At 45.9% G+C, this 72,089-nt stretch overlaps 2 gene segments (V, D, J or C); both read left to right on the top strand.

The window, feature by feature from the left end:
• The first annotated feature begins 35,606 nt into the window (after nt 1-35,606).
• Nucleotides 35,607-40,448, top strand: LOC127576604 (Ig heavy chain V region-like). The segment is given in 3 exon segments: nt 35,607-35,689; nt 35,789-36,541; nt 40,308-40,448. Coding segments are annotated over 2 exon segments (474 nt in total).
• A 3,576-nt stretch (nt 40,449-44,024) lies between these two features.
• Nucleotides 44,025-67,018, top strand: LOC127576407 (Ig heavy chain C region, membrane-bound form-like). The segment is given in 7 exon segments: nt 44,025-44,289; nt 44,382-44,699; nt 45,997-46,317; nt 47,400-47,501; nt 63,256-63,558; nt 63,647-63,805; nt 66,864-67,018. Coding segments are annotated over 7 exon segments (1,623 nt in total).
• The last annotated feature ends 5,071 nt before the right edge of the window (nt 67,019-72,089 follow it).

Below are 72,089 nucleotides of genomic sequence, written 5' to 3'. Positions count from 1 at the left end.
CAGCGTGGTGATTAGTTGCAGCACTCGTGCTCCTGGAGTACAAACGCTAATGATTACGTCCCACACTGTACTCAGTCCTCGTTATCCACTGATCTGTGCCCTGAGAGGGCCTTAGTGGTATCCATAATTTTGGTTATCCGTGTGGATTCTAATCCCCTGTTCACATGGTGTACCTGAAAAAAACATCCCTTTGGGATGCCTGTTGCTGTGCCTGGAACCTGGCACGTGCCTGTTCTTGCAGCAATGAATCACCCAACAGTTGCTATGGAGAGGCTGCCGGGGGTGGGGGCTGACGTTGAATAGGCCGGGCTGAGTGGTGCATCCCCCGTCGCTGTGATGCAGAGTGTGGGCCACAGCTGGTGAGTCCAGCCCTTGCCAGGGACTGGCAGCACCTGCTCCATGTGTTGACAGACCCAACTGGATCTCACTGGTGTCCCTCGCCAACCTTCACAACTCACCCCAACCCCAGGATTTCCCAATGGTAACGAGCGCAAAGGCCCGCAGACCTCAGCAGTGGGTCACACTGGAGCACCACGTCCCAATGCTGTGTGGCTGCAACACTCAACCCAGCCCATTCAACACCAGCCCCATGGGCAGCATCTCAACACTGAGCCATTGTAACCCAAGGGTCCTTGACTTGAAATATTAACCCTGCTTCCCTTTCCACAGATGCTCAGTGCTTCAGGCATTTTTTTTTACAGAAAATGCTAGAAATATTATTTTCATTTACCTTTGAATTTCCTGTCACATCTCTCTCAGCAATGCCAACATTGAAGAAATTCTCTTCTGCTCTCTGGCAGTATTTCTGTCCATCTCTTTTGCCCGTTCTGGTGACGGACCTTTGAGCCAAAATGTTATTTCTGCCTCCCTTTCCACAGTTGCTGGGCCAGGGTCCAGGATGTGTTGGATCGGGTAGAGAACCTCCTGAAGCTTGAAGTCCGGTAAACTTTGGTATTAACAACATGGGTAGAAAAAGGAATGATATCCTGCAAGGTGTGTTTGGGCAGAAGGTTAAAAGGGTGTGTCATGTGTAAATAGGAGGTAGGATGGATGAAACGTGGCTGAAGAGCTGGTGCAGGAGAGAGGGCTTTAGTTACTGGATCATTGGGATTGTTTCTGGTGTAATGTGAAAGGTCATGGCTGTCATGTGCCACCACTGATGTCTGGTCGAAAGTGACACCACTGTCAATCAGGGTGTAACCCCACCCAGCCATTAGCAGCACACTCTGACCATTGGTCCCTGTGCACACCTCTCATACCTGGCCACGACCCATTGGACTTCTTGAATTACCTGAGCTAGCTCCACCCAGCTCTCCAGCACAATAAAGGATGCCTCATACGTGTGGCCCACTTTTTGATTGCTGCCAGGGTCGAAACCACGTCGAGGGACCACTGGTAAGAGTGTGTGCATCCACAGGGGTTTAGGGGCATTTTTAAGTGGATTCCCAGCAGTGTAGAGCCGTTGCTTGTCCCAGAGGCAGGGAGGGGTTTAGGCACCATATTGTGTTTTACCCTGACCATTTCCAACTAGCTTACTCTGTGTGTGCATCTGTGTGTTACTTTGTGTGTGTGTGTATGCGCACTTCACCCCCATTGCGACTCCCCTCACGTTTCGCGATTACCCGTGTGCGAGTGTGCATCCGTTCCTGTCATTCTGTTCCCGCATTTGTCTTTGTAAATAAATTCTTTTTAAAATCCAAAGACTGTGTCCGGATACCCTACTTTTGAGACCCGAAAGAACCTTTTCCCACAACAATTGGCGTTGCGAGCAGGATCTCAAAGGTCTTGGCCGGACACAGATGCGGATAGGATGTTCTGGAACAAGGGGAAGAAGGAAAGTGTAGGCACTGGATTCCCGGGTGGTCCGACCAGAGTGAGGGATTTGGGAGCTTGGCCAGTCTGCTGGCAGACCACGGGAAGCCAGTGGACTGGGCTGAGCAGTTAGATCCACGTGGTAAGAAACTGGGGCACCACGTGGTGGCCTTCCTCCAGAAGTCGGGGTTCCCCAGTACAAAAGGGAGCCAAAGGAGTGTCTTGGCTCCTGGCGTCCCTTCTGAGGTGACAGGTTGAGATTACTGGCCAGCTGCAGAACACGTCTTCAGAGGGAGAAAGAGAGACACTCCGGCAGTGATGCTGCACGCTCCAGGAGGCAGTGCAGACTGCCCAGACCCGGGCCAACGACCTTGAGGTCGCCTGCTGGCTGATCCAGGTACAGCAGGCGCAAGCTGCCCGCAGGTCTGGCTGGCAACCAGACCCGTTTAAAATCCTAGCTTTGGTCCGGCGCGGCAACAAGCTGGACGCATGGCTGGGGGATGGGGACGTTTGGATGGATGAGGATGAGGAAGGGGTACCCGAAGAACCTGAGCCCCATCACACCTGCCCCCAGCCCTATGCACCCGAGCCCCTCCAGGCTCGACCCATTGTCACACGGTCCCAGGTCCGCCACAGGAGGGAAGGGAGTCAGGATGGGACCCCTGCAGGGGAAAGTGCCCGCGGTCCCTCCGAGACCACGGAGTCCTGGGACTTCTCCGTTAAAGAGCTCACCCAGCTGGCAGATCGGTACCGCCAGAAGTTGGGAGAACAGCTGGCCACGTGGCTGCTCCAGCTATGGGATGAGGGGGCCCCCAACGTGAGCCCCTCTCACCAGGAAGTGAGCGCCCTGGGGAGCTTGTCGGATCAGCAGAGTATTAATAATGGTCTTTGGGCACCACCAGGAGGGATCAGGGAGACTGCTACCCTGTGAGACTGGGTAGTGGCCGCCATGAGGGTCCAGTACCCCACCCTCCTGGAGTGGGACCAATACGGGCGACCACAATGGAGCACAGTTAGTGAGGGCGCCAGGGTCATCCGGGAATGGGCACTCGTGACTGGCATTTACTTGGGGACAGGCGACCTCGACCTGCTAGAAAACACCACCGCGACCAGTGTGCTAGCAGGGTACCCGGTCGCCACCACACGCTCTGACCTGAGGCCAGTGGTCCTGCCCCTCATGGGACCAGCCAGCGGGAAGACTGTTCGGGAAGCCATCAGTCTCCTGGAGGGGTTAGAATGCATGCAGCAGGGGACGGCCACACAAGTCCGTAGAGCGGAGACGAGGGCTGGGGACACCACTTCTTGTCTCACGCGCAAGCAGCTGTACCTGGAACTGTTGCGCACAGGGGTGGACTGCATTAGCATAGATGGGGTCCCGACCTCCACTCTACATGCGTGACGGAAGGAGCTCTGTGGGGGAAAGCCCGGCCGGGGGACAACCTGTGACCACCCCAGGGCCAAGTCTGACACAGGGGGCGCCCCCAACCGCCAGACCATGTTGGCTGCCCCTGCAGACACCGATACTGCCTCCACACCTCCCCCACCTGAAACAGCCTTCCCTGCCCTCTGGGCTCAGCTCCAAGACCTGCTGCGACAGGAAACGTCCCACTTCCACCAGCAGGAACCCTCACCCATGGGGTGGCAGCCCCCCATCCCACTCCCATAGGATGAAGGCCAGGGTCCCCAGCGTGTCTGCTCCGTCACCCTTCCACACCTGGGGGACCTGAGGCCACACATACCCGTAGCGGTACACTTGGGAAAGGGGAACATGCAGAGATGGATGGCACTTGTCGACACTGGTGCCCAGCACACCATCATCCTGGGAAACTCCGCTGTGTGAAAGGGGGCACAAATGCAGATAGAGGGGTTTGGGGGTTCCCTTCTGCCCGCAAAGGAAGTAAGAGTCCGCATGACCATCGGGAACAAACCTCCCAGAACTGTGACTGTTTTAATCACAGACTCTACGGAATGTATACTGGGGATTAATGTCTTAAAGGGACAGTCCCTGCACACCAGCCAGGGCAAATTCACCTTTGGAGTTGCCCGCGCCACGATAGTTGTCGGGGCAGCCAAGTGGGAACCGGTTGTTGTTTCCCCTCCCTCCAAGGTTGTTTGCAGTCGGCAGTATAGGGTGCCGGGGGGACACCAAGACATCACAGAGGCTGTCCCAGCCCTGCTGCGGGAGGGAGTCATTAGACCCGCAGCCTCCCCTTTTAATAGCCCCATCTGGCCCATCTGCCAAAAGATCAGGATGTGGCACATGACAGTGGACTACCGGCACTTCAACAAGGCTGCCCCACCACCACCCCCCACGTCCGCAGTAACCGACATCGTCACTTTGGTGGAGAATATTGCAAGATGCCCACTAAACAGTGGTATGCAGTGGTAGACCTGGATAATGCATTTTTCTCCATCCCCCTCCACCAGACCTCCCAGGACCAATTCACATTCACCTGGGATGGGAGACAATACACATTCCAACTCCTACCACAGGGGTACATCCACAGCCCCACGATATGCCATGGGTTAATCTCCTGGGACTTGCAAACCATTCACCTCCCCCCCCCCCCCCCCCCCCCCCCCCGTGGCGGCGTCAGTCAACCTTTATATCGATGACGTACTCCTACAGGGGCCTACGGAGGCTTTGCCTTGGAGGCCCTTGATATGTTAACATCCTCTCTCAGAGAGTGGGGCTGGGCCATTCACATGGAAAAGGAACAAGGCCCAGCCCAGAATGTATTGTTCCTGGGAATCCAATGGCATGCACACAGGAGAGACATCCCTGAAACTGTGAGGAACAAAATTTTAAATTTTGCTGTCCCCACTAACAAGACGGACACCCAGTGTTTCGTGGGCCTCCTTGGCTACTGGTGGCAACACATCTCTCACCTCGCCATACTCCTGAGACCTCTCTATAGGATCTCCTGCAAGAAAGCCACTTTCTCATGGGGGCCTGAACAGCAGGACACCTTTGAAGCAGCCAAACAGGTGGTAGAACAAGCCCTGCCCCTTGTAACCCGCCAGGAAGGGGTCCTCTTCGAATTGCAGGTCTCGGCTTGTGAGTCCGTGACTGAGTGGAGCCTCTGGCAGAAGGTCCAAGGGCGCAGAGTCCCACCCTGCTTCTGGACCAAGTCACTGCTGGAGGCCGCCACCCGCTACAGCCCCTTCGAGTGCCAGCTGCTGGCTTGCTACCTGGCGGTCCTCGCAACTGAGCACCAAACCGGCACTGACCCTGTGGTCCTTTGCCCCTACCTGCCCATAATGCGTTGGGTCAAGTCCCCCGACTCCACACACAAAGAGGGCTGAGCCCAGAAGTCCTCAATAGTGAATTGGAGGTGGTACATTGCGGACCGGGCCGAACCTGGTCCAAAAGGGATCAGCCGCCTCCATGAACGGGTCATGTCCTTCCCCCAGTCCCAGGACACACCCCCCGACATACCTGAGATCCAGCCCTCCCGAGTCCTGGGCCCAACCCCCTGACTCCCTCGACCCCAAACAAAAACTGCACGCCTGGTTCACGGACGGCTCCAGCCGCTGGAAAAACGGGAAACGGCATTGGAAAGTGGCGGCACTTCATCCTGCCACAGGGAAAACATTAACAAAAGAGGGAGTGGGAGGGTCCAGTCAATTGGCTGAGCTAGCGGTGGTGGCACTCACTTTACAGAACTCCACCGGGCCAGTCCACATCGGCACCGACTCTTGGGCAGTGGCCAACGGTATGGCAGTGTGGATGGCACAGTGGCATGAAACGGGGTGGGAAATTCACGGACACCCCCTCTGGGGGCAGGAACACTGGCGCTATATCTGGGACCAAGCCACCCAGAGACAGATATATCAGTCCACCACGTGGATGCCCATACACACAAAAACACCCAAGAGGCCATCCATAATGCCGCTGTGGATCAGGCTGCCCAGATACACTGCGCTACCGTCCCCCCGGATGAACCTGACCTCAGCGCCCTAGCCGCATGGGCACACCGTAAGAGCAGTCACCTAGGGGCTGACGGTACGCGGCGTTGGGCAGATCAGTTTGGGGTCGCCCTCACAGTGGATCAGTGTAAGACCACTGTCGTAAACTGCCCCATCTTCCAGCAGGTAAAACCACGAGGCTGGCCGGCGGGGCCACTGGGTCACGTTCGCCGCAGCACAGGAGCAGGTCGCGTGTGGCCAGTAGATTACATCGGACCGCTCCCATGCCACAATAAAAAGCAATTCGCCCTGACGATGGTGTACACATACTCGGGTGTCCTGGTGGCGGTGCCCCGTGAGAGGGCCGACCAGAACAGCACCACCAAAGGAATGCAGCACCTCTCCTCCATCTATGGAGGCCCATGGGAGGTACAATCCAATCAGGGCTTACACTTCCGGGGGGGGGGGGGGATCTCATGGCTGTTTCATATCCCCTACTATCCCCAGGCATCGGGCCTGATAGAAAGAATGAACGGCCAGCTGAAAGAAATGATACGCACGCTGACGCCTTCCCAAACACTGCAGGGGTGGTTGGGTGTGCTGCAGCAGGCTGTTGATCAGCTCAACACACGGCCCACTGGCCAAGGTGGGGGGGGGGGGTCCCCATTATCCCGCCATCTGGCTCACTCCCCACTACCCAATTTGTGAGACCCCGAACCCCCCGAGACCTCCGGGAGGGTCTGGGTCCAACAGCCACAAGGTCCCCCTCAGAAGGGAGAAGTCGTTGTTCGCAGTCCCGGGGACACCCGTTGGGTTGCGATCCCGGGTTGAACTAACCTATCCTGCCTTCGTACCCAACACCTGACCCACCAAGAATGAGTTTATTCCTCAACCCCCCACCCCCACCCCCTACAGGATGCTGGCACTACTCCAGTCACTCCTTCTGCTCACTGCGATGATCAGCATCGGAACGCCTGCTAACACCTTCCTCCGCATCGCGTACGAATTCGCCAACATCTCCAATCAATCAGACTGCTGGATTTGCGTCTGAACCCCAGCACCAGCCGGTGAAGCTCTACCACTTACAGCGATCCCCCTCGATGATCTCCAAATGAACTGCTTACATAGACTTTTTCTGCCTGTCGGGTTCGGTATATCCGTTTGGGGAGGGCCCGATGGTAGTTCCCCACCACTCCCCTCACGATTACAGAACGTTCCTTCCAGTGATTCCCGATGAGGTGGGTGTTTCAGGAGCTGGTATTTCCCTTCCTACAATTTGACCTCCACCCGAGTCCTGACCCTCAGAGTCATCCCACAGCCACTGAGTAAGCCGAGAGAATGCTGGTGCAGACTCCAGAACGACCACGGTTCCACCTTTTCAGTCAGCCATAGTGACTGCGAGAGCAACTGGTACCCAGGGGCCTGTGACCACCGCTGGTGGCATCACTAAGCTGGGAGCTCCCTGGACCTTGAAAGGGACCCACTGGGTTTGCGGGCACCGTGCCTACCTGTGGCTACCCATGAGCTGGTACGGTTGCTGTTTTCCAGCCTTTGTGGTTCCCTATATCCACGCCCTTGGGGAGCACCCAGCATACAGTGGCTACCGGGACAAAAGAGCCATCACGGAGGCGGAGAGGTTCTGGATGATAGCCTTTCCCACGTATGGAACAGCCCGACTGTCCCGAGAAGTCATCCAGATGACCAGCGTGCTCCAGACAATAGCAGACGAAACGAAAATGTCACTGCAACGTACCAAGGATGCCCTGATGCGGACAGCAGCGGAGATGGCTGCCATGAGGCTGGTAGCCCTTTAGAATTGGATGGCCCTGGACTACCTACTTGCTGCAGATGGTGGAACCTGTGCAGTAGTCGGAAAGGAGTGCTGTACCTTTATCCCCGATGAGTCCAGCAACATCACCAACCTGGCTGCTCACATTCAGGACTTGGTGACTAAAATCCAAAAAGCAAGGGACCAGCTCCTCCAGCACAACACCTCATGGGGAAACTGGTGGCTGTTTGGGTCTCTGGAGGGATGGTGGGCAACTATCGTCCACTGGGCCACTGCCCTTGTTTTAGTTGTAATAGCTATCTGTATATTGTGCTGTGCTTGTCAGATTATTAGAACCACTTCTGCCTTCCATTAGTACTGCATATTGACGCATATTTGTTAGCTTGTTATAGCTATTCCCATGATTGGCAAATGCGGAACTTTCAAAGGGGTGGAATGTAATGCGAAAGGTTATGGCTGCCATGTGACACCGAGTACTGGTCGAAAGTGACAGCACTGTCAATCAAGGTCTAGCTCCACCCACCCATTAGCACACACCCTCGACCATTGGTCCCCGTGCACACCTCTCATACCTGGCCATGACTCATTGGACCTGTTGAATTACCTGAGTTAGCTCCACGCAGCTCTCCAGCACTATAAAGGATGCCACACGTGTGTGGCTCTCTCTCTTTGTGATTGCTGCTGGGGTCAAAACCATGCCGAGGGACCACTGGTAAGAGTGTGCGCTTCCACAGGAGTTTAGGAGCGTCTTAAGTAGATTCCCGGTAGCGTAGAGCCGATGCTTGTCCAGTGTCGGGGGTTCAGGCACCGTATTACATTTTCCCTGATCGTTAGTCACTAGTTCACTGTTTGTGTATGTGCATGCATTTCAGCCCTGTTGCGACTCCCCGCTCGTTTCGTGACCACCCGAGTGCATGTGTGTGAGTGTGCATCCATTCCCGTTCATTGGTCTTTGTAAATAAATTCCTTTTTAAAATCCAAAGACTGTGTCCAGAGTCCTCTACCTTTGAGGCCCAAAAGAACCTTTTCCCACAACACCCACATGATTCTATTGAAGTTGCCTTTACTTCTCTTTACGTGCCAATTGCACATTTCCAAAGGTTTCTGTCCTTTCTAATTCTTGCATTAAAATCACCAAAGAGAAAATTTGTTTCCCATTTGAATTCAGGCCAGGATTTGTTCAAAGTTGCAGAAGAAATCCTCTCTGGCCCCATCTACAACACCCAGAGCGTAGACACCGGTGCCAGGAGTGTGCTGGTTCCATTTTACAGTCACCCACAGGGTGATGAGACATTCATTTCTTCCAAAACTGCCGTTGGTAAAGTGACAACCAGCTCAATTTTCACAGCTAATCCAACCCCATGAAGATGAGGTTCTCCCTCCAGATGACCCTTCCAGAATGTGTACATGCCACCTGGTTCCTTCAGCTGACCTTCACCTCAACCCCTCACTCGGAGCTGCAACATCAACGTCCAACCTTCTGTGTTGGTGGCTAAAACATTGGGATACCCAGATCTTCCACTGTTGGGAATGACCATGGGGGTTCTCACGTTCCAGCTGCTGAACTTCACTTCATCACTTCTTTATCAAATGCAGTGGGGAATGTCTCAGCTGTTCGGCAAAGCAATTGGAAAAGCTGTGGGTGTCACCACCAGTGACACTGCCTGTCCTGTCAGCACCGTCCCTGGGACACCAACAACCCCGGGTGTGCGAGTATCGCACCAGTGACACGGTCTGTGGTGTCAGCACCGACCGCCCGGGCTCTCTCCAACCGCCTGGAACGTGACTTTGCGTTCGAAACCCAATGGCCGGAGCGCGGGCGGGAGGAGCGGCTGTGATTGGAGGATCGGCCGGCACGTGGGGGGAGCTGTTGGAGCCGCGCGTTCGAAACCCAACGGTCGGAGCTCGAGGAAACGGCCGAGCGCGCGGCAAAGGCTGGAAGCTCGGGAGGGGAGCGGGAGAAAGCGAGGCTCCGATTGGTTGACGGGTGATCACGTGAGCAGAGGAGGCGGGCGCGCGAATCCCACCCCCCCCCCCCCCCCCACCCCCAACGGCATAAATGGCGAGCGGCGGGAGCAAGGTGGCGCTGGTTCTGAGCTGTCGTGTCCGGGAGTCCGAGGGACGGGGGCCCTCCGCCGGGGGAACCTCAGAGGCCAACGGGACAACACACTGTAGGGTGAGGGGAGAGGAGAGGCCAGGCCAGGCGCAGGCGCAGACTGCGGGCCGAACTGGAGCGGGCAAAGAGGAAACTCTCAACATCAGGGTGAGCCGGAGACACGGGGACTGCGGATGCCGGAATCTGGAGCAACAGATAATCTGCTGGAGAAACTCAGCGGGTCGGGCAGCGTGTGTGGGGAGAGAGAAACTGGGTTAATGTTACAGGTTGGTGAATGTTCTTCATCGGGGCTGGACAGTTCTGTCACAAACTGGAATGGCCGGTTATCAGAGGTTGTTGACGACGTCTCTGAGCCCCGGGGCTGTAATGTGCCTAATTGGGAGATGTGATGTCCTCCCTCAGGCTTCACTGGAACACCTTGGGATGTCAGAGTGAGGATGGTCAGGGTGGGACAGTGAATTCAGGTGAGAGGAAAGTGGAATCTGTAGAAATGGAGGAGTTCTTGAAAGCAGTCACTGGGTCTGTGGTTTACCCAGTGTGGGGGAGTCCCTGTCCTGAGCAGAGGACCAAGTACAGTAATTGGAAGATGCAGAAATGAATCACTGTTTCACCTGAAAGGAGCCCTTGGATCTCTCAGTTGGGATGGGAACAATTTTTTTTTAAAAAGGCAGTTGTTTGATCTCCTACAGTGAGAAGGGCAGCAGATGTTGTGCAGTCACAGTTAATCAATGCAGAAGATTGAAATGGGGAGTTGTGGAGGAACTGAGCCTTTGGAAGGTGACATGGGAGGGAAGATTTGTCTGGTAATGATGTTACATTGAAGGTGGTGGAAGTTACAGAGAATTACATTGTGTGTGGGTGCTTGTGGGTTTGATGATGAGTGGGAAGGAACATTGGAGCGGGAGTGCTGTAAATGGAAGAGATGTGGTTGAGAGCTTGGTCAACTGTGGTGGAGGAGAAGCCATGATTAAGGGGGAAAAAAGACACATTGAAGCACTGATGTGAAGGTAATATCAGAGGAGATATGCTGGATCCAAGAAAACAGAATGTGACAGAGTCCTTTCAGCAAGTGGATCAGAAGGATGTGAATCTGATTCAATGGTTGAATGGAGACTAGGTTGGTTATTCTGTGTGTGTCACTGGGACAGGGGTTGGGCTCTGAATGAATGGTGGTTAACTTTAAGGGTTCTCGATAGATAGACGGAGCCATGCAGTGATTGAATGAATGGTGGGACATTGTTATTGGTAGGGGTGTGTCTCTTGATAATGATTGGGGTGGTGTGCATAGTAGGTGGTGAGTCTGTTTGGATGGTGTGTGAAGTGGGTGCGAGGTGCTGGGTGGTCTGTAGTTCAGGGAGGATTCTGGAGGGTGGTGTTGGGAGAGGTTCTGATTGTTTGACGCACGGACTAGAGGTGAAATTCTTGGTGGGTGGGGTTTGGAGAGGTGATTGTATGACAGGTGGACTAGTGTGGACTGTGAATGGCTGGTGATGGGGCTCTGATTAGATGGTGGGTGGCCAGACATCAAGTGGAGTTCATCTGATTTGTGATGTTACTGTGAGCATCTGTGAATTGGCATCATGACGCCTTGGCCAAGGTGGCTCACAACCAGCCTACTAAAGCCAATCACTAACAACACACATTTGTTCCCTGTGTGTTTTCCATTCATTTCAAACTCTTGGTGGAAAGGTAACTCCAGGTGAGGGTCTCAACTGTCAATCCCCAATCCCAATTTATCCCCCACCTTGTTTCCAACCATAATTCCTCTTGTTTTCCTTTCCAGTTCTGTTAACTCAGTCTACAAAATGTGATATTGCGCGACTGTTTCTGTAATTCACCAATCAGTTCTTTAGATGTTCAGGAAAATGGGGAATAGAAACTTCTTTCTCTTCCTCTAACTAAATGAGTCTGTCCTGCAATTCATCGGTGGCACCACAGGATAATCTGTCACTTGCCTTTGATCATCAGGCTGTGGAAATAACCAGCTAGGTTAAAACACTGCTTTCTCAGGATTGTAAATGGGCTTTGAACCTCCATTGCATGACAGCTTCGGAGTTCATGGACTTCCTCTTCAGGACTCTCTCCATCAGGGCAGGAGAGGGGGTTCTGTCCAGCTTGCCAGGACACCTTCTCTGATGTTCTCATTGACCCATCCTCAGTGTGGGGATGTTAGCCTCTCAGCAGTAGGTATCTTTATATGTTGTGTGTCTGTGTATCTTTGGCTGAACTCTGGAGAAAATGACAGTTGAATGCCCCATGTTTTCTCAGTTAATTTTAAATTACTGTGAATAAAATTATTTGAAGCACTGTAGTTCTGACTTCGCACCAGTAGCAGAGAGACTGGGTCAGTGATCCAGAGACACTGACTCAGAGCCCACCATAACTGAGGAGAATTTGCTTTAGTTCATGGAATTCAAACACCATTAGTTGGGAAGATTAATGATGTGCAACCACTGGATTGTTGTAATCTATCAGGTTCCCTGTCCTTTAGGGAAAGAAAATTGCTATTCCTTCCTGTTCTGGTCCTACACAAGACTTCAAACAAAGCTGTGTTTTTTTACTGTGAAGTACTTCAGCTGTCCTGAGGTTGAGAAAGATGCTTTAAAAATAAAAGTTCTCTTTACTGTAACTGTTCTCCTCAACTCAGACCTCTTGTCCATTTCTGGGTCTTCTACACCCTCCAATGGCAGCCATACCTTCAAGCTTTCCAAGCTGTCGGCATTGGAGTCCTCTCCCAGAATCCTTCTGTGTCTCTGTTTCTCCCACGTCTGAAAAGCTGTTCCATAAAACACCTTTAACCAAGATTGTGATCAGCTGAACAAACACCTGGATATGGTGAGAGACAGATGTTGCCTCCACTCACCTGCATTTACAATCCTACTGCTGAGCTGCTTCAGTCAGTCAGGAATGATGGCACCAATTGGCATGTCAGTGTGAAGGCTTTGGACGTAGTTTGTGGAGGAAGACAAATCGTACCGATAGAGAGAAACAGAATTGATGCAGAATGTGGACATAAAAAGAGATGCCTCACCAGAAGATTTGCCAGATCCTGATCCTGCCCACCCTCTTCAGCTGACTGTCAGTCATCAGTGAAGTCATGGCAGCTGCCATCTGCGGTGCTATAAAATGGGACCTGCTCATAAATAAACTGCTTACTGATGCTCAGCTTGAGTTTTCTCAGGACCACTCAGTTCCAGTTCTCATTGGGGCTTTGTTCCAAGCATGGACAAAAAAGGCCAAAATGATGAGATGAGACCCAGCACAGTCTGTACGTCGGTGAGACCAAGTGCAGACTCAGTGACCGCTTTGCCAAACACCTAAGTTCTATCCTCCAATGGCCATCTGGAGCTCCCTGATGCAAGCCATTTTAATTCCCCTTGCCATTTCCACTTGTCTGTCCTCAGTCTCCTCCACTGCCAAGAGGCCCAATGCAAGCTAGAGGAACAGCAGCTCATTCTGCCAGGGTAGTCTATAACCTGACAGCATGAGCATTGAATTCTCCAAATTCAGGTAACCTGGTCTACCCAGTTCCTCCTAAACACATCCAACCAACACCTCCACACCCTTAGCCCCTAATCACCCCTCCTTCCACTACTCCAACTGCCCACTTTCCACACACTCTTCTCAGTGGGTGCCCCAACCCCACTGTTCCCATCTGCCCACCCACCTCCATTATTTGGCTCCACCTTCCTTTTGTACTGGATTCCATCATCTGCAGCCTTCCGTTGCCTCCACCTATCACCTCCCAGCCTCTGTTGCTGTCTTCACTCTTCCCTCCTCCATCTGCTGATCACCAATCCTTACCTGGATCCACCTGTTGCTTACCAATTCTTGCTGCACTCCTTACCTTTGCCTCTTTATCCTGGCTATCTCCCCTCTACTCTTGTAATCCTATTCCCAAGAATCTTCTCCCATAATTTCCCTACCACTGATGTGAGGCTCACCTGCTTGTAATTTGCTGAATAATCCCAATTGCCCTCCTTAAACCAAGGAACAACATTGGCTATGCTCCAGTCCTCTGGGACCCCACCTGTCGTTAAAGAGGATAAAAAGATCATCAGTTCTTGCCCACCCATCCCACTCACCTCTTTATACTGGTAATCTCCCTTCTAATCTTTCAGTCCAGATGAAGGACTCGACCCAAAATGTCGACTGCCCATTTCCCTCCACAATGTCAGACTTATGTGGACCGTTTCCAACACCTCTCTGTCCTTTCTTGATGTCTCTGTCTCCATCTCAGAAGATAGTTCTGACAAATCCACTGACTCCCACAGCTGCCAAAACTACACCACCCCCCCATCCTGTCTGTTGTAAGGATGTAATTCCTTTCTCTCAGTTTCTTCATCTCTGCAGCATCTGTTCTTGAGATGCAGCCTTCCACTGCAGGACATCTGAGATGCCCTCCTTTTTGAGAAAAAAGGGCTTCCTCCTCATTCCCACACAGTGGTTGGTGGAGTCCTTACCCACATCTCCTCCATTTCCCACACTTCTGGTCTCACTCCAGCTCCCCCCAGACAGCAGGGAGAGAGTTCCCTTGGTCCTTTACATTTCACCCCACTTGCCTCCACATCCAGGAATTCATTCTTTGATATTTTGAACAGTTACAACAGGATCTCACCACCAGTTACATCTTCCCCTCCCCACCCAAAGGACCAGAGATTCCCATGTTGAGGGAATATTACACCTTTTTAAAAGGCTTTGAGAACGTTCTTGAATTGCTTCCTCTGTCCACTTTCAAACCACTTGCAGTGAAGGATCTGAAAGTGACTGCAAGTCTGGTATCAGGAAAGTAAATAATGTGGTCGGCCATTGCAGCTCTCTGAGCATAATTAGAATCTCAGTGCTATCATGAAATTTGGTTGTTGGCCTGGGGAGAGGATGCTGTGGTTGCTTCACTTACCTTGTCTGATTTTGAAGGATTTTGTAGGGACAGTATTGGTGGTACCTCTCTATTAAGATGCCTGCTGTATCAGTGTCTCAGGAATGTACAGGAGGGGGCAGATCACTGCTGACTGGTAGACCATGAGCTTTGAGCTGGGTTGGAAGGACCAGATCTTCAAACATTGATTTGGAGTTTCATCGTCAATTCTCTGAGGAGGCTCCTGAGGTTTGGGAAGAGGTCCATGTTTTCTAGAGTCTCATCATAGACTTCCATTGCTAAATGCTGTAATTGTGCAGCAGGGCAAGTTGGGAGAGGACCTATATTTTGGGAATGGTTGTTGCAAGATCATTCATACATTTCAGTAATGCTGAGTTGGAGCTTGGCCTCTGAACCTGCATATACAGAAGCATTGTCTGTGTACAGTAGCTCACTGGATGAGGTTAGTGTGGACATTGGTTCTGTTGTGAAGGTGATGTGGGTTACTGAATTTCCCTGTTGTTGTGTGGATCAGCTCCACTGCATCAGGAAACTCCAGTATTCAGAAGAATTATATGGACAGTGAGTTGCTATGGGTTACTACAAGGATCCTCGTGACTTTTAAGGTTTTATCCTGCACCAGATGTTGGCATTGCCACCAAGGCCAGCAACTTCCTTGTCCATTTCTAATTGTCTTTGAGCCAATTAGACAGAAAGAATTTGGTATCTTGCAATAATAACCTGGAACCAGTAGGGGTCAGAGGAACCTCCAACTATTGAGACTTCAGTCAAACCAGCCGCTGTAATAGTAACCGACAGCCACCGGGTGTCAGTGTAACAGTGCCATGCGCTTGAAAGTCTGTCCTTGATTTGACTTTCCAAAATGCAACACCTCTCACTTATCTGAATTAAACTCCATTTACTATTCCTTGCTGCACTTAATCAGCTAATCAAGATCCCCCTGTAATTTTTGGTAACCACCTTCACTGTGCACTATACCACTTATTTTAGTGGTGTAGTGCAGTGTCATCAGCAAACTTAATAACCATGCCTTGTACTGTCTTATTGCCATCTATATCAACAATTGCAAACAACAAAGGGCCCAGCACTGACCCCTGAGAAACATCACTTGTCATGGGCCTCCAGTCTGAGAAACAACCTTCCACTGTCACTCTCTGCTTTCTGCAGTCAAGCCAATTCTGTATCCAATTAGCCACCTGTCCTGAGATTCCATGCGATCTAACATTCCTGAGCTGATTACATTGTGAAACCTTATCAAAGGCCTTACCGAAGCCCATACAGAACATGTCTACTGCCCTGCCCTCATCAATCTTCTTGGTTGCATCATCAAAAAATTCAACTACATCCGTAAGATATAATTTCCATGCACAAAGCCATGTGGACTACCCCTAATCAATCCCTGTCTTTTCAGATGCATGTATGTCTTGCATAGAACATCGAACATTACAGCACAGTACAGGCCCTTCAGCCCATGATGTTGTATCGACATTTTATCCTGCTCTAAGATCTATCTAACCTTTCCCTCCCAGGCAGCCCTCCATTTTTCTATCATTCATGTGGCTATCTAAGAGTCTTTTAAATGTCCCTAATGTATCTGCCCCCACAACCTCTGTTGGCAGTGCGTTCCATTCACCCACCACTCTCTGTGTAAGAGGAAAAAAAATTGCCTCTGGCATCCCCCTTACATCTTCCTCCAATTACCTTAAAATAACGCCCCCTCATGTTAGCCATTTTCGTGCTGGGGAAAAAGTCGCTGACTGTCCACTTGATCTATTCCTCCTATCATCTTGTACACCTCTATCAAGTCACCTCTCATCCTCTTTCGCTCCAAAGAGAAAAGCCCCAGCTCACTCAACCTATCCTCATTAGACATGCTCTCCAAACCAGGCAGCATCCTGGTAAATCTCCTCTGCAGCATTTCCAAAGCTTCCACGTCCTTCCTACAATGAGGCAACCAGAACTGGACACAATACTCCAAGTGTGGTCTAACCAGAGTTCTATAGAGTTGCAATATTACCTCGTGGCTCTTGAACTCAATACCCTGACTAATGAAGGCCAACACACCATGTGCCTTCTTAACAACCCTGTTGACCCACGTGGCAACCTTGATGGATCTATGGATGTGGACCCCAAGATCTCTCTGTTCCTCCACACTGCTAAGGGTCCTGCCATTAACCTTGTATTCTGCCTTCAAATTCGATCTTCCAATGTGTATCACTTCACACTTTTCTGGGCTGAACTCCATCTGCCACCTCTCAGCCCAGGTCTGCATCCTATCAATGTCCTGTTGTAACCTACAGCAACCTTCACTATCCACAACACCACCAACCTTCGTGTCATCAGCAAACTTACTAACCCACCCTTCCACATCCTCATCCAGTCATTTAAAAAAAAATCATAGAGCAAGGGTCCCAGAACAGATCCCTGCGGAACACCACTGGTCACCGACACCCCCCAACCGCGCCCCCCCCCCCAACCAGGCAGAATACGCTCCATCTATCACCACACTGTCTTCTGTGGCATGCTATGTTGGTGCCGGAAGTGTGGCAACACTTGCAGGCTGCCCCCAAACACTCTACGCAAAAAGATGTATTTCACTGTTTCGATGTACATGTGACTAATAAAGATATCTTTGAGTGAGCCAATTCTGATCCCTCAGAATCCTCCTACCATTTACTGATCTATAGTTCCAAGTTTTTCTTCACAGCCCTTCTTAAATAAAGGCCCAACATTTGCTACCCTCCAGTCTACTGGCACCTTATCTGTGGCTAACGATGATGCAAATATCAGTGTATGTGAGGAGTAGAACCTTAGGGGGGAGTCGGGTGGAGACAATTAATGAAAATGTGGGGAGAATTAAAATAATGGGATTGATGTAGGATGAATGTAGTTAATGGTTGGTGTGGACTCACTGGGCTGAAGGGCCTGTTTCTGTACTCTATCACTCGATCTGTGCAGGGAACAGTGCAGACAGGGAAGAGAAGCCCTCGTAAGTGTTCCTGTGGCTAACTATGGAAAGAGGTAAGTGTGACCCCACTCAGCTAAACAAAACAGGAGAGAAGGCAGAAGAGCCTGGGATGGACTAATATTTAAAATCCTATTGACTAATCAAGTATACTCGGATAAACTTTGTCACAGTCACATAAAATGTAATGTTTTTTTTTCAGGGGAATTGTTCTTTCCTGCAAAACAAATGTTATGGGGCAACAGTACCTGTATGAATTTATTCACCTGGGCCTCCTGGTCAGGTTGGAGAGTCAAGGTAATAGCGAGATGGGATGTTTTCCTGCTACTGGACTTATTTAGTAAATCTCTAACTTCCTCAGTTTTGGTGAAAGGCACTGACTTGAGATATTAGTTTATTTCTCTCTGCGCAGACACTGCCTGTTCTGTATTTCCATGAGGATTTATTTCTGACTTGCAACATGTGCAGTTATGTTTGTATCGGTGATGATTTCATTCTGCCTGTTGTAGCCCAGGTGCCAATTTGGACTGAAGCTAATTTGACAAAGGAGTTGTTACCTTGTAATAATAACCTGTAACCACTGGGGATCAGAGGAACCTCCAAATATTGAGGCTTCAGTCAAACTAGCTGCTGTATTAGTCACGACACCACTGGGTGTCAGTGTAACAGCCAGACAGAGGGGCTGCTGGAGGTGTGGGTGATGCAGTGCACAGGAGGATTCCACTGCACCAGGAGGTCCTGAGACTGCAGGAGCTCTTCAGATGAATATGTCGCTTTGGAAGTGACAGACAGGGAAAGAGCAGGGTATGAAATCACCAGTGAGTTACTCTGACAGGGCAGAGCTTTACAACAGGATGTAAAGGACATTTTCTACATGTCCTGTTTTCTCTCATTGTATTTTTCTGACAGTGCATCATTACTTTTCCCACTCTTTCTCTCTCCTTTTCTTTGTTTCTCCTTCAGATCTTCCAATTCCATCTCCATTCTTCTCTTGGTCAGTCACTTTTTTGGTCTCCATTTCTCTCTTCTCTTTCATTCTCTGGTCTCCCTCTTTCCTTCAGTCTCTCTCCTGCTTTATTTTCTCCCTTTTCAGGCTCACCTATATCTGACCAATTCCACCCTTCCCCCCCCCAGCCTGACTCTCTCTCCTTCTCCCCTCAGCTCTGTGCTGTGTTCCCCTGTTTAAAGCTGTTAGGGATTGAAAACCTGCCCTTCTCCCTTGCCTGTCATGTCATTTCATACCCTTTGGATGGGATTTCCTTCAAATCTGAGGGGGAATGCAGACCTGGATCAGTGATTTCTGTTCTTCCCAGACACTGCCTCCTCACTGTTTTCTGATTTTTATTTTCTGCTTCCTTGCATATTTTACTACTGAAAGCGACTTTCTTGTGACTCAGCCCCTGTTCATCATCAAGGACTATTGTGGCTCATTTGTGTCCATGGTAGGCCTATAGTGTAAAATAATTGGACAGTTTCACCTGACAGCAACTACTTGCATTTACAGACGGGCTTTAATATCGCAAATCATCACAAGGTGCTTCACAGGAGCATAAATCAGATACCAGATCATAGAAGGAGATGGAATGGCAGGTGAGGAACAATCTGGTCAAAGGAGGAGTCTGGAAGTAATGCAATAGTCTAACGGGATGACATGCTGAAATGGTTTGGACCACAACTTACTCATTGAGAGGTCTGACAGAGTGATAGAAGAGTGAAGGGCATGGAAATGACGTCTGTAATATGGATTTCAAGAGGAAGAGCAAGATACAGTTTTAAGTTAAGGAGAATGAATCTTTAGACTGAGGAAGTTCCTCAAAACAGTAATTGACAGTAGACTGGATTCCCATATGGAGCAGGGTGAGAGGAAAGTCAGGAATCATTTTAGAATGAATTCACGGCAAAAGTCAGTAAAGTTCAGGGCCTTGCATGAATGGATTTAATAGAGTGAATGTCAAATATACCCTCGGCTCTGTGACCAGTCCTACGCTGCAACTGAGCTTGTGTTGATTTTTCTTTTCCCCCAGCCTGTCTGTTGGATAAATAGATCAGCACTTAAACCTGAGAAGATAAAATTCCTCAAACAACAAGTCATACCCTCTCTGCACCTTCCTCGGAACAGTTAGTTGCAGGGTCTGTGCGATCTATCCATTTTCTCCTTCCCAGGATTTAAAGAGACTCAAATCCAGTTAGCTATATTATTTTGTTCAAGATGAACCCAAAAATCTAAAAGCAAGGCACTGACACAAGGCTGTTACAGGAATAAAATTATACACATTTTACTGTCCAGATGCCAGAAAGAAAGGTTTCACAGATTTCTATCCTTGCAGACTGTATCAGCAGACAAGCTTTCATCTTCCCTTGGATAATAGATTATTGATTCTCTTTGAATACCCAAGCTTGTTATCCCTTAATCTTCAGGGCCTGTGAGCTTCCAGGCCAATCAAAACCCCCAGTTCCCACAGTGATCCATGGCTGATTGTGGTCTATGATTCTGCTTCAGTCTTAAACTTGATTCACCAGGCAACCTTGGTTCTCATCAGCAAACATCAGCTCAACCATGTTATACAGGGCTCCTGCCCATGGCCTTTTGTAATGTTGACAAGGCAGTCCTTGGCAACTGTTTGTTTGTCCTTATCTTCTGCTTTAATGCTGCCAATTTCCAATGATCTGATCAGTTTGAGCAGACACACGTTGTTGGTGGGAGTCTCCCAACTGCTTCAGAACCTAAAATGCAGGTGTAACCACATCTGAACTGCTCATTCCCACTACATAATCAATTGATCAGTAACAGTCAATCATCATCACTGTGAGCCTGTTTCTTGCATGTGATCAATGTTCTGAAATGAAAAGAGGATCTTGCTACCTGTGGATCTTTTGCCCATTGGTTTTGATTTCTTCTGTCCCATTTGGTTTGGTAAAAGTGAACCTGTTGGTTGGTGCAAAGCGCATTAGAATTGTATTTCCATATGTAAAGCAATGTTTATTCTGTTTAGTAACACGGCTCCACCAGGAGGGCCCCCTGCTCAAATTAAACCTGCCTGTGAAACCTGAGAGGAAGTGTAAGGAGAAGGACTGCATCTTAATGTTATCACAGAGTTTCAGACATCTGTCAGTTATCAATAACAAATGGTTACTGAGTTTCAAGTAAACATGGAACAGTACAGCAATGAACAGGCCCTTCAGTCCATGATGTCTGTGCCAACTATAATGCCAAATTAATCTGAACCTATCTGTCTGCACATGATCCATGTCCCTCCATTACCTGAATGTTCATGTCCCTGTCTAAATGCCTCAAATGCCAGTATTGTGTCTATTTCCACCAGGACCCATGGCAGCGTGTTCCAGGCACCTACCACTCTCTGTGAAAATAAAACTTGCCCCACGTATCTCCTTAAACTTTCCACCTCTCACCTTAAAACTATCTCTTCCATCATCTTACATTTCTGCTCTGGGATAAAGAGTCTGACTGTCTGTCCTATCTCTGCCTCTCATAACTTTATAAACCTCTATCAGGTTGCCCCTCAGCCTGCAACACTCCAGAAAAAACAGTCCAAGTTTTTCCAACCTCTCCTTATAGCTAATACTCTCTAATCCAGGGAACATACTGGTGAACCTCTTCTGGACCCTCTCCAAAGCCTCCAAATCCTTCCTGTTATGGGGCAACCAGAACTGAGAGTTCATGAAGTTCCACCCAGGTCAATGCAAGCGCGAAAACCTGTGTTTTCATTTGGACAAAAAGCAATCTCTGCACTCCTACTCAGTCCCATGACATCCTCTTGTCAGGGTCACTATCTCCTTGATTCAACGTTGGGGCTCTTTACTATGGAAATAGAAGGAAACTTTGACTTCATTAGTGATAAGTGGAAGGTTTAGACACTCAAATTAACCCTGTATAAAAGGTTCATGTAAAGGGTAAGGCATATTTCCACCTCCAAGATGATGAAAATATTTGATAGTGTAAATAATCACCAATAATCCCATTTGGATTATTCTTTATCCAGAGAGTGGGGAGAATGTGGAACTCTCCCACAGAAGTGAATGTGGGGAAAAGGAACAGAAGGAGACGTTAACCCAATTGGACAATGATGGAATGGCTGCAGGCTCGTGTGGACAATAAACACTGGAATGAAATAATTGTTCTGAATCTGCTCCTGTGCTATATGTTCAATGTAAGTCTGTGTAGTGCCAGAGTCACAGGCAGGAACAACATCTGTAGGTAGCAAGTAAAGCTCCCGCTACACTGTTGTCACATACCGGAACAACACCAGTAACACATTACACATTACTGTATCTAGTAACTCACCATCCACACTGCTCTAACTCCATAGCTGGCAGTGTCAGTATCTCAGCCAGAGCATGTGAATGTCAGGTCAAGTGGCAGGGTGCCTTCTTCACCTCTATCTTCTGATATATCAGAAAGGGGCTGGTAAAGACTGCATTGATTGTAGGGGTTGTGGGTGCAGCAGTGCTGTTGAATGAGGTTACTTACAGCAAGTGTAGGGACCGGTTGGAGAGTGACCGTAAGGAACATAAACCCTGCCATGGAACAAGTCTGTCGAGGAGCCAGTTTCTGTGCTGTAAACATTGTGTTACAACAAACAGCTACTGGACAGGAATAGCAGGATAGATACAGACTGAAACTTCCTCTATCATGACACATGAAACACTTCAAGAGCATGGGTTAGACCAGGGAATGCTAACAAATCAATTAGAAGTGGGAGTAGGCCATTTGGCATTCCAAACACTCACAAACCTCTGATCAAAATGTTCACCTAATTTCCATTTTAAATGCCTGATTTTTGTTTTTAATCAGTGATTTCCCCAGTTCTAGATTCTCCCATTGGATCAACCATCCACTCCACATCTACCTTGTTAAGACCCCTCAGTATCCTCTCTGATAATGAGTGACTCTTCCTCTGTACTCTCTCCTTCAAAACTTCCCAAGGCAATGACAACACTGACAAATACAGAGTAAAGTTTCCTGTATACTTTCCCATCAGCACTCCCACAACAGGTGCAGCACAGATTAAATACATGGTATAGTTTCTACAATATTATAAAATCATACAGCTCCTGGAGATGTAAAGTCTGGTTAAACTAGTTTGAGACCCACAAATCACCCACCCCAAAGCCATGAGATTATCCAGACAACCACGTGCATGCAGAGGTTTCGATATCGCAGTGTCAAGGGAACCCGTTCTGATTTTTGTCTTTGTGAGAACTTCTCAGTTGTAGATGAACTATTCATCAGAGCAGGACTACTCATCCCAACAACAAACCTCAACTAGTGAAGCAGTTGTTGACAGAAAAACCACTGCTAGTGATGGGTACACAAGAGGTCAGAACTGGTAGAACACAGAATTGTTGTAGGGCTGGAGATAGTTCTAGAGCCAGCAGTTGGGTCATGGATGGAAAAGTTAGGTCTAAATTTGAGGCTTCCAATTATGGGAAGAATCATTGGTTCTTTTGAAGCCAAAATAAAATCAATAGAAAGTATGAGGCAGACTGAGAATCCTTTGGAATAGTTGGGTCTGGAGGCAACCTAAGCATGGGTGATGGTATAATTACCATATAAGAAGAGAAGGGAGCAGAGATGTGCAGTGTTGTGGAGGTGAAGATCAGTCACTGTGATGGAGTGAGATTGTGTTTGGAAGGTCAGCTGCATTTCAGGTGGGAGGCTGAGATTGTGAGTAATCTGGTGCACCCAGAGATAATGGGAATGGAGATGGAATCAGTGCATGGGGAACGGACATTGTGGTGGGTCTGAAGACAATGGAATTGGGGGTGATGTATGCGGAGAGGCTGAGATTATTTCCCTTACTGCAGAGAGTGTGAAGGAAGTCTCTGGACTATTCAGTCATCTGAGGTGTTTTGAGGCCTTAACTCTGGCAGAAGGGGCTGTGACCAAAGGGATCTGTCTACTTCTCTACATCTCTACTTTGAGATGCTCCTGAAAACTATCAGCTGGACAAGCTGAAAGAAATGGTGTTAACGGGTGATGATGAGGTGGATTTGGATCTTGACAATGTATGTAAGAATCTGATGTAATGTCTTCAAATTGTTTCATTGAGAGGATGCTTGTGGATGAAAAATGGATGGGAGCCAAGAACAGAGCCTTGGGGGCTGCAGAGGGAACCACGTAGAGGTGGGAGGGGAAGCCACTGCAGCAGAACACTGGCTATGACTGGATGGGTAAGGAGGGAGCCAGGCAAGGGGTGACCCACATCAGGGGACACTGGATAACGACGGGGTGGTCAATCATATGAACGTACCTGTCGACCCTTTTGATCCTAATATGTATACGAGAGCTTTCAAACCAGTGAGGGATGTTTAACAATCTTAAGAAATGTATCCATCAGTTGAAAGGCAAATTCCAAAAACAGTTAATAATGTAAATTTATGGTGCAGAAATGAAAACATATTCAGAACCTTGTTCATAAAGTGAAACCTGCAAAGCATTTAATCAGTTGCTGTATTAATTGTTAACATTATATCAATACAGCATAAAACAATCAACATACTTCACTAATAACATAATTTGGGTTGTTGAATAATTGAAATCATTAATTGTGACATGGAATTAATTAAAAGGATGATTGGGAGAATTAAAGTTTTAATTGTATTGTGAAACAATGGAATACAGTACTGGTAATTTTTTTGAGCTTAAAAGGAAAACAACTTCCTTTTGAAGGATCGGGAAGAGTCTGAGGGAACAGGGAAAGGAGAATGGAAGAGAGAAAATAGGGTGAAGTCTGAGGGAAGGAGAGGAGAGAGTAGAGAGAAAAGATGGAGAGAAAAGGAGGAGTCATTTTGTCAGAGTGTGCAGAGAATCAAACAGACCAAGCTTTGCATCAAAGGAGCTGAGTCTGGACTCTTTGCCTCAGAGATGTCATGCTGCTTTATCAACAACTTCCATTGTATCTCGCTCTCGTCCCCCTCCCCCCCCCCCCCCCCCCCCACAATCACACATTCAGTCACCACTTTCCTTCTCATCTTTCTCCTTCCTTTCCCTCTCTTCCCTTTCCTCTTCCACCCTCTTCTCTGTTTTCCCGAGACTTTCTTTCTCCTACCTTCCACAGGTCTTCATGTATTCACCTCATTTTTCTCTCATTTCCTCTTTCCCTTCTGTCACCCTTCCTTGCTTCCTCCCCCTTTCCATTCTCTCCCACTTCACATCTCTTGTGCTTTTCCTCCTTCTCTCTCTCTCTGCATGTTCCTTCTTTTTATTTTTCCTTCATTTTTCTCTCCATCACCCACTCCCAAATTCTCTCTCAGGAGCTGCTGTTTCCCAGCGGCAGCAGTTGGCGCCCAGACCTGTGACCTGAGGTTTGGTATGTCAGATCGTCAGGCTTGGGTAACTTCTGCTTCACTGTCATGTCTCAGTTCAGAATGGGAGATAGAGGCAGTGGCAGCTGGAAGGGGGCAGTCAGCTGTGAGATTTTTATCTTACAGCCATCAGCCTAGAAAGTTTTAAACAACCTGTCATGGTAGCTGTAGACAAGTTTGTCTGAAAGGTTTCAGCTGTGATGAGAAGCATAAGGAGGGAAACTGCCCACAGTCACAGTAACAGAGGTAGTTGTTTGGTGGGTCACTTCATAAGGGATTCCATAAGGGAATGACCAATCCCATTGGACACGAAGAAAGGTGGAAGGTTTGCTTTGTGTTGTGAGACCACTGGCAGGTTTGGGATTTGATTAATCCTATGGATGAATTTAAACAAAAGGTCCCAACGTGCATCAGTTAGTGGGAAACACAGGGATACCAAAGGGTGGACATTGCACAGAGTAGATGGTGTAGAGCTCTGATTAGACCACATCTGGAGCACTGGCTGTGATTCTGGGCATCACCCCTCAGGACAATGTGCTGAACTTGGAGGGGGGGGTATGGCCCAGGGCCAGTGAAGTGGCACTGGGACTTGAACAGTGAGAATATTAGGTCTGGTCTTATGTTCCCTGAAGTGTGGAAAATTGAAGGCTGGTGTAACTAGGGAGTTTAAAATTATTCAAGAGTGCAGAAGACTAGCAGAGAGAATCTGTTATCTCTCCTGTGGATTCCAGAGCCAGGATGTTCAGGACACTGAAAATCTGGAACTCTCCCTGCAAAACTGTCAAGGCTGGAGTCAGTTGAAAATTTCTACATTGATAGAATTTTGTTGGATTTATTAAAGGATGTGGAGCCAAGATGGATAAATGGACCTCAGGTGCAGGTCAGCATCAATGGGAATAGACTGGAGGGCTGAACAGCCTCCTTCTGACACTCGATGCATGGGACACATTTGAACAGGATCTGTGTGTGCAGCTGTTGATTTACCAGAAAAACGTTTCATATTTTCATTGTTGACAGGTGTGTGAAACTGTGCCGTGATCTGGGGGCTATTTTCTTCTCAGACTTCCTGTAAGAGATGGCAGCTTGACTTAATCTGAACAGGGGGCCTCCCAGAGGGAACAGACTCAATGAAAAGAATAAGCAGCTACTTGAGGTATGGAAATAAGTTTCTGATTTCGGGGCTAACACCAAGAAACAATTCTTGTATTACAAAAAGAGAATTGATGAATAGGACTGAAAGTCTGAAGGGAGAATAGGATGAAGACACGTGCTCCATGCAAGCAAGGAGAACGTCTGTCCTTTGGAGAGGAACAGCACAAAACTGCCTTCAACCAAACCAAAATATTGGATTCAGTTGGGAAGAAAACAGAGATTGGCTCAGGTTAAAGGTGGTGCTTAATTATGCTGTAAAGAGGAACTTTGTGTTCGGACCCGATCCGATTGATCTGGATATTCCAGCTAACCTGTTCCAGTACAGATACATCACTGACATCTAAGCAATAATGTGAAAAATTGCCCAGGTGTGCCTCATTCTCAAAAAACAGGAGAAATTTAATCAGCTAATTAGTGTCCAACCAGTCTACTCCATCTTTGGTAAAGTGTTGGCAAGTGGCACTTCCTCAGCAAATAACCTAATCACCAGTGACCAGTTCAGCCTTTGCCAGGACCACTTGGTTCTTCACCTTGTCACAGCCTTGGACCAAGCATGGATCAAAGAGCTGAATTCCAGAGATGAGGTCAGACTGAGCCTTTGACAAGAAGGCAGCATTTGAATGAGTTGCCCTGTGTGCACCAAGATCTGGGCAACATTCAGGATGAGCAATTAGCAAGCAACATTCACACCACAAAAGTGCCAAGCAATGGGCCTCTCCAACAAGAGACAGCCAAGTCAGCAAGGAGAAAGGTGCATGGAACATCACCACCTCCAAGTCTGACATGAACCAGACTTGGAAATATATTGTCAGTGCTTCATCATCACTGGGTCCAAATCCTGGAATTCCCTGCCCAACAGCACTGTGAGAGAACTTTCACCAGAAGGACTGCAGTAGTTCAATAAGACCGCTCGCCACCACCTCCAGGACATCTATGGATGGACAATTAATGCTGGCCTTGCCAGCAATGCCCAGATCCCAAAATTGAACAAAAACTCAGTGCGTGATGAAGCTAGTCCAGATCTCAGAAACATACAGGAGGGCTGAGATCACTCCAGCCCAAGAGACCAAGAGTTTTGTGTTAGGTTTTAAAATCCCCCTTTTCCTTGATCAATCCAACTCTAAGCTGGTGCATTGCAGACAATGGTGAATTTCATCATTGACCTCTGGCTCTGCTGAGAGTTGACTCCTGAGTTATGGAAAACAGCCCACACTTTCAAGATCCACATTTTTACTGCCTTCTTATCAGAACTCTTCACAGCCTGTCCCAGTCTCAACCCAGCCATTTAATTTCCTTCCACATTCCATGTGCACTCTCCCTTACTGTGGAATCTATCCTTTCATGTCTGCTCGGCATTACAGAGAACATAGAACAGTGCAGCACAGGCACGAGACCTTAGGCCCACCGTGTCTGCACTGACCATGATGCCAATTTAAACCAATACCACCTTCCTGCACATGGTCCTATCTCTCTATTCACTGCCTGTTCACAGACCTCCATTCAGAATAAAACCCCTCCACCATTACCCTCTGTCTTCTATGACCAAACCTATTTTGAATTCAACCTACCAAGTCACTGTGGATCTGAATGCTTCTTAACTGTTGCTGTCATATTTGCTTCTATCAATTCCCCTAGCAGCACATTCCAGGCACCTACCACAGTCTTGCCTCGTAAAGCTCCTTTAAACTCTTCTGCACCCTCTCCAAAGCCTCCACATCCTTCCTGTAATGCAGCAACCAGAACTGCACACAGTGCTGCAAATGTGGCCGAACCAAAGTTTTAAACAGCTGCAACATGACTTCCCAACTTTTACTCAGTTTCCCGACTGCTGAAGGCAACCATGCTGTACAGTCCTATACACTTTCTTTACCGTCCTATCCACTTCAGTTGCCAATTTCAGTGGGAAATGACTTGCAGCCCAGGACCCCGCTGTATGTCAATGCCCCAAAGGGGGTGCTACTATTTACAATGTACTTTCCTCTTGAATTTGATCTCCCAAAATGAACCACCTCACACTGGTCTGGGTTAAACTCCACCTGTCATTTCTCTGCCCAAATCTCCAACTGATCTCTATCCTGCTGTATCCTTTGACAACCTTCCTCACTATTCCACCATTGTTTGTGTTCTCTGTGAACTTAGTAATCAGACTACTGAGAGTTTTCACCAACTCATTAATACATATTACAAATATTAAAGGACCCAGCACTGATCCTTGCAGATTACCACTGGTCACAGACCTCCAATCGAAATAAAATCCCTCCACCATTACCCTCGGTCTTCTGTGACCATGCCAAGTTTGAATTTAACCTTCCAAGGCACTGTGGATCCCATGGTCTTTGAGATCAGTCTACCAGGGATCTTGTCAAATGCTAAATGGACAACATCCACTGCCCGACCCTTTTCGATCATCTTCATTACCTCAAACAACTCAAGCATGTTTGGGAGACAAGACCTTCCCTGCACAAAGCCATGCTTTTCTAGATGAGTAAATCCCATTACTAAGAATCTTCTTCAATAATTTCCCTACCACTGATGTAAGGCTCACAGGCATGTAATTCCTTGGATTGTCCTGATTTCCCTTCTTAAAGGAAGGAACAACATTACCTGTTCTCTTGTGGCTAAAGAGGATACAAAGATCTTGGCCAAGGCACTAGCAATCTCCTCCCTTGCCTCCCTTGGTACCCTTGGATAGATTTCATCAGGCCCAGTGGACTTGCTGGTATTGGTGTATTGTCACTTGTACCGAGGTACAGTGAAAAACTTGTCTTGCATACTGTTCGTACAGATCAATTCATTACACAGTGCATTGAGGTAGTACAGGGTAAAAAGAGTAACAGGATACAGAGTAACGTGTAACAGCTGCAGAGGAAGTGCAGTGTAGGTGGACAATAAGGTGCAAGATCATAATAAGGTAGACTGAGGTCAAGAGTCCATCTCATCATATAAGGGAACCGCTTAATAGTCTTATCACAGTGGGGTAGAAGCTATCCTTGAGCCCGGTGATATGTGCCCTCAGGCTCCTCTATCTTCTGCCTGATGGGAGAGGAGAAGAGAGAATGACCTGGGTAGGTGGAGTCTTTGATTATACTGGCTGCTTCATCAAGGCAGCAAGAAGTATAGACAAGAGTCCATGGAGGGGAGGCTGGTTTCCATGATGTGGCTGTCCTGGAGGCTGGGAGACTCCAGGACCTCCCACATCTGACACAGAGCACAGAAAACTGCACTAATACTACTTCCTTTCCTCAATTAGCACCTACCACGCCTCACCCCATTACTGCCAAAGCCCAATCACTCTGCTACCTCTGACTCTGCTGCCTGCTCTGAACGCTGCCCACTGGATATGGCTGTCTTTTTAAACTGTTCGCGCGCTACCAGCTGACGTCACGTGCCCGCGCAGTCTTGCCCCACTATTCCCGATTTGTAAAATAAAATATACCCCAAGTTACTATGGCAAGCAAGGAAAAAGATTGCTGGGGCATTGACTATGAACTTTGCGTCCTTCCTGGCCACAGGAGTGGTACCAGAGGATTGGGGGATGACAAATGTTGTTCCAGGAAGGTAATAGGGATAATGCTGGGAATTACAGACTAGCGAGTCTTATGTCAGTGGAGGGCAAACAATTGGAGAGGATTCTTTGGTATAGCATTTATGAGCATTTGGAGAAGCATAGTCTTATTAGGGATAGTCAGCATAGCTTTGTGAGGGGCAGGTCAAGCCCCATGAGGATCATTGAGTTTATCAAAGAGGTGACGAAAGAAATTGATGACGGTAGGGTGGTGGTGTATATAGATTTTAGGCATTTGACAACGTTCCCCATGGTAGGCTCATCCAGAAAGTCATGAGGCATGGGATCCATGGAACCTGGCTCCGTGGATTTGGAATTAGCTTGCTCACAGAGGCAGAGGGTGGCAGTAGATGGAGCGAATTCTGCCTGGGGGTCAGTGACCAGTGGTGTTCCGCAGGGATCTGTTCTGGGACCCCTGTTCTTTGTGACCTTTTAAATGGCTTGTATGAGGAATTAGACGGGTGGGTTAGTAAGTTTGCAGATGACAGGAAGGTTGGAGGTGTTGTGTATAGTGCAGAAGGTTGTCATGGGTTATAACAGGATATCGACAGGATGCAGATTTGGGCGGAGAAGTGGCAGATGGAGTTTAATCTGGAAAAGTGTGAAGTGATACACTTTGGAAGATCGAACTTGAAGGCAGAGTACAAGGTTAATGGCAGGATTCTTTGCAGTGTGGAGGAACAGAGGGATCTTGGGGTCCAAGTCTATAGATCCCTCAAAGTTACAGGCAAGTTGATAGGGTGGTTAAGAAGGTGTATGGTGTGCTGGCCTTCACTAGTCGGGGGATTGTGTTCAAGAGCCGCAAGGTAATGTTGTATCTCTGTAAAGCTCTGGTTAGACCACACTTGGAATATTTTGTTCAGGTCTGGTCTCCTCATTATAAGAAGGATAGGGAAGCTTTAGAGAGGGTGCAGAAGAGATGTACCAGGATGCTGCCTGGCTTAGAGAACATATCTTATGAGAAGTGGTTGAGCGAGATCGGGCTTTTCTCTTTGGAGCAACGGAGGATGAGGGGTGACGATAGAGGTGTATAAGATTATGAGGGGCATAGATAGAGTGGACAACCAGCACCTTTTTTCCAGGGCAACAATGGTCAATACCAGAGGACATCCATTTAAGGTGAGTGGAGGAAGGTTTAGGGGAGATGTCAGCAGTAGGTTTTTTTTTACACAGAGTGGTGGGTTCCTGGAACACACTGGCAGGGGTGGTGGTAGAGGCTAACACAATTGGGACATTTAAAACACTCTTGGATAGGCACATGGATGTAAGAAAAATGGAGGGTTATGGGCTGTGTTGGAGGGAAGGGTTAGATTGATCATGGAGTAGGTTTATATAGGTCAACACAACATTGTGGGCTGAAGGGCCTGTACTGTGTTGCACTGTTCTATGTTCTACAGTTCTGTGTTCTACTTCATGGCCCCTTTTTGCTTTCCTGACTCCTTGTTTAAATTCTTTTAGCTTCCAAAAAGCTTACATATATGCTTCCTTTTTCTTTGTGACTAAATTTACAACATTTCTTGTTATCCAAGGTTACCAAACCTTGCCATCGCTATCTTCTTCACAGGAACACGCTGGTCCTGAGTTCTAACCTGCTGGTCTTTAACATACTCCTTCATGTCAGATGTGGATTTACCCAATAACAGTTGTTCCCAATCTCCTCCCCAGTTCCTGTCTAATCATGTTGTAATTAACCCTCACCCAATTTAGCACTTTCCCCTGAGGTCCAGTCTTATCCTCATCCACAACTATCTTAAAACTTAGGAAGTTATGATCATTGTTCTCAAAGTGCTCCTCCACTGGAAGTCTGATCACCTAGCCAGGCTCATTTCCCAATACAAGGTCTGGCATGGCCCCTTCCCTGTTTGGACTATCTGCATCCTGTTACAAGAAACCCACCTGGATGAACCTAACAAATTCTGCCCCATCTAAGCCACTTGCACAAAGGGAGTCCCTCCCAGTCAATATTGGGGAAATTAGACTTTCTGACTGCAACAACCCTGTTTTTCCATCTTTCCCCACGTAATGAAGCAGTCCACGTACAAATGCAGAAAGATCTGGACAAGATCCAGGCCTGGGCTGATAGGTGGTAAGTTACCTTCATGCCATCCAATGCCAGGCCATGATGATATCCAACAAGAGAAAATCCAGCTGTCACCCCTGGCATTCAGTGGCATTACCATCACTGAATCCCCCATCATCAATATCCTGGGGGTTACCATTGACCAGAAACTGAACTGGAGTTGCCAGATACACAAAGTGGCTGCAAAAGCAGGTCAGAGCTGAGGAATCCTGTGACAAGTCACTCACCTCCTAACTCCCCAAAGCCTGACCACCATCTCTAGGGCTGAAGTCAGGTGTGTGATGGAAAACTCTCCGCTTGCTGTATTAGTGCAGCTTCAACAACACTCAAGAAGCTCGACACCATAGAGGACATAGCAGCCTGCTCGATAGGCACCCCATCCACAACCATTCACTGATGTACAGTAGCAGCAGTTTCTACCGTCTACAGGATGCACTGCAGCAACTCACCAAGACTCCTTAGCTGGGGGAAGACCACCACCTTCAAACCACCCACCACACATCACTGTTCCTCCACCATCGCTGGGTCAAAATCCTAGAACTCTCCCTGACAGCATTGTGGTAAACCCACACATTAAGGACTGAGCCATGCAAAAAGGCAGCTCACCACCACCTTGTCGAGGGCAAAAAGGGATGGGCAGTTAAATACTGGCTCAGCCTGCAAAAAATAAAGCTCATGGCTCAGGAGTAACATATTGTCATGGACAGAAGGTTGGCTGCTCAACAGGAAACACAGTCAGCATAAATGTCTTTTTTTTTGTTGCTTAGGTATATTCAGTGATGTGCCAGAGGGATTGGTGCTGGGGCCTCAGCTTTTGAACATTTATATTAATGACTTGGATAAAGGCATCTTGGGTCTGGTTGCTGGGTGACCTTGTGCATGATTTGCGAAAGGCGAGTATGGAGGTACAGCCATTATGGAAGCTCACACATTGTCATTGTTATTGCCAGTGGAATGGAACATGTGGGGAGGTTATGCTTCAGGTTTATAGGGTAATGATGAGTCCACATCTGGAGTACTGTGTGCAGTGTTGGTCTCCTTATTTAATGAGGGATGTAAATGCACTGGAAGCAGTTCAGAGAAGGCTTACTCAACTGATAGCTGCAATGGGCTGGCTCTCTTCTGAGGAAAGGTTGGACGTGTCAGGCTTGAATCTGTGGGGTTTAGAAGAGTGGGATCAATTGATTGAAACATAGACCATCCTGAGAGGTCTTGAGAGAGTGGATGTGAAGAGGGTGTTTCTTCCTGTGGAAGAATCGAGGTATCACTGTTTAAAAATAAGGGGTCGCCCTTTCAGACTGAAATGAGTTGAATATGTTCCTCCTGGAGAGTTATGAGTCTTTGGAACTGTCTTCCTTGCAGCGTGGGAGAAGCAGAGTCTTTGAATATGTTTTCAGGTAGAGGGAGATGGTTTCCTGAAAAGCAAACGTTGAAAGGTAACTGAGGGCAAGTGGGAATGTCAGGTTGAGGTTATCGTCAGATCAGCCGTGATCACACGGAATGGCAGAGCAGGTTCAAGGAGTGAAGTGGGAACTCATTCTCCTGACTGGTGAATCAACATCAGACAGTCAGCAAGAAATGTAACAGGGAATGCTGAAGAACATTCTGTCCCTGAGAGTGATGAGATTGTGGAACTCGCTACACAGGAGGTGCTGAAGTGAATGACAGAGATGGATTTAAGGGGAGACCAGACAGGGACATGAGGGAGGAGAGAGGTGACTGATAGATAAAATGGTGGAGTCAGTTTGGACTGTGAGCAGTGAGGCTTCGGGGAGATGGACAGGAAAACTGAATGGATCCAGACGTGGCAGATGGAATATAATGTGAGAAAGTGGGAAGTCATCCACCTTGGTTAAAAAAAAGTGATTATTGTTCACACAGTGAGAGACTGAAAGGTGTTGTTGTTCAGGGGGATCTGGGTCCCTCGTCCGTGAATCACTGAAGTTAACATACAGGTAAGGCAACATTGGGAAGGAATGATATGTTGGCCTTTATTGCAAGAGGATTTGAGTAGAAGAGCAGAGGCATGTTGCTCCGATTATGGAGAGCCCTGGGGAGACTACGTCTGGAACAGTGAGTACAGGTGTGGACTCCTGGCCTGAGAAAGGATGGACTTACAACAGAGAGTGCAGTGAATGTTGACCAGGATGATTCCTGGGATGGTAGGCTTGTTGTGTGAGGAGGGATGAAGCAGACTGCATCTCTGCTCTCCAGAGTTTGGAAGAGTGGTGTGTGACCTCACTGAAATGTTTGACATTCTTCAGTGATGGCAGGGTAGATGTCGAGGTGATGTTTCTGCTGGTCGGGGTGTCTAGAACCAAGGGTCACACTCTCAAAGTTCTGCCATTCAGGACCAAGATGATAAGAATATCTTCACCCAGAGTGCAGTGAATCTGTGGAGTTCTCAACCCAAGGGGCGGTGGAGGCTCAGTCACTGAGAACATTCAAGGCAATGGATTTTTAGACGTGAATGATTCAAGAGGTATGGTTTTAATGCAGGAGAGTGACACTGAGTTAAAATAGAAGGTATGATCTTATTGAATGATGGAGCAGGTGAGAGGGGCCGAATGCCACCCTCGTGCGTTGATTTCTCATTTTCTTATAGCTCCCACTGCCCTGGTATGGACTTGTCCCACCGTGAGACCTGAGGATGTAACAGTGAGATATCCTGGGAACCATTGCTGACACTCATGTTGTTCTTGCCTGTCTCACTGTCTCCTTGGTCAGTGGGACCACTGTCAGTTTTGTGTTGTGGGTTGAGGTCCCACTCCAGAGACTGCAGCCCCTGTCACAGGCTGGCCCTGCTGGTGCAGTACTGAGGGAGGTGCTGCCTTTTACAGGTCTGCCCTTTCAGTTGCATGTTCTCCACTCACCACTCACCATCCCAACATTGATCTCTCAACCAGCATCAATGACACAGAATGTCTGCTCTCTTTATTTCATTGCTGTTTCAGGGAGTTTGCTCTGTGTAATTTGGATCCCACTTTCCCTGTGACAACAGTGACTCCACTTCAAAAAGTACATCATTTTCTGCAAAAACCACTCTGGGTTTGTCCTGAAGTCATGAAAGCTGCTGAGGGACTGCCAGTCACCGTGAGCGGGGGAGCTTTGGTTTGATTTGTAATTCAAACAGCGCAGTTTATATCTGAGTGAGGATACCAGATTTGGGACACACGGTGCTGCCATCACCAGGGTGGGTAACTTTGACACAAACAGACTCTCTGCTCCACAGACGATCTCTCCCTGGAGTTTCCTGTCATTACTGACCCGCCCACAGCACTTGGCTGCCCAACTGACTGAGCAGCCTCCCGTTTCCAGGCACAACTGTTTCTCCTGGTGTTTGCTCTTGTTCCTGAACTCCTTGCATCCAAGGTCCTGCTCCTCTCACCGGCTGACACAGATCAAAGAATTTTCTTACAGTGGTGAGGGGAGACCTGCCCAGTACTGAGAGCTGAAACTCTTGTTGTCAGGTCTGAGAGAATATTCCTGGCCTGGTTTTGTCCTTCCACCCAGAAATCTCTGCTTTTCATTGATTCTCGTGATATGGGTGCAGCAAGATTGTGTGGTGATTCATTTTGTCATTTCGGTCTCTTTTGCTCACAAACTGGTGTGTCTCAGTCCTGCTACCTCGGGGATATCTGTACACTGACCCGTGTCCATCAGTCCCTCTCTCTCGGGGATATCTGTACACTGACCAGTGTCCCTCAGTCCCTCTCTGGGTGTTTCCTTTGCACAAAAGTTTCAACAGTGAAGTTCATGAATCGAGCAGAGTGTGACAGATCTTTAATCTGGATCTGATCACTGCCGCTGACCTGCCCCCTGTTGTGGAGACAAACATCTTTTGGGGAATTGAACTCGCTGCTGGGGGTGGGGTCAGGAAGCTGCGCCTCTGGGTTCAGTGGGTGGGAGCCTCTTCAAGCCGCAGCTGCCTCTCTCACTCACAGCCCACATCCCTATTTAAACAGCGCTCACTGCGGCTGCCGACAAAGCCGGCCTGAGCTGAAGCCGCCGATTTCTGGAGTGTCCAAGTCTGGCTCAGTGCACAGGGCGATGGGGGTCGCTCCTTATCTCTGTCTCCTTCTGTCCTGTCTGGGAGGTGGGTGTCCCCGGGGCCCGGCTGCTTCTCGGAGGCCCTGTGACCCTCTGCCTGTGGAACTGTTTCTTAAAGTTCGTTCTTTTCTTTCTTATTGAACAGGCGTGCGGTCCGACGTGGTGCTGACACAGCCTGCGTCAGCGGTGGCAAAGCCCGGGGAGTGCCACAAACTGACCTGTGCAGTCACTGGGTTCAGCATCAGCAGCTACTACATGCACTGGGTGAAACAGGTCCCCAGGAAAGGGCTGGAGTGGCTGGTGCAGTATTATTCTGAAAGTTACAAATATTACGCGCCTGGAGCCCAAGCCCGGTTCACTGCTTCCAAGGACGGCAGCAACTTTTATCTGCAAATGAACAACCTGAGACTGGACGACATGGCCACCTATTACTGTGCAAGAGATATACCTGGGAAGTGGTATGGAACACGGTGGTGGGGAGCTGAACACAAACTGGTCCCGACAAATGAATGTCTGCAGCGCAGCCCGTCTCCACCGACTCCGCATTCCTGCTTCCCAGAGTCAAACACCTGAGGCTTGACTCGGACTGCTGGGAGGAAATGTCCATTTCTGGGCAATTAAAAGCCCAAAAGGAGGCGATTGTGTTTCTGGGCGCTGGCGGGAGCCGGTGTCTGCAGACAGGACAACGGCAAAAATGCCTCTTTATTCCCACTCACGGAAGAGAGAAGCACGGAGTTTGGGATGGAAATACAAGAAGCGGCTGCTCCAAGTCCGGACACGGTTCATGTTGACACTTTGCTGGGATTGTTGGATGTGACGGACAAGTGAAGTTACTGCAGTGGGACAGTGGGGAGATGCGGCTACTGGGAGAAAGGAACCTCGCTGACGGTGACTTCGGGTAAGACCAATTCTCAATTCCATCCTCACCCATTTGTATTTCATTAATTTACGGTATTCTTGAATTCGGTGATTCACCTGAAATCGGTGAGATATTTGGAGCAATGACATGAATCTCCCCGAGACGGGCGGGTTTCTCCAGAGTCAGAACATACCCAGGAACAGTACAACGGTACATCCCCCACCCCACCAGTGAGCTGTCCACAGCCCGGGAACAGGATGCAGGGCAATGGGGTTGGATCTTGTCCTCAATATATTTTATCCATCACTGCGAATTCACTGACAGCTCGTAGTTTAGCTTCCAAGTCAAATTGCTTGATATTTCTGTTGTGAGCTTTACTATTCAAAAGAAGTGTTTATTCTCAGTTCACAGATGGAGCAACTGCTCTAATTTCTTACCCTCCTCCATCACCTGACTGGGTATGTTTAACAAGTGCTTTCCTACATTAACCAGTGTTGTTTGTGGTTCAGTGAGGGCAGCTGTGAGATAAAGTGCTGACATTTACAGAGCACCTTTCATGGTGTCCCCGAGCACTTCAGACAATGAAGTACTTTCACAGTACAGCCCTGTGTTGCCCTGTGCTTCCTGTGCTCTGACACTTCACCCACAGCACAGGTCAGCTTGTCCTGCTATTTGACAGTTGTCTCCTCTTCGGGCCGTCTGAAATCAGCATTGCACTGGTTGTTTCAGGCACAGTCTGCAAGGAATTAGAAAGGGACAATTTCTCTGCTCTACCTGTCCTTTTGTCAGCCTGAATCACCTGTGTTTCCTCAGGAATGCAAATGTTCTGAGTTAACAATCCTGACAGCGTCACCTGGAAAAGGTTCTTAAACATGTAGCTGTAATTATTGACCGGTTAAGTCACGCCCATTGCTATTTGCTTGTTTTATATCTTCTATTTGAAACCAAGATTTCAACATTTTATCTCTTTCCTCCCATGGAAGTTGTTGTGAAGTAAATATTTCATTATTTTGTTCTATTGCTGATTGAAATCCTGATCTTCTCACTACTTTTTCTCCAAATTTTGAATTTGCTGCTCTTCCAAAAGCAGCATATGTCTCTGTGTGTGTGTGTGTGTGTGTGTGTGTGTGTGTGTGTGTGTGTGTGTGTGGCTGCTGACCATCTTACTGTTGGACAATAGAGCCCTCACCTATTACAATTCAAACTGCCTGATGTCTACTTTCCTACCAGTCTCCTGCTTCCACGGTCCCTGCATGTTCTTGTCTGTCCACACATCCTTATTGGGTGGCTTACCTCATCCATTATCAACAAGCTGCCATTGGCAGAGTCTATCACAAGGTAAATGACATCACGTCAGTGGCCAGAACAAGCTGCGCCCACAACACTGCTCAAGGTAATTCTGACAACTGGTGAAACCCCCACATCCCCAATTTATCCACCTGTCCAAGCTGTCAATATACTGAACAATAAAAATATTCAAATCTATCAAACTATTAAGAAGATTAAAATTATGGAAACAAAAGCACTGTAAACATTTAGAAATACGTGAAGTAATTTAATTGAACTTGATACTTATCTTGGTAAGTCAACAGTCCTTCATTTCCAGTGAAATGAATTGAGAATCAGCTCTTTCGAGTGGATTTTGCATCTTAAGTGGTTGGGAATTGCCATAACCTGCATTTCCTCACTGGGCACTCTGGGCTGCTCAGTCAGTGAAAATATCATCTACATTTAACAGCATTTTGAGATTTCTGCATCTGCTCAGGAATCTCATCCTTACTGTCAGTTGTGTCTGTGCTCATGTATTTCCACAGTTCCTCTGTCCGTTCTTACCCACGTTACCATTCCCTCCTGGTTGGCCTGTAACTTACACAGGCTCTGTGGGGTTGAAATTCTTCCTCAGTTACACATGTTAAATGTGTGATGCAGTGTCAGCTGCATCGTGTGGTCAGTTCAGTTGGATTTCAGAAGCAGGGTCCGTTACACAGACACCACTATGTTCACACATGTGGTCCTGGAGACAAGGTACAGGTATCCACACCAGCGTTCTAACCAACATCACCACTGAACTGATCATAATTATTTGCATACGTTTACTGCTAAATTCTTCCTTTTTCTGTAAACTCCACTGATCTGATGCGAACAATCTCATCAGAATCAATAATTGTATTTGGGGGAGAGATAGGGTGTCACCTTTGATATTTTGACTGAAATCTGACACATCAGACATTGGACCACTGCCTCAGTACTGCCCAGAGTGTTGGCCCAGACTGTCTGCCCACCTCTCTTGCTGTGGGATTGATCCACACCCTTCTACCTCAGAGAGACAGATTCCCAGCTGAGAGTTGAAGTGGTGAGCCCTTTGTGTAACAGGGTAAATGATTTTGGAAATTACTGGTTTTATATGCAACACCATGTCTCCTGCTTTGTCTGCCAGTAATGCATTTATTTACAGAACAGTCTGTAAATTTACCTACAGTTCAGTGGCCAAGTCCTTGCCGTCAGTCTACATCACCCCTTCCTGCAACACGGAATCTGACCAAGAGATCAGCCTCCTCTGTCTGGTCAAGGACTATATGCCTGAGAGCATCAGTCAGACATGGTCCAGCAAGAGTGGTGACATCACCACTGGAATCAAGAAGTTCCCAGCAGTCTTGGGGCAAAGTTCAACGTACACAATGAGCAGCTTGCTCTGAGTCCCTGCGGTGGATTGGAACAGGAATAAAGTCTACTCCTGCAAGGCAGGGCACAAGGGAAGTGAGACAGTGATAGCAGAGTACCAGAAACCTCATCAATGTTAATATAAGATATTATTTTTCTCTTTAAAGCTGCATTGGTGTCAGGGGAGAAACCCGGAGTAGGAACCTTTATCAAACAATGTAGGAGGATGGCAATTAACTCTCTTGCTCATTTATCCTATTCCTACAAGCCAGCAGTGCTGCTGCTCACAAATAAAACTGTGAGAAAACTGTGTGGAAGTCAGCAAACTTCATCCTGAAGTCAATGAAACTCTGTATCTGTGGAGGGTGGAGGTAGCAACTTGAGCTGATTTGCTTCCATTGTATCCACTCCTTTGTCTAATTTCAGAAGTCTCTCCACCACCCCCACCCCCCGAACAACTCCCTCCAGATAAGCTCCTGGAAACAGAATCACACAGTGACCGCAGGCCCATCGTGCCCCTGCCAGTGGGATGACAATTTAAACTTGACCCCATTCCTCCTGCACTTCCCCCTCCACCCTGCAGCTGTCCCCTCTCCAAGTAAAATCCAATTCCCTTGTGAATGTGACGAAAGAATCTGTTTCCATTGCTCTCTAACCATCATCTTCCAGATCTGAACAATCTCTTGCAGCTAAAATAAAATAATTTCCTCCTGTCCATCTGTTCTTCTTTCCCATTTATGCTGGAATTGTGGTTCCCAAACCTCCTGCCAGTGGAAACAGTTCCACCCCATCCAATCCTGCTGACAGGAAGTGGTGTCGGCCATTCTGTTCCCTGTGCCCGCTTTACCAAACAATTAGATCACGGATGGTTTGTACATCAGCCCCACTGACCCAGCTCTACGCCTCATCACTGCAAAATGTGGCACACTGCTTGGCAGGCCAGGGTTACACATCCAGCCCTATCACTCACAGCTGCCTCCTCCGTCTCACTGTGGGGTCCTCCATGTCAACAGGTCACCAGCAAATCAATGACATTGTGAAGAGGGCTGGTATTGGGGGACTTGCCCTGGATGTTGGGGGAATGGAGTGCACCAAAACTGTGGCCAGTCATGTAATCAGAGATATTGTAATATGTTACATACAGCTTGATCGCCAAAGCTCATCCCCTTTGTTCCATCCCTGGAGTTTATCCACAATCAAACAACTGCTGTCCTGGGCTGTGCAATATCTGGATTCTCTCCTGACAACATTAAGGCTTTCCGGGAAAAATCTGGATCTGTTCAAGTGGGCATCGTTCTCCCTTTCACTTCAACAACTGAAGGTGGATTTGAAACAGTCACGTACCTGACAGTCCCTGTGCAGGAATGGATCAGCAAACAGGAATATACTTGTGAAGTGACCCATACACCTTCCAGTTTCGGGGAGAAGGTTAACATGAGGTATCAAGAGGGTGAGTGGTTTCTGAAGGAACGTTAATTTATTTACAGTGTTAAACTACCTCACTGATAGTCCCACCCAATTCCTGTCCCTGATGTCAGTCCTGTTGAGTGATGCATAATGTTCAGTATTTTGCTTTTGCACTTTGAATCAACTCTTTCCATCAGTAACTCTAACACCATCTACTGGGCAGGGAACGTGCAAGACTGGGTCTGCTGTCTATTCAGTCTCACAATTTTAGTGTTCTCTGTGTGCAGTGACAAGAAAAATGAGATGGTGAGCAAAACACACGTCCCATCCTTCACACCATCTGGAGAAAATCTCCCTTTTCACTGTCTTCTTAATGTTCGTTCCTTAAAAAGCATCTCTGCAATTTTCTATTTGATTGCTTCTCCACAGTCTGTTTCCTGAGAGCCTGTTTTGTAGATTGTCCTCTCACTGAAATGTAGCTGCCTTGGATTATTTTTGAATTGACCCCCAACCCTTGAGTGAATGTTGTGACTTTGCGTTCTCTGATCCTGGACCAGGTGGAGCAGTTTATCATGGTTGGCATAACCTTATCCCGATAGGATGCCAGATACAGAGGATAGAGATTGGGAATATGTGGGGCTCCCATTTTCCCAGCACAGGAGGGGAGGTGACAGTGTCCAACACTCAAATCTATGAATCTTCCATTTCCAGGTGGAAAATGTCCCAGCTGTTGTTCGGAGTGTGTGCCAATGTTCTTGCAACAGCCTAACCTCAATGCGACATTCTCAGATGGTTCTACCCGACAGTATCATCGTTGGGCAGGGAAGTGTGAAATAAAGTGATTGGCTGTGGATGGAATTCGTCATCGAGTTTTATTATAATCAATTTACTGGATTCCAGTCCAACCTCTGGTATCCATTTGGATTTAAGTGTAACAGAGAGGAGAAAACACTTGATTCAACCTGCCTCCCTCTCCCCTCCACACCTCATCTACACACTGATTCATTTGTGGACATTGCTGCTTCAGTGTGGCTCAGATCCCAGTTCCAATTCCCTTGGCCAGATTTCTTCCTGGTCTGACTCCAGTTAGCAAGAACTGGAACTTATTTCTCACCCAGTGGCTGTGAGGCAGGAGGTGATGAAGGTGAATGGGGATGAAATAACAAATTGGCTTAGTAAAGGGATGGGCGACCCTTTGATAAAGATCGGGCTACGACAAATTGGTGAGACGAGACACGGTCCAACCAGTGTCCTGTCCACTCTGACATGTTTTGGGAGTAAAACGTGGATCACACAAATTGCAAAAATTCCATTAACCCACCTCCCAGACATTGAGTTTCTCTCTTGGACTGAAGTCAGTGATCACAAGGAATGCCACTTAGGATAGTGCTTTGTTAGCATCACCCAAGGATTAACAGAATAATATGCTTCCAGCAGAACAACATCAGCATTTTGCAGTAAGGAGAGCTCTCCTGACTCTGTCAGGTTTTATGAGGGGGATTGCCCTCACCAGGGACTGTTGAACATCATGACTATGTCACTGATATGGGACAGGACTGAGCACCTCGCAAAAAAACAAATGTTTAACAACATCACAATGCTGATCAAACCAAGATTCACAAAAGCAAGGATCTACAGTGTAGACCTAGGTTTACACATTACACACTACAACAATGATCATCTAGACCAGTTCCATGCATTTTCTATTTTTAAAAGGAAATTGCTCACTATCTTACATAGAACAATCACAGCACAATTCAGGCCCTTTGGCCCACAAAGCTGTGCCAAAGCAGTTGGACCCTGTGTCTCGTCTCACCAAATTGTCGTAGCCCGATCTTGTTTCAAGAAAGAGGGGTTAAGAAATATACAACATCACAGGTTGTCAAATGATACATCCCCTGTCAGACAGGCACAGTGTGCATTACATCTGCTCTAAATTCAGTCAAAGGCATTGACTCTTAGTCACATTAAAAGTTTCAACACTGACACAAACACAGTCACCCTCCACAGTAAGTGTCAGAGAGTAAAAATGCCCATGTGGCCCAAAGTGACCGTGTGTGTAAATGGTGTACACAACGTGCAGAGAGCTGCGATGTAACTGAGCGGACGATGGTGCTGCGGGAGACAAGCGACAGTGCAGACCACGTGCGATGAGTTAGTGAATCATTCTCCTCCCAGCCCAATGGTTCTGAAATGAAACGGGGAAAAGTCCATCGAATGCAGAAAATAATCCCAACCTGTAGCAAGAGGGAGACTTCTGTCACTTCTCTGGATTCCTGGTTTGCTCTGTTGTTGCTGGAGAATGAGTCACCCACTCCTTCCTTTTAAATAGTTCCTTTCAAACGCTCAGACACCTCAACAACTTCACTGGAGCACAATCACACAAAACTGAAACGAACCCAGGGGACAGGTGCCCCAAAGCTTGGTCGGAGAGATGTTTTATTCATTCATCATCTCATGTGCATCACCGATTGCTCTGGAACTGAGGCGCTTGCTAGGCCATTTCTGATGGCGGTTCAGATTCAGCCGTATTGCTGCAGGTCTGGATCAGATGTGGATGACAGATTTCCTGCCCTGAAGAACAACAGTGAACTGGATGGGTTTTATGACAGTACAAAACCTTCCACAGTCCCCACCACCAGTGTGAGCTTTTTACTCCAGAATGCATTTATTAATTGAATTTAAATTACCAGCTGTCAGGTGGGATTTGAACTCCATCACCAGATCATCAGCCCAGCAACTTATGGATACATTCTTACCATAGCTGGTCATTTCAAGGAGGAGAGACTGGAGTCTGCTGTGGAAGTTTACAGAGTGAGCTTCAGTGTTTGTCAGCAAGACTGCTAAAGACACAGCCACCAACAGAAGGAGTGCAGGTGTATCAGTGACCAGAGTTGGAAGGATGCATCCTTTACTGAAGGTTGTGTGGGAGGTGAAGGTTGCAGAGATGGGGAAGGGCATGGTCATAGTAAGACTGGAATGTCAGAATGTGAAGTTTTTAAATTGAGTGAATCCCAGGCTCAGCACAGACAGAGAAAAGGATTCTCATTGATTCACAGTGCTCAGTGTTACTCCTCAATGCCACAGGGGCTCCAAGCAGAGAATATACTGAACTGTGTCTCTGCCAAGGAACCTGCAGGCTTCTCTCTCTCACAGTAATTAAACGTTGCTCAGCCTCACTGTAAACTTTATTGGTCACAGTCATTGGAAAGGGATTCAAAACCTTGTTGGCACGTCTTTTGTTCTGATTTTATTTTCACAGTCAAAACTTGCAGCAATATGTGAAACTCTGGGTGTTTCTGTCATTCTGTTTCCAGTAAATACAGCTGTAATGTACTGATGATCTGTCCTGACCTAACATAAGCAATAGAAAAGTCTCCAGTAAGATTCTGAACTTTTCCATTTTCAATCTACAGAATTGTCTGTCTTTATTCAAAATCCTGGCATTGAGGAGATGTGGATCAACAAGACCGCTGTCCTGAAGTGCACCATTATCTGTACTGATCCGAGCAAGGTCCACATCTCTTGGGAGGTGAGCGGGAAGGACAGAACTAAAGAAGCTGTGACCCGACCACCGGAGAGGGAAGGGATCCGAAACACAGTGATCAGTGAACTCCGGACCAGTGTGGAGGAGTGGTTCAGTGGGGTGGAGTACGTGTGCTCTGCCCAGCAACCTTCTTCACCCTCAACAGTGTCAGCGCGGACAAAAAGTACCAAAGGTGGGCAAGAGATCAATGATTAGACGGCCAACGTTAGTTACCTGAGTAAAAGTGGTTTACTCGTCTATTGTTTGTTTGCTCGTCTATTCCAGTCAAGACAAAGGGTCCCAAGGTCAGACTGCTGCCTCCACTACAGGAAGAGACCAAGAATAGAAACACAGCCACCTTCGAGTGTGTGGTCTCTGGATTCTACCCCAATCGCATCAGCGTCACTTGGGAGAAAGGCAGCTCTGTGGTCACCTCCAACACCAGTGCTACACCGACTGCTCTGGAGCAGGGGGGTACTTTCAGTGCCAGCTACTTCCTGACTGTGAGCTTACAGGAGTGGAAGTCAGACTCCGTCTTCAGCTGCACAGTGACATATTTCCCCTCCAATTCCCTTATCAAGAAGCAACTGAAAAACATCCAAGGTAGGAATTGGGACTCACCCCATAATTGAAATTGTTTGCTTTGCACGATAAACTCTGCCAGACAGGGTCAACACTGAAACATGGTGCAGCCCTCCTGTGATTATGTGAGTGAAATGATAATCTAGAAGTCTGGCCAGATAAATAATTGCATCTCTGAAAATGTTTTCATAATTTGAGGACAATCCAAACTATTTCACTGGACAGGCACCCTGGAGAGCACTGAATTTTAAAATATAAAGCAAATGTGCTGGAATATTTTTCACCTGAAACGCTAACTCTGTTCGCTGAAACTCTAGTCAGCTGCATCTGGAGTATTGCATTCAGTCCTGGTTGCCCCATTACAGGAAGGATGTGGAGGCTGTGTGGAGGCTGTGCAGAGGGTGCAGAAAAGGTTTACCAGGATGCTGTCTGGATTAGAGGGCACGTGCTATAAGGAAAGGTTGGACAAACTTGGGTTGTTCTCCCAGAGTGTCAGAGGCTGAGGGGAGACCTGATAGAAGTTTATAAGATTATGAAAGGCATAGATAGAGTAGACAGCTGGTGTATTTTTCTCAAGGTCGAAATGCCTAATACCAGATAGAGGGCATGCATTTAAGGTGAGAGGGAGGTAAGTTCAAAGGAATTGTGCAGGGCAAGTTTTATACACAATGAGTGGTGGGTGCCTGGAATGCACAGGCAGGGATGGTAGTGGAGGCAAATACGATAGAGGTGTTTAAGAGGCTCTTCGACAGGCACATGAATGTACAGAGAATAGAGGGACATGGACATTGTGGTGACAGAAGGGATTAGTTTAGTTGGGCATTTAATTACTACTTTAATTAGTTCAGCACAACATCGTGGGTCAAAGGGCCTGTTCTTGTGCTGTACTGTTCCATGTTCTAATCGAGGAAGAATGCATTTAAACTTTTGTGACAAAAACTAAATATTTCTGATGCTTAAATTTTGAAATATAAAGGAAAAGTGCTAGAATAGTTTTCACCTGAAACGTTAGCTGTGTTTCCCTCTCCACAGACACAGCCTGAAATGCTGGGTAATTTCTGTATTTGTTTTAATAACTGTTTAGGTGAAACAGCAAAAATAATGCAAGAGCCAAACTTGTTCATGTACATTCCTTCAGGTGTTTACCCTGTCTGATCAATAGGGGAGCTTCATTCCTTCACCAATGTAGATAAGTCTCAACTGATCTTGATGGGACCGGCAAAGCATTCACTGGAGATGAGCAAGAAATGTCGGTCCTGTCAGTGACACACTCATCCACTGGGAAATGATGAAATAATAATTGTGACGTTTCTCCCAGATGAATGTTCAGATACCTGCCCCTCAGTCACTTTAAGCAAACCTTCCTTCGAAGAGATCTGGACTAACAGGACGGTGACCATTCTGTGTATGGTGGTTCACAGTGATTTACAGAAATTCAGGGCAACCTGGCAGGTGGACGGAAGGAGGAGAGAAGGTGGGGTGAGGACTCAAGGTCCACACAGCGACAGAGGTGAAGACACGATCACCAGCAGACTGACAGTCCCTGCTGCAGAGTGGGACAGTGGGGCTGAGTACTTGTGTCGGGTGGAGGACAAGAGTTTGCCAACGCTGGAGAAGAGATCCATCAAGAAGGACACAGGTACGTGTGGACAGAGCTCAGTGTGAGTCTGATCTTCACAAATGGACAGATTTATCACCTGCCAGCACTGTGACAGACCGACAGAAAATGAGCAGGAGTAGGTCATTGGGTCCCTCCATCCTGCTCAACCATTCAATATGGTCTCCAAATTCAGTCCCCTGTTCCTGCTTTCTTTCCTCATCCTTTGATCCCTTCACCCGAAGAAATATATACAACTCGCTCTTGAATGTATTTAATGACTAGGCTTAAACTGCTTTCTGTGGGAGGGAATTCCACAGGTTCTCACTCCCCTTCACACCTACACAGCTTAGACTGCCACCCCTGGTCCTGGATTCCCCCACCATCCCCCAACATTCTTCCTGCATCCAAGCTGTCCAATCCTGGTAAGAATTTGACAGGTTTCTATGAGATTCCCTCTCATTCTTCTAAACTCTAGTGAATGCCCAGTACAGTTTCTCAGAGAGTGTGAGGGACCAAAAGAAGATTGAACCCTCCTGATTAAACACATCAGTAAAATCCCAAATCCCCACAGCAGCCTCACCCAAAGCCATTGGCTCCTGTGTGGTGAGTTCCTGTGATGGGGTAGAGGGAGAGGGATTTGCACCTTTCACAGCATGAGGTCGAGACTGGGTCAAGTCAGCGACTGGAAGGGTAGGGAGGTTGAGGCACAGACTGAAGGGGAGATAGAACAGACAGCACAGGATGACACAAGTCCAGGGGCTGAGTTCCACTTTCTGTCGAGTCTCTGTGTTCAGTGGCTCCTGTTGATTAAACTGAATAGACTAACCTCACTGGAAGGTATAAAATGCACCAGATTCAAGATTTCTGCTCTGCACATCCCAACAAGGGAAAAGCCTTTAGTTTCACTTAAAGTGAAGTCCCTCAAAGTGCAGACGTTGCCCATGTTGGTATAAGATCAGAATATGTTGCGTGGGGAATTATTGAAAGATTTGGTCTAACTGAGTTTCCAGGTGGTGGTGTGACTCGTTCTCAAGTCTACCTCCTCCCCCCTTCATCGGATGAGGTAGAGACATATCAGGTGGTGACCTTGATGTGCCTGGTCACCAAGTTCTCTCCTGCAGAGATCTACGTGGCCTGGATGGCCATCGACACCCTTCTGAAGACAGGGTTCATGAACCAGCTGGTGACCAAGGACATCAGAAACGGCTGGAACACAATGACCAGTCAGTTGAAGGTTTCTCCAGAGGACTGGAATAGCGGCACCACTTTCTCCTGTGTGGTGGGACATGAGTCGATCACGACCAGTCTGTTCCGAAACATCAATAAATCTCACAGCAAACCCACCCTGGTCAATCTCTCACTTGTTCTGACTGATAGTTTTAAATCTTGTGTATAAAACCGCAAGATTCAATCAATAACACCTTGTTTTGATGGTTTTATGATTTTTTACTGTCACAGAGGATAGTTTAACTCATTAAAACATGATCAAAATCTGGACCTTTTAAAATAATTAAGAACAAAATTAGAATCAAGAATCAAATTAAGCTACAAACCTGATTCACCACAAATCTCGAAGCTTCTGGGTCCCATTTCAGACCTTTTTCTGCCATGTTCAAATGGATTTCAACACTGTGTGGGATCGCATGAGGTGTGGATCACAGAGAGGAAGGGGAAGAGTCAGGTATTAGAGAGTACCCCTGTGGCTGTACCCCTTGACAATAAGTGCTCCAGCTTTACTGTTGGGGGAGACAGCCTACCTGGGGGAAGCAACAGTGGCAGTGCCTCTGGCACAGAGTCCAGCCCTGTGGGTCAGAAGGGTAGGGAAAGAGAGAGGATGGCAGTAGTGATAGGGGACTCTATAGTTAGGGGCTCAGACAGGCAATTCTGTGGACATGAGCGAGAATCCTGGCTGGTATGTTGCCTCCCAGGTGCCAGTGTCCGGGATGTCTCCAATTGGGTCCACAGCATTCTTGAGTGGGAGGGAAAGCAGCCGGAAGTCGTGGTGCATGTTAGTACCAACAACATTGGTAGGAAGGGGGATGAGGTTCTGAAAAGTGAGTTTAGGGAGCTAGGCAGGAGGCTGAGGAACAGGACCTCAAGAGTAGCAATCTCAGGATTGCTGCCAGTGCCACGTGATAGTGAAAGTAAGAATAGGAGGAGATGGCAGATGAATGCGTGGCTGAGGAGTTGGTGCAGGGGGCAAGGTTTTAGATTTTTGGATCATTGGGATCTCTTCTGGGGAAGGTGGGACCTGTACAGAGTGGATGGGTTACACCTGAACTCGAGGGGGACCAATATCCTTGCAGGCAGGTTTGCTAGTGTGGTTCAGGAGGGTTTAAACTAGTTTGCAAGGGGGATGGGAACCAGAGGGATAGGTCAGTGGAAAAGGTGCATGGAGTAAAGACAGATCTAACATATGGAGAGGCTTTGAGGAAGGAGAAGCAGAGTATAGGGTATAAAAGTAGTAAGGTAGATGGGCTAAAGTGCATTTACTTAAATGCAAGAAGTATCAGGAGTAAGGGTGATGAACTGAGAGCTTGGATAAATATATGGAACTATGATATTGTGGCTCTTGCAGAGACTTGGTTGTCACCAGGGCAGGAATGGATACTGAATATTCCTGGATTTCAGTGTTTTAAAAGGGATAGGGAGGGGGGGAGAAGAGGAGGAGGTTAGGTCTGGTCAGGGATACTATTACAGCTGCAGAAAGGTTGGATAATGTAGCAGGATCCTCTCTAGAGTCAGTATGGGTGGAAGTTAGGAACAAGAAAGGAGCAGTTACTCTACTGGGAGTATTCTATAGGCCCCCTGGTAGCAGTAAGGATACTGAGGAGCAGATTGGGAGGCAGATTTTGGAAAGGTGCAAAAATAACAGGGTTGTTATCACGGGAGACTTCAACTTCCCAAATATTGATTGGCACCTGCTTAGTACCAAAGGTTTATATGGGAAAGAGTTTGTGAAGTGTGTCCAGGATGGATTCCTGTCACAATATGTTGACAGGCCGACTAGAGGGAATGCCATATAGAATCTAGTATTAGGTAATGAACCAGGTCAGATGACAGATCTCGCATTTGGGGGACAGTGACCACCGCTCCCTAACCTTTAGCATTGTCATAGACAAGAATAGGAGCAAAGAAGACAGGGAAATATTTAATTGGGGAAAGGCAGTTTATGAAGCTATAAGGCTAGAACTTGTGAGTGTAAATTGGGATGACATTTTTGAAGGGAAATGTACTATGGAGATGTGGTCGTTGTTCAGGGATCTCTTGCAGGATGTTTGGGATAAATTTGTCCCAGTGAGGCAGAGAAAGAATGGCAGGGTGAAGGAACCATGGGTGACGAGAGGTGGAACATCTAGTTAGGAGGAAGAAGGCAACATACATAAGGTGTAGGCAGCAAGGATCAGATAGGGCTCTTGAGGAATACAGGGTAGCAAGAAGGGAACTTAAGAAGGGGTTGAAGAGAGCAAGGGGACATGAAAAGGCCTTGACGAGTCGGGTTAAGGAAAACCCCAAGGCATTTTTCAATTATGTGAAGAGCAGAAGGATGACAGGAGTAAAGGTAGGATCGATTAGAGACAAAGGTGGAAAGATGTGCCTGGAAGCTGTGGAAGTGGGTGAGGTCCTCAATGAATACTTCTCTTCAGTATTCACCAAGGAGAGGGGCCTTGATGATGCTGAGGACAGTGTTGGTGAGGTTAATGTTCTAGAGCATGTGGATATCAAGAGAGAGGATATGTTGGAGCTGTTAAAAAATATTAGGACAGATAAGTCCCCGGGGCCTGATGGAATATTCCCCAGGCTGCTTCGTGAGGCAAGGGAGGAGATTGCTGAAACATTGGCTAGGATCTTTGAGTCGTCGTTGTCCACAGGAATGGTACTGGAGGATTGGAGGGTGGCAAATGTTGTCCCCTTATTCAAAAAAGGTAGTGGTGATAGTCCAGGGAATTATAGGCCAGTGAACCTTACGTCTGTGGTGGGCAAGCTGTTGCAAATGTTTCTTAGAGGTAGGATCTACAAGCGTTTAGATAATCATGGGCTGAACGGGGACAGCCAGCATGGATTTGTGAAGGGCAAATCGTGTCTCCCGAGCCTGATAGTGTTCTTTGAGGAGGTGATTAGGCAGATTGATGAAGATAGTGCAGTAGATGTGGTCAACATGGATTTTAGTAAGGCATTTGACAAGGTTCCACATGGTCGGCTTCTTCAGAAGGTCAGAGGGCATGGGATCCAGGGAAACTTGGCAGTGTGGATTCAGAAAGCAGAGGGTTGTGGTGGAGGGAGTGCATTCAGATTGGAGGGCTGTGACTGGTGGTGTCCCACAAGGATCGGTTCTGGGACCTCTGCTTTTCATGATTTTTATTAATAACTTGGATGAGGGGTAAAAGGGTGGGTTGGCAAGTTTGCAGACGACATAAAGATTGGTGGTGTTGTGGATAGTATTGAGGATTGTCGAAGATTGCAGAGGGACATTGATAGGATACGGAGCTGGGCTGAGAAATGGTAGATGGAGTTCAATCCAGAGAAGTGTGAGGTGGTACACTTTGGAAGGACAAACTCCAAGGCGGAGTACAAAGTTAATGGCAGGATTCTGGGTAGGGTGGAGGAGCAGAGGGATCTGGGGGTTCATATCGACAGATCCCTGAAAGTTGCCTCACAGGTGGATAGGGTGGTTAAGAAAGCTTATGGGATGTTAGCATTCATAAGTCATGGGATCGAGTTTAAGAGCTGCGAGGTAATGATGCAGCTCTACAAAACTCTGGTTAGACCACACTTAGAGTACTGTGTCCAGTTCTGGTCACCTCATTATTGGAAGGATGTGGAAGCGTTGGAGAGGGTGCAGAGGAGATTTACCAGGATGCTGCCTGGTTTAGAGAGTATGCATTATGAGGAGAGACTAAGGGAGCTAGGGCTTTACTCTGGAGAGGAGGATGAGAGGAGACATGATAGAGTTGTACAAAATATTAAGAGGAATAGATAGAGTAGACAGCCACCGCCTCTTTCCCAGGGCACCTGTGCTCAATACAGGAGGGCATGGCTTTAAAGTAATGGGTGGGAAGTTCAAGGGAGATATCAGAGGAAGGTTTTTTACCCAGAGAGTGGTTGGGGCATGGAATGTGCTGCCTGAGGTGGTGGTGGAGGCAGGTACAGTGGTCAAGTTCAAGAGGTTGTTAGATAAGCATATGGAGGAATTTAAAATAGAGGGATATGTAGGAGGAAGGGGGTAGATAGTCTTAGGTGAGGTTTAAAGGTTGACACAACATTGTGGGCTGAAGGGCCTTTATTGTGCTGTAATGTTCGATGATTCTATGATTAAATCTTTGTTTCAATGTACTGATCCAAGTTCAATAATGGTGACATGAAAATGTTTGGTTTGTGAGTGTCTCTTGTGGGTGTGGTTTTTTGGAGACGGGTGAGACAGAGTAACTTTGGACATGAGGTGTGGTAGGTGATGCACACTCAGGGAGAAATAGGTGTGTTTAAATCAATGATGACCCAAACCTTCCTGCATTGGGTGTCCTCACAGCATCCCTGGATCTGTTGTCGACTGATGCACAGAGGTTGTTTGCGATCATTAGCCAACAACTCCATTATCACTGTGTAATGTGACAGAAGGTGAACGGATTGCACCATAGTCTTTCCGAATCTAACTGTCACAATGTACTCCAAGCAAGCTCCCACACAGCAAATCAGATCTGGTCAGATCTTCCGTGTTCAGCTGCTCGTTGCATGATAAATATTGGCTGAGAACTCCGAGGAGAACTCTCATATTCCTCTTCCAGTTGTGTCAGGGGATGACTGAGATCTACTTGATAAGCCTCTGCTTAAAGCCTCATCCCAATGACAGCATCTCAAATAGTGGATCTGACCCTCCGGATTTCTCTGGAGTGTTGGTCTTGATTATCGGTGCAAGGCCCTGGAGAGAAATTAGAACCCACAAACTCTGACCAAGAGGAGATATTGTGAACCACTGACCCACACATGACATCTGTGTCAAACAAGGGGGATCACTGTCCTCAGTCAGCTTGCTGTTGCTCACCAGGTCTGCACGTGTGAGGCTGAATAAAAGAAACGTCTCAATGTTGGGAACTGTTCTATTCCAGTGGCGTAGTTAAACCTCTGTGTCTCAGGACTGTCAGACTGTGACAGAGGCTGGACGGTCTGGGTCTGTATTCCTTGGAGCTTAGAAGAATGAGGGATGTCTTTACTCAAACATACAAGATCCTAAAGGGGCATGAGAGGGTAGCTGTTGAGATGTTTTCACCAGTGAGGGAGTCACAAACAAGGGGACATTGTTCCAAAGTCAGGGGCCAGTCATTTAAAACTGAGGTGTGGAGAAATTTCTTCCCTCAGGGGGAGTGAATCTCTGCAATTCTCAGCCTCAAAGGATGCTGGAGGCCAGATCATTCTATATACTTAAGGAGGAGAAAGATAAACATTTGAATTCAGGGCTTTGGGGAAGTGGCACAGAAGAGGAGTTGATGCCAACACAGATCAGCCATGATCATACTGAATGGCAGGGCAGGTTTGAGGTACCTGGTGATCCACTCCTGCTCCCATTTTCTTTTGTTCTTGTGAGACGAGTGGAGACAGAGATGGAGAGAATTGCAAACAGAGACAAAAGATGAAATTGGAAAGAAACAGAGAGAAAGAGAAATAGTGTGTGAATGAATCAAAGGGGGAAGGCAGTAGGACAAACTGAGAGGCTAAAGCAGGGAGAGACCAAGAAAGAGACAGAGAGAGGCCTTCTAATGATGTACTGGCCTCAGTTCTGCTCCACTGGGACCTCATCCCTCACAGTATCTCCAGAATGTCACTGATACTGTGTGCAGAGTGCAGAATGCTGTTACATGGTTCACAGTCTAAACAGGGTTGTGACGAACATTCCGCTGAAATCTTAATGCACTGTTTGTGCTCAAGTGACTGCAGCTGCGACACCAGTTCTGATCCAATTCACTGAAGATCCAACACAAGCAGCTTTATCGTTGGGTCAGAGGCTATATGTTATATCTGGAGGGGTGATTGAGGACACACTTCCCTCCAGCTTCCACTTAACATCTCTCCTTGTCATTTATCACACTGAATATCCAGAGGACTATATGAGCCAGCCTTTCTATTGGTGGAGATTTCTGAGTTCCATTGGAGCAGGCATTGTGGAATGTGACTGGAGATCACACATGAAATTTGTGTAGTCCCAATGAGAGGTTAAAGGTATGTCAGTGTCACCAATCAAAGAAAATATGAAAAGGTCTGGGTTGTGAGTGTTCCACAATGCTAGTGTGTTTTGGGAGACATTAAACGAGTACCTTGGGACATGAGGTGTGGTAGGTGATACAGACTCAGAGAGAAATAAGGAACTTTGGATCTATGGTGGATAACACCTTCCACCAGTGGGTGTCCCCACACCATGCCTGGATCTGCTGCAGACTAATGGACAGAGATTGTTTGCAATCATTCATCGACAACTCCATTGTCAGGAGTCTATTGGTGGCACTCGATGGAGTAAGTCATAACTTGGCTTTGCTCCAGTCACTTTTCAATCCTTCATTTACCACTCTTTAATTAGTCTTTTACAATACCGGCACAAGTTTAATTTTGATTTTTAACTGTTGAAATGAACACCAGATCCAAAGCGTCAGCTAAGACCAACCTACTTTGGAAGCTATTTCCAATCTGGATAAAAAGTTTGACCAGAGCTTTGCCAAATTGAAGTCCCTTTTAAAGGACTTTGAAGACAGACAAAATACACTTATCCAGGAAAACGCCAAACAACAGCAATTCATTGCTGAACTCAACCGAGCTGGTAAAGAGAGAGATGCCAAACTCCACTCACTTGAAAAAGCCTTAATCATGACCAAGCAAAACCTGGAAAAGCAATAACAGAGGATCATCGACCTGGAAGGCTGCAGCAGGAGAATCATCGGTTTTCCGGAGAACACAGAGACTGGTAACCCTACGGATTTTTTTTCTAAACTTCTGGTCGATGTGTTTGGTTCCAAAATGTTTCCTGTTCAGCCTATTCTTGATAGGGCTCATCGAGCAAAAAGATCCAAACCTGCCCCACACCAAAAACCTCGGCCAGTAATATTGAGATTTCATTATGTCAACATCAAGGAACTCTTGATTCGCACCGCTCATGGACGTGGAATGATTCAATTTAAACAATGGAAGCTTTGAATAGTTGAAGATTACGCCCCAGAAGTTATGAAAGTAAGGCTGACCTACAAACCAATTATGGCTCATCTCTATCAAAGCAATTATCACCCTGCATTATTATTCCCAACAAGGTTGAGAATTACACTACCTGATAAATCTCGCAAATGGTTTAAATCCGTCCAAGAGGCTAAAGAATTTCTTATGAACTAGCTTTTAACTTTAGAATCTAAGAAATGTGGAAGAGACACAGTGTTTTTCCTTTGATTTACTACCTACTTGCTTTATTATGCAATTAATTTTTAGATTTAAACCTCTCCTTTTCTTTCTTTTAATATTTTTAATGTTTTTTTAATAATAATTAAGAATTTAACAAAATGACTGATCGTTTGCTTTCTTTTCAAAATAACTATAAAACTGTATTTTTTAAATGTCAACTGTTAATGCCCTTTGGCTCTGTTTCAATCTCACAACTATTGTTGTTAGTTTGATAACTTTGTTTTGACTATGTCGATAACCTGTTTAGACTAGCCATGGGTGGTTTACATATTTTTTTCAACTTGGACTTCTGCCACCAATAGAACTGGGGTTAGTTCAATTAGAGGTTAGCTCTCTGGCTGCCTATTGGCCAGTTTTCGGGCTGTTGGGGGAGGGGGGTGGGGCTATCTTTAGGTTTTTTTCTTCTGGACTGATGAACTACAGATATGTCTAAATTGCCGTCATATCCGTTTCCTCTTTGAACTTTTTTACTTCTTCCTGCTAGTGAGCCTCTTGTATAGCAAGATTAACCCTTTACATACTATATGTTTTTTAATCAGTTAAAATGGGTAAGACTATTAATTTTATCTCATGGAATATTAATGGCTTAAACAATCCAGTCAAGCGCAAGAAGGTCTTTAAAGTTTTTCACAGATTAAATGCTCAGATCATTTTTGCCCAGGAGACTCATATCAGGAAGAAAGATAATCAACATTTTTTCAGATTTTGGAAGGGTCAACTGTTTCATTCACATTCACAAGCAAAGGTGAAAGGAGTCTCTATTTTTATAGACTCCTCGATTTCGTTTGTCCATCATGAGACAATATCAGACCCAAATGGTAGATTTTTATTAATTACTGGTTTACTTCATAATAAAAAAGTTGTTATGGTTAATGTTTATGCACCCAATGTAGATCACCCTGAATTTTTTAAACATCTGCTTGCATTTTTTCCTAATTTAAATGAATACACTTTGATTATGGGTGGAGATTTCAACTGCTGTTTAAACCATTCAATGGATAGATCTGTGTCAAATCCTGCACTTCCAAACAAATCCGCTGCCTTTATTAACTCCTTCTTAGTTGAATCCGGAATTTTAGATGCTTGGAGATTTCTACACCCATGTGATAAAGAATTTTCATTCTTTTCTCATTTCTACCATAATTACTTGAGGATTGATTATTTTTTTATTGAGGCTAGACTAGCTCCACTTATTATGGACTGTAAATACGATGCAATTGCTATTTCTGATCATGCGCCATTTTGTCCAGTGTATTAAAGAACAGATTTCATTTTTCTTTTTAACTAATTTTACTGAAGAAATCTCCAGTGGGATAATATGGGATACTTTTAAAGCATATATCCATGGTCAAATTATTTCATATTCTGCTGGATTGAAAAAACGAACTAATAATGAAATAAGTATATTAGCTGACAAGATTAAAGAAATCGATATAAAATATTCTGATACTCCTAATCTGGAGCTTTATAAAAAGAGAACAGAACTCCAATTACAACATAGTTTATTATTAACATTTTCAATTGAAAATCTCTTACTTAAAACCAGAAGTCAATTTTATATACATGATGACAAATCTGGTAAATTATTGGCCAACCAATTGAAAGCTACTTTACCTAAATGTCAGATTAATAAAATTCGTAAACCAGATGGTACGTACATGATAGATCATGTTCAAATTAATAAATCCTTTCAAGAATCTTATTCTTCTTTATATCAATCAGAATCCCCTGAGGATTCTACATCAATGCATGAATTTCTAAGAGATTTGAAGATTCCCCAATTATCTTTAAATGAACATTCTACATTAGATGCACCCATTTCGGAGGAAGAAATAAAGAAAGTAATATTTTCAATGAACTTGGGTAAAGCATCCGGCCCTGATGGATATACAGCGGAATTTTTAAAATCCTTTTCTGATATTCTTGTTCCCTGGTTAGCAAAAATTTTTAAAGATGCCCTATCAGTGGGTAAACTACCACAATCTTTCTATGAAGCAACTATTTTAATTCTTAAAAAGGATTAAGATCCCACTGATTGTGCATCTTATAGACCTATTTCTTCATTAAATGTAGATTCAAAAATATTTTCCAAAATATTGGCCTTTAGATTGGAAAAGGTTCTTGCACAAATTATCTCTGAAAACCAGACAGGATTTATTCAGAATTGTTATTTACATTTTAATATTAGGAGATTAATGAATATTATATATACCCCAAATTCCAGAATGTGTTGTCTCACTGGATGCTGAAAAATTGACAGAGTAGAATGGGTATATCTATTCATTACACTTCAAAAATTTAATTTTAGCCCTAAATTTATATCTGCGATTAAACTGATTTATTATACACCTATGGCTTCAATACTTACTAATAATCAAAGATCCCCTTTGTTTAGGCTTTTTCAAGGTACTAGACAAGGTTGCCCTTTAAGTCCTTTATTAGTTGATATTGCTTTGGAACCCCTGGCTATTGCACTCCAGGATCCTTCAAATATATGTGGTATTACTCGCGGATAGAAGATTCATAAGATATCTCTTTATGCAGATGACCTGCTACTTCATATTTCTAATCCAGAGGAATCTATCCCCGCAGTACTATCACTACTAGATCAGTTTAGTGTTTTTTCTGCCTATAAATTAAATCTTAATAAGAGTGAATTTTTCCATTAAATATGCAAACCCCAATTTACAGAAAATTACCTTTTAGATTAGTAACTGACTATTTTATGTATTTAGGTGTTAAAATTACAAAGAAACATAAGGACTTATTTAAAGTTAATTTATTGCCTTTAATTCACCATGCTAAACAATTATTTCCTAAATGGTCCCCACTGTCTTTAATGTGGTCAAGATGAATATTTTACCAAAACATTTATATTTATTTCAAGCGATTCCAACTTTCATCCCGAAATCTTTTTTTGACTCTATTGATTCTAAAATTCTTTCATATATTTGGCAGAATAAAAACTCAAGGTTAAGTAAGAAATATTTACAAAAACTAAAAAAGGATGGCGGTATGGCCCTGCCTAAATTTAGATTATATTATTGGGCAATTAATATCAGATATTTAATGTTTTGGATACAAGATTTAGATGTAATTCAATGTCCCAAATGGGTACACCTTGAGCATCAATCAGTACTTGGATTTTCATTAGTTTCTATTTTAGGAGCTTCACTCCCTTTTGCATTTACCAGGTTAAGTAAACATATGATTAACCCAATAGTTTAACAAACAATATGAATATGGTTCCAATTTTGTAAATTTTTTGGATTGAATAAATTTAACTTGTCAAGTCCTATTCAATCTAATTTTTTTCTTTCAACCATCCAGAGTTGACTCAGCTTTTTCTATATGGAAAAGGAAGGGAATAGTATGTTTTCGTGATTTATGCATTGATAACTGTTTCTCATCTTTTGAACAACTGTCTAACAAATACAATATGTCTAGATCAAACTTTTTTTTATATTTGCAGATTAGAAATTTTTTAAAAGCTACTATACCCTCTTTTCCGACACCATACAAAACTGAAATTACGGAAAAAATTTTAGGTCTTAATCCTTATCGGAAGGGCTTGATAGCAATAATCTATGATTTAATTATGAAAATACATCCAGAATCACTGGACAAAATTAAGAATGAATGGGAAAGTGAACTCCAGACATATTTACCTACAGAGACATGGAAGAAAATTCTTCATTTAGTTAATACATCTTCAATGTGTGCCAGACACTGTTTGATACAGTTTAAGGTAGTTCACAGGACCCATATGTCAAAAGATAAGCTAGCCCATTTTTATCACCATATAAATCCTATACGTGACAGATGTAAATCGGATGTGGCTTCTCTGACACATACGTTTTGATCCTGTCCTCTTTTGGAAAAATATTGGAAAGATATTTTTAACATTATCTCAACTGTACTGAATATTGACTTCCAACCTCACCCTATCACTGCAATTTTTGGATTACTAAGGAGTCTGGCCATTTATCTGCTTCCACTTACCGTATGATTGCCTTTGTCACATTAATGGCCAAACGATCCATTTTGCTTAAATGGAAGGATCCAATACCCCCTACTACTTTTCAATAGTTCTCTCAAACTATATCATGTTTAGACTTGTAAAAAAATTAGGATTGGTACTGTTGATCCTTCACTTAAATTTGAAGATATTTGGAGTCCATTTATTCAATATTTTCATATGATATAGATCCCTTTTCAATAACTTTCCAATTTAGAGGAACGGAATTGGCGATATAATACTGCTCTGTTTCTATTGAGAAATTTCAGTCCAGTCTTTTTTTTTGAAATTTTTCTTTTTAGTTTGGTTTGATATATTGTTTATAATTTTTTTTATTGATTTGGGTTTTTTTTCTTTTCTTTTATATACACAATAAATCTTTTTCTTTCCTTTCTTTTATATTATATTCATTTACTAAGAGATCGTGAGATCTACAGATTTTTTTTATATTTTATTATCCTTTATGATTATCTATGTCATGATTGTTCTCCATCTCTTTGTATTACATGTACAAACATCGATGTTACATATTAATATGTATTAATTTGGAAACTAATAAAAAGATTGAAAAAGAAAAAGACAAATCCATTGTCATTGTGTCATGTGACAGTCAGGGTGACAGAAGGTGAAGGAATTGGACCTCAGTCCTTCCGAGTCCACCTGTTAAAATGTACTTGAAGCAACTCCCACTTAGCCAATCGGAAATGGCCACATCTTGTGTGCTTAGCTTGTTTGGGAAATGGCAGAATGACAGGAGACAGACAGAGGAGATGATGGATTGGTACTGAACCCAGCAGGATGTGATGATGAGCAGTATCCTGCAACGATCTTTGTTGACACTGTAACTATTAACTAACCTTATTAATGATGTAGATCATGGGATACAAAGCCATTTCTCTCAGCTTCCAGCAACTGAAGAGCAGGTACCATTGTAAGAAGTGTACCAGGAAGGTTTAAAGTGTCGAGGTGGCAATAGATGAAGTGAACGGGACAACTGCAGCAAAGTGAGATCATTGACGGGGGCAGGCCCGAGGGGCCAGGAGGTCTCCTCCGGCTCCTGTTGTCTTCTGCATAAAACAAAATGCTGGAGGAACTCAGCAGGTCAGGCGTCATCAGTGGACGGAATTGGACAGTCGATGTTTCAGGTCAAGACCCATCACCTGGACCGAAAGGTGGAGGGGATGTAGCCAGTATAAAGACGTGAGGGGAAGGGGGGCAGCAAGAGCTGGCAAGTGATAGGTGGATCCAGGTGATCCAGGTGAGGAGGGGTGATGGGCAAATGGAGGAGGGAAGAGCAGAATTAGTGACAGAGGCTGGGAGGTGATCGGTGGAGGCAACAAATGGTTGCAGAGAATGGAATCTGATAGGAAAGGAAGATGGATCAGGGAACTAAACAGTGAGGTGGGGAGGGCAGATGGGAACAGGTGGGGCAGGGGACCCGGTGGGAGGGGTGTGTGGGTGATGGGCAGATGGATTGGGTGGAGAGGAGAAAGGAGCAGAATGATGGGGGCTGGGGGTGTGATGGGTGCAGGAGGAACTTGGTATGTCAGGAGGAGGGAGAAAAAGGACAGGGGGTGAGCAGGTTGCATGGAATTGGAGACGTCAGTGTTTGATGTTGAATGTGGATTTCTCCAGTTTCAGGTAACCTGATTGTCCCTTTTTCCTCTCCTCCTGATCTCCCCAGTTCCTGCTAAACCCATCCCAGCCCCCCGATCATCCTGTTTCCTCTCCCCTCCACCCAACTCATCTGACCATCATCCATACACTCCCCCTACTGTTCCCACCTGCCCACCCCACCTCCCACATTTTGTTCCATGCCCCACCTTCCTTTCCAATCAGATTCCATCATCAACAGCCCTTTGTCACCTCCACCTCTCACCTCCAAGCCTCTGTCGCTATTTCCACTCTTCCTCCATTTGCCGATCAGCCCTCATCACCTGGATCCACCTATCACTTGCCAGCTCTTGCTGCACCCCTTCCCCTCACCTCGATCTCCCCTCTATCAGACCAGTTGAAGGGTCTCAACCCAAACCATCGACTGTCCATTACCCTCCACAGATGCTGCCTGACCTGCTGAGTTCCTCCAGCATTTTGATTTTGCTTCAGATTCCAGCCTCTGCAGTGTCTTGTGTCCCCGTTTTCTTATATTCTTATGACCCGCAGATTAGGACTTGCATCAGGAGCAAAACCTATAATGGTTCCATTTTCCTGCCTCCCAATCACTGAATTCAGTCAATGATAGAAATTCCGTATTCTCAAGTTCAGGTGGTGTTTGGTTAAATTCCACCCTAAGGTTTACAAAATTAAACACTGCTTTTGGATTAGTACAGCAGCACAGGGCTAAACACTTGGAAATCTTCAACATCAGGGCACTGCTGATTGAACCTAAATTCACAAATCATTGCCCAAACTCTGACCAAACTTTACCAATCTATGACTACAGAATGTTGCAGTGCTCCGTTTCTCCAATACATTTGAAAAGAAATTGGCCACAAACTTGTTCAGACATCAGTGGAGAGAAATAGAGAACACTGTAAGTTTATTGAAGAAAGGGCCCTGTCAACAGGCCCTCAGCTCAACCTGAAGCAGTTCACTCCTGTTACTTTTGTGGGATTCAGTCTTAACACAAGTCTTGGAGAGTGAGATCAGTCAATGTGGACCAGAGTGAGTGTGTGTGTAGATGGTGCACAGAACATGGTGACAGTATAGAATATATGCGATAATTGATCAAACCTTCTGTTCCACATCCAACAATGGCATGTACTATGAGGAGAGGTTGGATAACTTGGTTGTACTCTCTGGAGTGGTGGAGGCTGAGGGGAGATCTGAAAGAGGTTCATAGGATTATGAGAGGCATAGATTGAGTAGACAGCCAGTATCTTCTCCCCAGGGTTGAAATGTCTAATACCAGAGGGCATGCATTTAAGGTGATGGGGGTAAGTTCAAAGGAGATGTGTGGGGCAATGCTTTTACACAGAGTGTGGTGGGTGCTTGGAATGCGCTGCCTGGGGTGGTGGTGGTGGAGGCAAATTTCGATAGGGGCATTCAAGAAGCTCTTAGATAGGCACATGAATGTGAGGGAAATTATAGGATATGGACATTGTGTAGGCAGAAGGGATTAGTTTAGTTGGACATTTTATTACAAATTTAATTGGTTTGGCATGACATTGTGGGCTGAAGGGCCTGTTCCTTACTGTACTGTTCTATGTTCTATGATTCAGGTTTGAAATTTGGGGGAAAATACCTCTCTACAGAAGTAATCACAACCTTGAGAAGAAGGTTGTGACAACCTTCAGATGATATTCTACTTCATGGGTTTTGCGCGGCCATTGCAAATTATCTTTCCTTGCCTGGTGATCAGCAACAAGTTCCTATCAAATAGTTCCTTTGAAAAAATTAAACACACCGAGTACTTCACTGGAACATTAACAGACAAAGCTGTCACCAAGCCAGAGGACAGGTGCCCACAAACCTGGTCAAAGATATTTGATTCATTCAAAGCATTTGAACCACAGTGACAAGGCCAGCATTACATGCCATCCCGAAATGTACTTGAGGTCAGGGCTTGCTGGGCCATTTCTGAGAGCAGTCAAAAGTGGGTGTGGAGTCACATATGGACCAGAGCAGGAATGGATGGCAGATTTCCTTCTATCAAGGACGTCAGTGAAACAGTTAGTTTGAACAATGTAGTCGTCTTGTTGTCAGTGTTATTGACACTGGATTTATTGCAGAATTGGTTTCAGTGAATTTGAATTCTCAGCTGCCTTGTGAGGTTGTGAACTGGTGTCTCCAGGCCAGTCGCTGAACCAATATGCTACCTTACCACATGTGGTTGTTTCAAGGAGCAGCTTGAAGGAGGACAGAGGGGATTTACCACTGAGGTTTAGTGAGTGACTTCCAGTGCTTGTGACAGAGAAGGCACAGTCACCGGTCACAGCAGTCCTGTTCACTGACGGACCATAGTGGGAGGAGTGTAATATTCGAAGAATATTCTTGCTTTGTTGGTGAAAGTTACAGAGATGGAGAGAGGCAGGGTCATGGGAAATTTGAAAATCAGCTTCAGGATGTTCAAACTGGATGAATCCCAGGTTCAGTCCCAACGGAGATGAGAGGCCTCAATAATTCAGCAGGCCCAATGTCACAAATGGATCGACAGTCCCACACAGGCACCGAGACAAGAAATATTCAGGAAATGTTTTCTTTGGTCAGAATCTGCATCTCTCATTGCATTTCACAGCTCTAAAATTGCATTTTACTGACAGCACAGCAGCTAAATGTTGCACAGCCTTGCAACTATCTTAAAGTCCCACTGGTTTCCCACGAAATAAGTTACCTGATGTTTGATTTTGCTTTCTCAGTCAAAGGTTGTAAGCAGAGAGGAACAGCCCACCCTTTAAACAACCCTGATTTCATTCCAATGTACAGTTTGTACAGGGTGAGATTCAGTGCAAGTCTATGCTGAAGTTGTGAAGCCAGCTGACACCAGAGCTTGTCCGGTTTGTAAGTTTTCTATTTCTCATCTGCAGAATTGTCTGTCTTTATCCAAAATCCCTCCACTGAAGAGATTTGGATCAACAAGACCACTACTCTGGTGTGCATGGTTGTGGGTGCTGATCTGAGCCAGGTTCAAATCTACTGGCAGGTGAGCGAGAGGGAGAAAATTAAAGGAAATGTGACCAAAAAACTGAGAGAGGAAGGGACCCAAGATGCAGCAATCAGCCAACTCCAGACCAGTGTGGAGGAGAGGTCCAGTGGGGTGGAGTACATGTGCTCCGCCCAACAACCTTCTTCATCCTCAGCAGTATCAGCGCGGACAAAAAGTACCAAAGGTGGGCAAGAGACCAGCGATTAAATGGCCAATGTTAGTTACCTGGGTAAAACTGCTTTACATTTCCATTGTTTGCACGTCTATTCCAGTGGAGACAAAAAGTCCCGAGGTCAGACTGCTGCCTCCACCACACGAAGGGACCAAGAGTAGGAACATAGCCACCCTCGAGTGTGTGGTCTCTGGATTCTACCCGGACCTCATAAACGTCACCTCGGAGAAAGACGGCTCCCTGATCTCCTCCAACACCAGTGCTACACCGACTGCTCTGGAGCAGGGGGGGCACTTTCAGTGCCAGCTACTTCCTGACTGTGAATACAGAGGAGTGGAAGAAAGGCTCAGTCTTCAGCTGTACAGTGTCTCATCCCCCCTCCAACACCAGTGTCAGCCTGGAGGTGAAAAGCATTCAAGGTACGGTGCTGGGATTCACTCCAATGTTGACTTCCTCTGCCCCTGCCACTAACTAGGGCCAAGCAAGTTCTTCAGTGAAAGACAGGTGTGGCATTATTGTGCTTGTGTGAATGAATTAATAATCCAGAGGCAACGGGTTCTGAAACAATTATATTTCCTTCACAGCTTCAGGTTCTTCCAAAACACTAACACAACATCTGTCTGTCCATTGTTAAAGGCCCTCAGGGCCTCTGTGTACCATTTCAGATAGATGGCGTGTGTGAGAGTGCAGCTCTCCTTCAGTACTTGCAGCAGGAACTGTGCTTCGCTCCGTTCCCAAGCCTCTCGAGAATGGCTTGAACACACAACCTTATGTGATAGTCACGGATTTTAATTTTAGATTACAAAGTAAAAACAGGAAAAAAATTGTTGTTATCAGTAGAAGTGATAATAAAACTGAAAATCACATAAAACCTAACTGGTTCACTGATGTCCTTTTGTGAAGGACACCCACCTTCCTACCCTGTTTACCCTTATCCTTCAGTCCCACACCAAATTTTTCACTGCCCTCTGATGGGCCTGGTGATTCATTCAGTGGAGCAGAGCAAGAAATGCCGGCCTTGTTAGTGACGGAACGATGAATCAATGTTTGGACAACAGCATCTCAGAAAGTTGAAGCAAGTCTGCCTGTCAGCAGAACTGGAGGAACAGGATGATGACCACCTTATGTGAGCAGCTTCTCAGTGACTTGGAGGAGTTCAGGGTCACCCGGGAGATGGACGGAAGTGAAGGAGAGGATGGGTGAAGGCTCAGGGTTCACGAGGAACAGGGATAAAGACATCTTCAGATGACTAAAGGTCCTGGGGCAGATTTGGAGAGTGGGGTTGAGTACTTGTGTCTGTACATTTGTTTGCCAACACTGGAGAAGAGGTCCATCAGAAAGTCCCAGGGTAAGTCAGGGTGGAGCTCGGTACAAGCCTGTGAGCAATGGGGTGATGTGTAACCATCTGGTGGTAACCAACATTCTGCTGAACTCCTAATGCACCATTTGTGTTCAAGTGACTGCAGCTGTGACACCAGTTCTGATCCAATTTGCAGTGTTTCATGTTTTTCACTGAAGATCAAACACAAGCAGCTTTATTGTTGGGTCGGAGATTAGATGTTATTTCCAGAAGGGTGATTCTCTGCACATTTTCCTCCTAACATCTCTCTGTGTTGTTTGTCACACTGAGTGTCTGGAGGACTATATTCACCAGCCTTTTTTTTTAGATATTCATTCAAGGAATGTGAACCTTGCAGGCTGAGCTAGCATTTATTGCCTGTTCCTAGTTGCCCTTGACAAGGTGGTGGTGAGCTGCCTTCTTGAACCACTGCAATCCTTGAGGTGTGGGCATCCTTCTGGCCTTCCAGTCATTTATTACAACTGAATGGCTTATTGGGCCATTTCAGAGGGCAGTTCAGAGTCAACCACATTGCTGTGTGTCTGGAGTCACGTGTTGGCCGGACCAAGTAAGGATGGCGGATTTCTTCCCCAACAGGAAGAAGATTTCCTCCCCTGACAACAATTGACAATGGTTTTCATGGTCATCCTTTAATTCCAGAATTGGAATTTGAATTTATCACCATCTGCCATTGTGTGATTCGAACCCAGTTCCCCAGGACTTTGCCCTGGGTATCTAGATTGTTAATCCAGTGATAATACCACTGCGCCATCCTCTCCCCGATGGAGATATCTGAGTTCCATTGGAGCAGGCATTGTGGAATGTAACTGGACACCAGACAGTTGTTGAGTTCCAGCAACCCAGAGAGGTGCACAGTACTCAGCCAGGGAGAGAACCAGTGTTAAAGCAGAGGTGCAGAGTACACCTGTGATGCCATTTCACTGTATAACATTTATCTCTTTCTCTCTCCGCTATTTTTCTCAGATGTGCTGATCACTTTTGGCAATTTCTTTTATTTCCAAAAGAGAAAAGCCTTTATTTTTAGATGTGGAGAGGTCACCAGTGATATGAAAGTTGCTGAGGTCGGTGTGAGAGCAGAGTATTCAAGGTAAACATCAGATGAATAAAAGAGTCTATTCCCAGTAGACTCGCTCTCAAGACTACCCTCCCCACCGGATGAGATGCAGATGTGTCGGGTTACTGGGTTCTCTGCAACAGAGATTTCCATGGACAGGGTGGCCAACAACACCACAGGCCAACCACCAATTGATGGTTGAACCTATAAGTGTGGTTTACCTCACCATGACATCATCCTCACTTAAACAATCAAAATTAAGTCCTACATCATCAATTGAGAATGAAAGTATATTCTATGATCAAATCCATATCAAATATCAGTGACCAACATTTCTGAGATCCTGCATTCCTGTTAAAACTTGTTTGTGTTGGGTCTGATCCTGTTTGAAACCTGTGTAGGTTCCATGAGAAGTTAAATGTGTGTATGTGTCAGTGTAACCAATGAAAGTTCAATAAAGAAGATACAGAAAGGTTTCGGCTGTCAGTGTTCCTTGCTGGTATGGTTGGACTGACAGTAAATGAGTGACTTGCACAAGGGGTGGGAGGTGTTGCCTGGTTGGGAGGAACAGGTGTCCTCGGATTGATGGTTCCTGGTCTATCTCTCACTGTATACACTTATATATATTTATGTACATATGTGTGTGTTAAGTTTCCACTGTCCAAAGGATAGAAGATTCCTGATCAACCTGATCGGTCAAAGGTTTAAAATATTCAATGTTAATGGACAGGGAAAAATACTTCTATCAACTTTGTGAAAGTATTTGATGACATCCTTCAGAAAGTGGAGAGATACAGAAAGAAGGGGCAATGGGTAGGCAGTTGTCTTCATGTTATCAGGGTGTTGTTGACCTTCATGAAACATCTGCAGGAAACTAACAGTCTCACTTTGTTTTTTTTTCAGAATCCTGCACAGACTCAACAGGAGAGGAGGGGAAAGAAGAACTGGGAGACTTGGATGGAGATGACAATGTGCTTACAGTTGCTGCCTTTGCCATTCTGTTTGTTATCAGTTTCCTCTACAGCACCTTCGTCACCATTGTCAAGGTAACCAAATGACGAATGACAGGGATATCCCATGAAGCCCACACTTTCACCTTCCATTTCTCACCACATTGCATCCTCTGGGACTTTGAACCTTTCCTCTTTACTCCTATCCTCTGGGCCTTGATACAGCAAAAGGTGACAGAACGTGACTGGGTATCTGGTACCTGAGCTTAAACAAGGAAATCAAACAAGAGTTGTATTTAGTGAACAACACGGTACTCAGGACCTAAAATAGGAGCCCAACTGTGGGATCACTCTGAGGCCCCAAGTGGTATCCACACTGTCCTTTAGGGGTGACCTCAGAGGATAATGATGGACCCCCATGGACAAGTGGTCTATCTCCCAGAATGAGGACAGACTGCATGTTATTTGGTTTCCCTGTCCTTACAGGTTATGGTCTGTGCTGCACCTTGGCACACACAATATCTTACTCTCTTGTCTATATTTCAGGTTCAGCAGTGACCAGCAGATACACGCCCCACATTCAGTCAAGAAATTCCCATGTGGCAGCTGATGTTTGGAAATGGAGTGTCCCTCTCACTCACTCAGCAATCCTAGGCTACTGCACTGCAACTGCTCATTTCAGGAGATAAACCTCTAAATGCACTGGGGATGCTGGAGGGGAAATAGGGGGACAGAGAGGGGTAAGTGGGAGGGAGGGGCAGGAGAGGACATCACAGTAGGAACATGTCAGGGTATGTGACACTGGAGGGGGGCAGAAATACAGGAGGGGGAGAGGAAGGCAGGGTTAATATTTGGGAATGGGGAGCAGGGCATCTTTTGAACAATTGTCTAACAAATACATTTTGCCTAGATCACACTTTTTTCGATATTTGCAGATTAGAAATTTTTTAAAAGCTACTATACCCTCTTTTCCGACACCATATAAAACTGAAATTACGGAAAAAAATTTAGGTCTTAATCCTTACCAGAAGGGCTTGATAGCAATAATCTATGATTTAATTATGAAAATACATCCAGAATCACTGGACAAGATTAAGAATGAATGGGAAAGTGAACTCCAGACATCTTTACCTACAGAGACATGGAAGAAAATTCTTCATTTAGTTAATACATCTTCAATGTGTGCCAGACACTGTTTGATACAGTTTAAGGTAGTTCACAGGACCCATATGTCAAAAGATAAGCTAGCCCATTTTTATCACCATATAAATCCTATATGTGACAGATGTAAATCGGATGTGGCTTCTCTGACACATACGTTTTGGTCCTGTCCTCTTTTGGAAAAATATTGGAAAGATATTTTTAACATTATCTCAACTGTACTGAATATTGATTTACAACCTAACCCTATCACTGCAATTTTTGGATTACTAAGGATAGATTCTGGCCATTTATCTGCTTCTGCTTACCGTAATGATTGCCTTTGTCACATTAATGGCCAAACGATCCATTTTGCTTAAATGGAAGGATCCAATACCCCCTACTACTTTTCAATAGTTCTCTCAAACTATATCATGTTTAAACTTGGAAAAAATTAGGAGTGGTACTGTTGATCCTTCGCTTAAATTTGAAGATATTTGGAGTCCATTTATTCAATATTTTCATATGATATAGATCCCTTTTCAATAACTTTCCAATTTAGAGGAAAGGGGTTGACGACATAACACTGCTCTGTTTCTATTGAGAAATTTCAGTCCAGGTTTTTCTTTTTTTTTGTCTTTTTTTTTTGAAATTTTCTTTTTAGTTTGGTTTGATATATTATTTACAATTTTTTTTATTGATTTGGGGATTTTTTTTCTTTTCTTTTATATACACAATAAATCTTTTTCTTTCCTTTCTTTTATATTATATTTATTTACTAAGAGATCATGAGATCTACAGATTTTTTTAAATATTTTATTATTCTTTATGATTATGTATGTCATGATTGTTCTCGATCTCTTTGTATTACATGTACAGTCATCGATGTTATTTATTAATGTGTATTAATTTGGAAACTAATAAAAAGATTGAAAAAGATATTGTAGAGCATGAAGGTGACCTGGGGAGGGGGAGTGTGGTGGAGGGTGGGCTCAGGGTCTTGCTCTGTCATATTTTGTAAATCAGATGTTGTGGAAATCATTGCCTGTAGCTTATTTTTCAGTTTTACGCTGGAGCGTATGTCTTGATTTGAAATTAGATGAATTAAAAACAAAGAAAAGAAGGAAGTGAAATGATTGGAGTTGATAAGACTGACGTAAGCCATTCATTAGTTCTCTCACCACTGCAGCAACCTCACCTGCCTCAAAATCCAACAAGTGGGGAATGCATCCCAGGACACATACTGGAGAGATTTCCAGCCTGTATTGTGCAAGTGTAGCCCCACCCTTACTGCTCATAGTCATAAGGGATTCCCATAGTGGGAATACTGGGATGCTGCACCCCAAGAAAGATAGAGCAGTGGATGTGGTGTACCTGGATTTTAGCAAGGTGTTTGACAAGGTTCCTCATGGAAGTCTCATTCAGAAAGTCAGGAGGCATGGGATCCAGGAAAACTTGGCTGTGTGGATTCAGAATTGGCTCACACATAGAAGACAGAGGGTGATGATAGATGGAGTGTATTCTGCCTGGAGGTTGGTGACCAGTGGTGTTCCACAGGGATCTGTTCTGGGACCTTTGCTCTTTGTGATTTTTTTTTAAATGACTTGGATGAGGATGTGAAAGGGTGGGTTCGGAAGTTTGCTGATGACACAAAGGTTGGTGGTGTTGTGGATGGTGCAGAAGGTTGCTGTAGGTTACAACAGGTCATTGATAGGATGCAGACCTGGGCTGAGAAGTGGCAGACAGCGTTCAACCCGGAAAAGTGTGAAGTGATACACTTTGGAAGATCGAATTAAGGCAGAATACAAGGTTCATGGCAGGACTCTTAACAGTGTGGAGGAACAGAGGGATCTTGGGATCTACGTCCATAGATCCCTCAAGCTTGCCATGCAGGTCAATAGGGTGGTTAAGAAGGGATATGGTGTGGTGGCCTTCATTAGTCGGGGTATTGAGTTCAAGAGCCACGAGGCAATGTTGCAGCTCTATGGAACTCTGGTTAGACTACACTTGGAGTATTGTGTTCCGTTCTGGTCGCCTCATTATAGGAAGGATGTGAAAGCTCTAGAGAGGGTAACGAGGAGATTTACCAGGATGCTGCATGGATTGGACAGTATGTCTTACGAGGATAGGTTGAGTGAGCTAGGGCTTCTCTTTGGAGAGAAGAAGGATGAGAGGTGAATTGATAGAGGTGTACAAGATGAGAGGTACAGATCAAGTGGACAGTCAGAGGCTTTTACCCCAGGGCAAAAATGGCTAATACGGTATAAGGGGGATGTCAGGGGTGAGTTTTTTTTAAAACAGAGTGGTGGGTGCGTGGAACACACTGCCGGCAGAGGTTGTGAGGCAGATACGTTAGGGACTTTAAGAGACTCTTAGATAGCCACACGAATGATAGAAAAATGGAGGGCTATGTGGGAGGGAAGGGTTAGATAGATCTTAGAGCAGGATAAAATGTCGGCACAACATCACGGGTCAAAGGGCTTGAAATTCCCACCCCATACCTTAAAGCCATGTCCTCTTGTTTTAAGCATTGGCGCCCTGGGAAAGAGGCGCTGGCTATCCACTCTATCTATTCCTCTCAATATCTTGTATACCTCTATCATGTCTCCCCTCATCCTCCTTCTCTCCAATGAGAACAGCCCTAGCTCCTTTAGTCTCTCCTCATAATCTATACTCTCTAATCCAGGCAGCATCCTGGTAAACCTGCTCTGCACCCTTTCCAACACCTCCACATCCTTCCTATAATGAGGCGACCAGAACTGGACACAGTACTCTAACTGTGGCCTAACCAGAGTTTTGTAAAGCTGCATCATCACTTTGCAGCTCTTAAACTCGATCCCCCGACTTATGAAAGCTAACATCCCATAAGATTTCTTAACTACCCTATCCACCTGTGAGGCAACTTTCAGTGATCTGTGGATATGAACCCCCAGATCTCTCTGCTCCTCTATACTGCCCAGAATCCTGCCATTTACCTTTTACTCCGCCTTGGAGTTTGTCCTTCCAAGGTGTACTACCTCCCACTTCTCTGGATTGAACACCATCTGCCACTTGTCAGCCCAGCTCTGCATCCTATTAATGTCCCTCTGCAAGCTTTGACAGCCCTCCACACTATCCACAACACCACCAATCTTTGTGTCATCTGCAAACTTGCTAACCCAGCCTTCCACCCCCTCATCTAAGATGTTAATAAATATCACAAAAAGTAGAGGTCCCAGAACCGATCCCTGCGGGACACCACTAGTCATGGCCTCCAATCTGAATGCACTCCCTCCACCACAACCCTCTGCTTTCTACAGGCAAGCCAATTTTGAATCCACACGGCCAAGCTTCCCCACATCCCTTGGCCTCTGACCTTCTGAAGAAGCCCACCATGTGGAACCTTGTCAAACGCCTTACCAAAATCCATGTAGACCACATCTGCTGCACTACCCTCATCAATCTTCCTGGTCACCTCCTCAAAGAACCCTATCAGGCTTGAGGCAAGCTCTTCCCTTCACATATTCGTGAGAATATTCCCTCAGGCCCACGTCAGGCTCATGGCAGGACTCTTAGCAGTGTGGAGGAACAGAGGGATCTTGGGATCCACGTCCGTAGATCCCTCAAGCTTGCCACGCAGGTCAATGGGGTGGTTAAGAGGGCATGTGGTGTGTTGGCCTTCATTAGTTGGGGTATTGAGTTCAAGAGCCATGAGGAAATGTTGCAGCTCTATAGAACTCTGGTTAGACCACACTTGGAGTACTGTGTTCAGTTCTGGTCACCTCATTATTGGAAGGATATGAAGCTTTAGAGACGGTGTAGAAGAGGTTTACCAGGATGCTGCATGGATTGGACAGTATGTCTTATGAGGATAGGTTGAGTGAGCTAGGGGTATTCTCTTTAGAGAGAAGGAGGATGAGAGGTGAATTGATAGAGGTGTACAAGATAAGAGGCATAGATTGACTGGACAGTCAGAGACTTTTCCCCAGGGCGAAAATGGCTAATACGAGGGTGCATAATTGTAAGGTGATTGGAGGAATGTATAAGGGGGGATGTCAGA

The sequence above is a fragment of the Pristis pectinata genome, chromosome 12, assembly GCF_009764475.1.
Source record: "Pristis pectinata isolate sPriPec2 chromosome 12, sPriPec2.1.pri, whole genome shotgun sequence".
In the NCBI taxonomy this organism is placed as follows: Eukaryota; Metazoa; Chordata; class Chondrichthyes; order Rhinopristiformes; family Pristidae; genus Pristis; species Pristis pectinata.
This window is presented reverse-complemented; position numbering and strand designations above follow the sequence as displayed.